This window comes from Agelaius tricolor, unplaced genomic scaffold (genome assembly GCF_023055355.1).
Source record: "Agelaius tricolor isolate 1412-34295 unplaced genomic scaffold, bAgeTri1.0.p SCAF_26, whole genome shotgun sequence".
NCBI classification, from domain to species: domain Eukaryota; kingdom Metazoa; phylum Chordata; class Aves; order Passeriformes; family Icteridae; genus Agelaius; species Agelaius tricolor.
Window position 1 is genome coordinate 3,986,328 of NW_027269286.1, and position 72,089 is coordinate 4,058,416.

General features: G+C 41.7%; 1 long non-coding RNA gene across 1 annotated transcript; it reads left to right on the forward strand.

Moving 5' to 3' along the window:
• The first annotated feature begins 17,354 nt into the window (after positions 1-17,354).
• On the forward strand, positions 17,355-33,868 carry LOC139600371 (uncharacterized). Its single transcript, XR_011682506.1, has 3 exons — positions 17,355-17,408; positions 28,029-28,111; positions 33,453-33,868. It is a non-coding gene; the product is annotated as an uncharacterized lncRNA (long non-coding RNA).
• Positions 33,869-72,089: the final 38,221 nt, after the last annotated feature.

Sequence of the window (72,089 nt, forward strand, 5' to 3'; positions counted from 1 at the left end):
CATTTTCTTCTTCCATTAATTAGTCTAGGCTATAAAAATGGTTTGTCTGGCAACATTTAGTCTTGACAAAACAGTGCAGGTTATTGATCATATTTTTACTGTCTTCTAGATGTTCAAAGATTATTTTCCTTATCAGATGTGAGTTTTGGACTAAAGTACTTTAAAAAATGGTAATCGCTAACAATATTCCCTTTTTTGAGGATTGCTAGTGCTCTTCTCTTCTTATTACAGTCATTTCTCAGTGCTTTCAGGTTTTTAAAAAGTAACTGCTCGTTGTCTGGTAAGCCAAAGGGCTTGCTAAGACCTAACTCATATTTCTTAACCTGTTTGTCATAACCTTAAAGTAACCATATGATGGAATTCTGAAACATTAGCAACAATTAATTTTTTAAGAGAAGCACTTTATAAAGATATTCATTGCCTAGATCTCAAATTGTCACTAATTGTGTGCCTGTTCACAATTAATAGTGGATTGTTTCCCAGGATTTTAATCTTGCATTCTTTAAAAGTTAAGGATGAGGATTTTATTTTCCTTATAGGTATGGAAGTGAACCATTTCTCCTCAGAAAGAAAAAAAAAAAGGAGTGAAAGCTTTCATTTTCTTTAACTTCAGTGACTAATTCACAGGACACATACAAGTTCACCCAGTTTACACTTATTCCACACCTATACCAACAAAAACCACTTACTGAATACAACAGTTTCTGAGTAGTCTTGGCTAGGTTTCCTTACTCTTCCCCCCCCTGTATATTTTATTACCTGTCCCATTGGGATTTGAAGCCACAATCAATGGAACAACCTCTTGTTGAGGCTACATGTGCTCTTCTCAGCTGCATTCTTAACTCTCTTCCACTCACCACAGAATCACAGAATGGTTGAGGTTGGAAGGGACGTTTGGAGCTCACCTGGTCTGACCCCCTGCTAAAGAAGGGCCATCTACAGGAGGCTGGCCGGGACCATGTCCAGTCAGCTTCTTGCTACCTCCAAGGAGAGACAACCCACAACCTCCCTGCACAACCTGTGCCAGTGATTGGTCACTCTCACAGTAAGCAAACCTGTTTTCTGATATTCAGAGAGAACCTTCTGTGTTTCAGTTTGGGCCCATAGCCTCTGGTGCTCTCTCTAGGCACCACTAGAAAGAGCCTGGCTGTGTCCTCTTTACCCTTCCAGTATTTATACACACTGATAAAGTTTCCTCTGAGCTCTTCTCTTCTCTTCTCTTCTCTTCTCTTCTCTTCTCTTCTCTTCTCTTCTCTTCTCTTCTCTTCTCTTCTCTTCTCTTCTCTTCTCTTTTCTCTTCTCTTCTCTTCTCTTCTCTTCTCTTCTCTTTTCTCTTCTCTTCTCTTCTCTTCTCTTCTCTTCTCTTCTCTTCTCTTCTCTTCTCTTCTCTTCTCTTCTCTTCTCTTTCTTTCACAACTCTCCCAGCCCCTTCTCACAGGAGAGGTGCTCCAGTCTCTTAAACATTTTTGTGTCCCCTTTTTGGAGCGTCTCCAGTATGTCCATGTTTCTCTTGCTCTGAAGCCCAGAACTGAACCCAGCACTACAGGTGAATTTCCCCATTCACATCAAAGAGGCCATGGACAAATTTTTTTTGTTTTTCATCAAATTTTGCAGAAACTAATCATCTGGGCTCTTCTACAATGAGTGGGCCTGTCCTTGTAATGAATCAGAGAAATATTTGGTTGCCAGCCTGCCCATTATTCTCAAATCAGCACTGAACAAAACAAAAAATCCCATTAGAGTCAAAGGAAAAACTCCAGGCTGATTTCTGCTGGTGGAAGTTTGACCAGGACCCCTCTGGGTTGTACTGCACCTTGTTAGCTTGAATAAAAACAATTTGTTACAGTTTTAGATGGATTAGGAACAGTCTTTTAGTTCATGTAGGAGGATATTTAGATGAGTTTTTAAAGCAAAGTTTTCCTCTACTATCCAAGGAAAGGGTGACTGCTGCTCTCATGTGTTTACCAGATTTAAATTACTCATCTCTCCTAAGTCCATTAAGAAATAATACACTTTTTTATGATTTTGCCAAACAGCAAGAATGTAAGCTTTCCTGTGGTACTCCATCAATTACTTCATGGCTATAGTGGAAAAGTAGCTGCACTTGGGGGCCAAAGGGTGATTTACTCAGCACGGTTAGTACAGTTAACTAAATCTTTGGCTTATTTAGAAAGACAGGCATCTACTAACACAGAAGCAACAATTTTTGAAAAACTGTCTGTGAAGTAATGGCTCATGTTTTGGGAAGCCCCTAAAACATCTTATTTAAAGTGAGGGCACTTCAATTTGAAGAATGCAGCCAATGTTATCTAACAGCATCAGTGACTTCGGTGGCAATTTTGGGAACTATCAGGTTTTCTGATCACTTTGGGAGATGTGGAAAGTGAATCTTTAGCGATTGCATAGATATCAATTACCTCAGCTATAATCTTGTATCGTTTCTACAAATGCCAGCATTGCTTCATTACAGAGAAGGGACCATCAGCCAGATCCTCTATGCCCTCCAACCTGGAATTCAAACACTTTGTTGGGCTTTTTTTTTTCCTCTCTGTCTTCTCCATCATCCAAATTCTTCCTCCAAGACTTTCCACTGGAAAGCTGTCTTGAAGTAAATTAAGTAATCCCTCACACGTTGCAGGAAAGCATGCTGGTAGTGCTAAATGTGCTGGGCTGTACAGAAACTAGCAGTAACTCTCTACTTCTGGCCTTCCTCACCCTGAATGCTTTGGACTATGAAAATGGCCCTTCACTGAAAAAAAAGCTCCCCAGTAAGACCTTCAGTGGAGGCAGCAAAATGTTCATGTTCAGACATAGAATGAAGGACCATAGGCCAGGCTGGATAGGGCTGTGGCGACCTGATGTAGTGGAAGGTGTACCTGCCCATGGCAGTGGGGTTGGAACTAGGTGATCTTTAGTGTCCCTCCCAATCCAAACCATTTTATGACTCTCTGATCATACAACAAGAATCACTTAGGTATGTATTCTTACGATGCTGGTAGTTTTCCTTTAATTGACTAATTCCACAACCTCACTTCAAATAATATCAGAAAAAACAAATAGAGTAAGATTTATGCACTTCTACTGTAGTATAAGAGTTCTGCTGTTTGGGAACCTAACTTTGTGGATACAGGCATCAGGTTAATGCAGGGGTTTCCTAAACTGGCACCAGCCTCATTAGCAACACCACTATAACTGGATTGCTGCCATGTGCTGAAATAAGCAATAAATGAAGTAACCAATAAATAACCAATCAATGAACAACCAGGACATGACCATACATGCATCAAAACAAAGATTATAAGCCTTCAGTTTCCTTCCCCCACAGGCATGTGCTATTGGTTCAATTACTGCAGCATTCTCCAGGTGGTGCCTATCAGAAATTGAAATAAAGGGCTACGTGGCTACAAGCAGGAACCTTGAGCAATATGACAAAACTTGTTTCACAGGCATGACTGACCCATGGAACTGCATACATTCTCAAAACATAATAAACACAAAGATGAAAGAAGAGATTACAAACAGCAATATTTTTCTTATTAGCTCAGTAAGAAAGCCGCTGATGGGAACTGACCGCAAAAGATGCATGAACAATGAGGAATGAAAACCTGCATTTAAATACTGTATAGGAAAAATAGAAAAATGAAGTATTCTCAAGACATAGATCATTAATAGTGAAATCAAGGAAAATTTTCACATAGATTTTCTCCAAGATGGCAGCTGCTCTTATGAGCTGATCCAAAGCCTACTGAATTCAATGGAAAGATTTAACTTCAATGGACTTGGGATCCTTTTCACTTTTGGCTGAGAGAGTTGCACTACTTCAAGTTAAAAGAAAGAAGACTTGGCAAACAATAACTGAGACTACAGCCCATTTAGGGTCAAAATACCTTAGCTGCTAGACCAAATCTTCCCTGATGTGATTCCACCATACCCAGAGGATTTGCTGAGTCAGTTTTGTAGAGACTGATGATGCCATTTGTGATTTTCAAAGAGTTCAGTTTATAAGTCAGGGTAAAATTTGATCCAGTGGATGCGACCAAACTGTAAAGTTTAGTTTATTTAAATACAATAGCCCTATTGGTATAAATAATGGCAGAAGTTTTTCTTAACACATTAAATGGCTATATTTTATGTCTATAACCTCACAGTTATGAAGCTGTCCAATGATATAACTATTCTATATAACTCTCTTCCCAATGGCTGCTGGTAGGAATTTCACTGTTTCTGAAATAAATAGGATATGAATACATACCATACATGGAGGGAAAGGGAGAGCAATAGGAAATACAATGAGCTGACTCAAGATATGTTATTTATTTGCACACATTTTTAATGATCTCATATCTCAGAAGTGGTGGAGGGAACCTGAGCCACTTGTGAATTATGGAAGGTCATCAATAACTCATAGCAATATATGACACATCCATTCAGGTCATCCAGACTTACTCCATGCTTGGATCTGTTTATCTAACACCAGTTTTAGTTTAGTCTGTACTGTGTGTTGATTTCATAGTACATCATGTAGCAATGAGACCTCTTGGCTACACTCCCATGTAAGATAACTAAGTTTGAAGTATAAGAGAACCTGAAACAAATTTTCAGAGTATCAGTTGGTTGAACTGAACCACACATATCTACTTCCAATGACATGTTGTGAGCATTAAGTAAAATAACTTAAATATATCAGATTGGTTGTGTGCACGTGCATCTGTAAAAACTCTCACATTTCATGCAGTTGAAACTCAAAACTTTTCCTCATGCTTGTTTCTCTCCCTAAGAAACTGAAATAGCAAACATGCAACAGAGATTACTTTGATAGTAACAGCACAAGGCACTCAAGTACTACAGAGATGAGCATAATAGAAGAATGAAATGAATTGCAATCCAATTTTTTACTGTCTTAAAAGAAAGCTAAAAGGCACATTTTATTCCCAGTCACGTATCTGAAATTCAACAATTAGGCATAATCCATATAGAGACAAGGGTATAATTTACTGTGCTATTCTTAAAAACTGTGCAGGCTACAGTTACACATGTTTTAATTATAGCTACTTTGGGACAGCTCTCCGACAATAAACCGTACTTGAAAACCCAGTTCTGAAAAAAACTCCTATGATTTTAAATGGGTTTTGTCCAAGGGATCTTAATCAATCAATTAGAAAATATTAAACTCCCCTGCTAGTTCCTCTTGGTAACACTCATGATATCAAACTGACCAGGCAGTGCCCATTATTGGCTGCCAATATGTTCATGGCAATACCCTGGGGTGGAGCTCATTTCTTCCAGCCCCAAGCACCACTGTGGTTATCCCTTCATGAGCTAATGTGAGTTCAGTGTGGGAAATACACAGCACGTGGCACACCGTGGGGAGCTCTGGGGAACACACATTCTAGGCAGTGCTGCATACTCAGAAGGTGCCTAATGCCAGCATTGTCATCACTACTCACATGTGCAAATTCCCCGTACAGACCAGTATCCAACAGCTATACAGCAACACAGGATGCATTTTGGTGACCTACAGATGTGTTTTTTGGGATGGCTGCAAACATTCAGGCCTCTGGACAAGCCACCTGGCTCTATATCAGCCCAGATGCTACATAAACTACTTTGTAGTGTTCCTGCATCAACTTGGCATGAAAAAAATAAGTCTCCAAACATCTCACATCACACGTGCTGTTTGAGGCAGACACCGAAGTCATTTATCTGCACAGTTGTTCTCCAATTTGACAAAAAAGCCAAGCCAAAGGGTCTTTGATAGCAAAGAAAAATTAATTCCATGCACGCAATTCTTGGACTTTTCAACTACTTTAATGAAACTCTCATGGTAAGTCATTTCACATTTAATACATGAAATAGAGCATCCTGTTTATAAACCCGAACACTGCACAAACACAGTTTTTGTCAGGGCAGGAGAACAGCTCTCAGGCAAATGACAACACAAAACAATACTTTCTACAGGCCACTGGGCACTCCACACCCCATGATAAAGTCAGGGTTACCTGTTTACAGCCAGAAGATGGAAGAAAGCTTGGTCCTATCTTTTGCTGTCAAAACTTCCCTCAACTTTATATGGCAAATGTACTTATCTAAAAGTGACAGGACGTCCTGCAATTAGTTTTAATTCTTTCTCCGTACTTACCCTTTTAGAAAGCTTCATGTGTTTTTCCCTCCTATCACCTCAAAATTGGCTTTAAAGAACTGATTTATGAGCTTTCACCAAGCTTTCAGGTTTTTGGTTGGTTTATTGGTTGGAATTTTTTTCCAAACAGGACAGCTAACTTTCTCAAAGTTAAAATAAAAGCATTGGTTGCAACATGACAACTGAGTGAGTGGTGAAGCATAGTGGATGATCCCTGCCACAAATACCCAGATCTACAATCTACAAAGCTCAGAACTGCACAATTTTATAAATGGAAGAACGACCAGATTTAAAGCTAGAAGGGGATGGTTAGGATGGCTGAGGTTCTGCCAGGAAGGGTTTCCATACCTGACATGTTTCAAAAAAGTAAGTGCAGGGTAAAAAAAGGGCCTGTTTGCTCTTTCAACAGGTTGCTCACTGGTCCTAAGTAAAAAAGCCAGCTCAGAAAGCCAGGTTACACTGAATTTTCCTCCTAACCCATGAGAGGTTAATCTTCTAGAAACAAACACCACAATTTGCAGACCTCTAGAGAAGCTCACATTAGCTACCAGCATTGCTCCTGCCTTGGGGATGAATGGAGGTCAGAAGACTACAGTGCTTCCCACAAGGTTACAATTCTTCAGATCCAGATGTAAAAACTTCAAGTAAAAGAAAGAAAAGAAAAGAAAAGATAAGAGCCTATTGTTTTACAGTAAGCACTTCTTCCAGTTATTGTATGAACACACCGGCCAGATCAAATCCTCTGAATCTGATTCTGACATCACCACATTAAATATATTGCACAATCTCTGTCAATTTAAATCAAATAACTGCTGATTTTTCCTACTATTAGATCAGAGTTAGGCAAATGAACTGTTCAACATGACTGCAGAAGTCAGGTGCTCTGAGAACAGTGTTGATGGGTCCTATGCACAGAGTTAAACACAACAAAACAGAATACAGCAGAGCCTGACTAACACAAATCTGGCATGAGACCAGGATCTAAGCCTTGTTTTTCTCATTCATACATCACCACCACATTTTTCAAGTGCCACTGTCATTAAGTTAAGATACAGTGCAATCCATCATTTAAAACTGTTAAGTAAACCTTTTTGGGTCAAAAATATGACCTTTCATACAGCTTGGTCTATAAAGAAGAGCACTTTCCCGATGTGGCAAAGGGAATTAAGCAGAACAATGCAACGCACTATCAACAAGTAAATCTAACAGCTTCATCACTAATTAATTATGATTTCCACAGGAAATGCTTCATGGTTGACTGCACCTTCAAACAAATCACAACAATGAACTCATCCTTGTCTCACCTACAGCCCCACCACAAAAACCTCAGTTCCCTCATTTCTCCTCACTGCAGGGCTCTTCAGTCCCCTACCACAACATCCTTATGCCCTTTCCATTTCTTCTTCTCCTAGGCAGATATTTTATCAACTTTGTGTAGCTTGCTGGTGGGCCAAGAGACATCAAGACCTTTGTAGGGACCAGGGCTACATGAACACAGTTTGACTGGCCAGGACACCCCATACTGGTTGCTCAACCAGTCAGTCAGACGTTCAACACTTTTCCACAACAAGAGTGCTTCAGGTGCCCTGTGATGAATTCTGCCACACTTTTCTTTTGGAAGGAGAAGACAGGACATGGTGAAAGTCATGTAACTGTGGATCCTCGTGTTCTTTCACCATACATCTCACAGACCTTTACCAGAAATTTTGTATATTGGAGAATTAACCCTCCGTTAAATCTTAATGTAATTGGCTTGTGAATTGAAACAATAACAGTGAGGAAAAGAACTGACATACCCACCCACGTTACTCTGAGAGTAAATATACACTGATACCATGCAAGCACATGAAAATGTGCCACTTTAGAAGGCAGAAGGTAGAGATTTGCTCACACAATTTAAAACGCCTCATGTTGTGCAATTTTCATGTAGCTGCTCAAAACAGTAAAGTAATGGACATTCAAGTTGATAGAGAAAATCTGGGAGCTGCAGAGATAGGTTAGTATACTCCCCTTCTCTGAAGTAATTCTTCTCGGAGTATTACTCACCTTGGCCAATGGAAGGAGACTTTCTTCAGCTGCTCTTTACCTGTCAAATATAAAAATAAAAATTATCAGGTCTAAGAATTACCTAGGGTCTTTTTGAAGTTTCTTGCAGTGTTTAGAGAAAGAAAAACATGAATTCAACTCACAGATGCACACTCTTCTGTTAACAATAAAGTTTCAATGGTTTTGCAAGTCCTGCTGTCAATAATTACCCTTCAGCCCCAGAGCAGCTCTTCTGTGCTCAGGCTTTTGCTTCTATCCTGAATGACTGCTTGTCATGCATTCAAGCCATAGGCACTGCAACTATTCCCAGCTACTTTGAATTCTAGTCAATATTTGTGATGTCCAATGTTTTCTTCCATATAATTTATTTAGGCATTTGTAACAGATGGGTGAATGACAACAGCTGAAAAAGATAACAGCAGAAAGACACAGCAGTTAAGTTAATTTACAATCCCACTTAAAAATCAGTCTGTTCTGGTTATCACCTTCCTCTACTTCAGTTTCAGCATGATTTTTAGCAACCATGCTTCTCACAAAGTCCTGGACTCAACAAATAATGCTTAAGAGTTAAACCACTCAAAATGGAAGTAACAATGTTCTAAAATTGTCTACTGCCTCCATCCTTTGGATAGCTGCTGCTAAAATGAGGATGGTGTGGAAGCAGAGAGGAAAATGAAACAGGCAATTATTTTTCATGTGCAAATCAGTAAGATTCTACAGAAACATTGTGCATAGTTAGAAAATAAGCATTCCAAAGGTGTCCAGCCTTTCTTTCCTGTTCATGGTACTTCATGATCATGAAGGTTTGGAAATACCCAGATATTCTTTTCATCCCAGCAGGAGCTAAGGCTGTTAGTCAACATGCCAGGATGCTTTATTACCACTGGGAGCTCGGGTCAGTCCATCTGTACCGTTACTTGAAGATGGAAAGTTGTCCTCTAGTAATTAATACACTTCCACCTCTGTCTAATTAGAGGTCTAGTGCATTCATTCTCATTAAAAAAGAAATGGTTTCTCCAGTTTGGAGCTGTAAAAGAACTTCCAACATCAGAATAATTTTCTAAAAGTAATGAGTTCCCTCATTCTAGTTGGAACTACAGCCCTGGTAATAAAGCATCTTTGCTAAAAACTGCTGTCTGCAGACTGATTCATTCTGGTGGCATGAGAGAGAGATTCAGACTGTGAGTGCTCTGCAGGGAATCTGTGACAGTCTTTCATCAGCTGCATATTCTTGACTTATAAAAACAAAAGCAAAGGCATATTGTGAAGATCATGGAGCCTCATTGCTGGGCTGCAGAGTGTTTTAGCTGAAGATTTCAGATTCGGATACAACAGTGTACTTGAGAAAAGGGCGCCATATACACTTAAAATCAAGTGTGAGATTTCTGTCTCCATTGCTGTCTGTACAAATCAACAAAATCTCAACTATTCTCCCTCAAGGCATCTTGTGGATTTTATTTTTCTCTTAACAGACCCACTCTACCCCTTTGAAGTGGCAAGCGGAGACAGTGGCTTGCCTCTCTGGGGTAATATGCATAATGAATGTGTTCACATACAACTGCTTCCTTTCTTGGCATATCTGCAGGATACTTGCACCATATTTTCATCCAGATCATACCAGTGTAAATCTTGAATAATTTACACAGAAATCATTACAGCTGAGAAAAAGTGCCCAACAGGCTCCAACAGGAGACTGGCCTAAGCAAAGTCTGCAAAACTACTGTAACGATACCTCACAGAAATGTCCTCAGAAGCCAATGCCAGGGCCCTAAGCTCCTAATTTACATGACCTTGCTTGGCTTTCCAAATTAGTCAGAATTAGGGAGGAGACAGAAGCTTGGGCGACAGCCCACCTTCCCTTTGCTTTGCACCTTCTGACACTGCTAGGCCTCCTGGGAGGAGCAGTTGTTCTGCTCCTTTGAGTGTGGGAACCACAGGCATTTCTGGCACTTGCATGCAGAACTTTCAATATACTCTCCCCTCTACTCACACCCACATTAAGCATAAAAGACAGTGTTTTCCATCAACACTTATCAAAGTGCCAGTACCCTGAGATGGAAAACTGAGGGAAGGGGAATTCAGCTAAGAAAATCAAACCACTGCCATCAACCCATTGAAAACTCTTCTAAAAGCTTTTTTCTTCCATATTCCCCACCAGAGTGCCAAACAAACAGTAATTAAAACATATATTATGCTCAAAGGCACAGATTATTCTTCCCACTGGATTTCTTGAGTGGTTCTCCTGTCTTCTTGCATCAGTGTTTCAAACTGTGAGCTTTCTGAGACATGACTTTCATTATCTCTGGGTCATTAGCAGCTCATAACTCAATGTCAGATAATACTGATAAAGAGAGACAAAGGGCAGACCCTTTTCAAAATGTGGAGCCAATCATATTGCACTGCATTGTGTAAAGTCAAAAATGTATGCATTTGTTACCAGGCAGTGACAGTGCTGGACACTTGTCTGGCTAAGCAAAGTGGATGGCATGACACATTGCCTTCAGCACTGGGATTCACACAGCTGCTCAAAGGCACACTTTGACAGCCACGTTGGGTCCAAGATGGGTCTTCAGGGATATTGGTCACCAGAACAGAACCCATGACTCAGATTAGTTTAGCTAGGGCAGAGATTTTTTGTAGCTTCAGAAAAATAATCTAAAAACACTCCTCAAAACCCCAAACTTTGCTTTCCACTGTCATCAATAGAAACCACGACCCACAGCAATGTGTTTGCATTTCCACATAACTTTGGGATTTCTGCACCAAATGCAGAAGGTGCCTCCAGCGACTTAGCACTTGCAGGGCTCCATGGGATCTGCCAAAGTCACCTTGGAAAGCAAACCTAGAATCACTCTTTTAATAATGTCAATATTTTATAGGGGAAGTAACTTTTTAAGAGTATCCTAGTGACTGTGCATTCACTTGGAAAGCAGACCAGCCCTGGGGTGCACCGCACCAGATGAACAGCCTGGCCCTGAGAAGCCTGAGTCATCTCCCATCTTGGTTTTCATTCAAGCCACATGATCCCCACATTCTATGTGACACCACAACACCAGTTCAGTAGGAAAGATTGGAAGAACCCTCCCACACAACCTTATTTTCACAGGTGTGACTCAAGGTACTTCCCAGTTCAGTAGTGAATGTGGGTTTGAATGCCCTCAGGCTGATGAGGGTGATGTACCCAGCTCACCTACTCCTTAGTTGTAGAACCTAACTCACAACCTAATAAGTAAAGTCACTGAACTTTTCCTGCTGGGGATTTTTTAACTGAGGAAAGGACTGCTGATGGTGAGCATGTTCCTGTCTCATGTTCTCTGGGCAAGGAGCATGAATCTGCAACCACACCCTTCAGGTAACCATGAAAAATACTTCTCTGATAGCTAGGAACATGATGCAGCCCAAAGACTGTTGGTTCTGTCAGCAGCCAGAGGCTCTCTGGGACCAAATCGGAGATGGCCCTACAAGGAAGCTGCTGAGAGAGCGAGTTTGGGGAATCACAGATTTAATTCATCTAAAGCTTATCAGGGTGGCAGTAATCTTATTAGAGATCTGGCATCATCTAGTTTTCTTTCCCTCACCTGAAATATCTTCTTCCAGGGCACCACCACTTATCAACAAACCTCAGCAGCTGCCTGAGGTAGGGCTCCAGCACTCAGCCATCACCATGGCTCACTTGCAGCTTTCTAGAAGCAACTGAACAAATGACACCAGGGTGTGGATACTCTCTAGGACAGCTGGTCTCCCAAGAAGATGAGTTATTAAGCTGAACTGAGAGCAGTATATGGGGGTTTTTTTGCCAGAAGATCTTCAAATAAAATAACATTTTCCACATGACTTCTGGAACCTTGTTTTGTCAGTAAAACAAAAAAAAAGTTCAATATTGCTAATTAGGAATTCTTTTTTTAATTATCATGTCAGTAATTTTTCTATGCAACTTTTTCTGCAAATGTCTATTGTCCTTTAAAGCCTTCTCAGTTAAATAAAAAGCAACTTCAGTTGTGATCCTAGATAGACACCTGAGCCATGTTTAATTAGTCTGGATTTTGCTGCTAAATATATTTTTAAAATTAAATTCACATCCTAGCAAGGATGCTAGGGGGAAAGGATGAAAATCCAGTATTATACAACCTGCTAAAATTCTCTGTTACTCTGGTGTAACATGTCACTGTTAAAATTCCCCTCTTCCACAACATACACACCTGAACATATTAAGTGGGAAAAGAGTTTTAAAAGTTGGAGAAACTCATGATCAAGTTTAGAAATGGGGGAATGAGTCTGCCATTTTCAACATGTAAAATAACACAGACATCTCCTTTTTAGTATAAACTCTATGCTTGAGTTTCAAAGGTAGGTGGCAATTCTACCAGTACTTGATGAAATATTAACCACACAAATTTGGCTCCCTGATTTCTGAAGAGCAAGGAAAGTGGCTTGGTTCTCCAATGGACTTATGTGATAAGGTTGAGATGGTAATCTGCCCCAAAGCTCAACAGGCTGAGGATACTACAAAGTGCCAAAGGGGGAGGAGACTGAATATAGAAACTCTGAGATTCCAGAGAGAGTTTAATAGGATCAGAGGAAGCTTTATGTGCATAGGTTGGCATAAACATGGCTTTGGATGTCAGACCTTATGGAATATTAATCCCAATATTACTGGGTGGGACATGCCTGGGCTCGTCTGACCCTTGCTGCTGGGCCAAGGGTGGCAGCTGTGGTGTTTCACCTCAGAGACACCTTTGGCCGGCTGGGTGCTGCAGCTGGGCACTCGGAACAAATCCAGGCATGGTAGGAACTCAGTTTACCTCTGGTGGAAAAGGTTCAGGTGATGGTGAAGAGAAAAAGGAGAGGATTCTATTGTAGAGTTTTAATCCAGAGTTTTATTCCAGGATGACAGACCTCTGGATCTTGTAACAGCTCCCAACAGAATCCAGACCGCACGGTCCCGTCTCCTTTTAAGCCCAGGGACAGGGGGAGGGGAAGGGACAGGTGAGGCACCAGCCAGGTGTGAGGAGGGGAAGGCTCAAGGGATAAAGACACTTGGACAGGCCAATGAGCCCGGACCTGAGGGGCATCTTTTGAACTTCTGCCAACCACACCACGACCCTGCTGGAATGTTAAGATTGATGGACAGCTCTCAGCAGGAGGGCAAAGGGGGAGGGGAAAGGAGAGGTTGGCACACCTGGGGGGTTGGGATAGGTGAAACAGGAAATGGAATCACACTGCAACAAGACCTATATAATCAAGATGGAGGATAGTGATTTGAAACAATAGTGCTTCTATTGAGAAAAGCCACCTTGGATGCTTTGGAAACAGAAAATCTAAAAAAACCCAGTTTGGAACCATGTGCCTCCTTTTTCTTGATAAGGGTCTGCTGCCACCTCCAGCTCAGTTTTCACCATTGCTAAGTGTCTCCCACCTTCAATCTGGTAAACACCATGGTCATGGTCCCAAATTGCCCCACCTGCACTATGGCACTGAATAGCCTGAAGGTCTGAAGCTGAGGCATCCAGGAGTTCCCATCACCCTGCCAGGCCACAGAAATCCCAGCACTGCTTGCTGAGAGGCACTTAATCTCCAGGCAGGGTTGACAGTGCCATCTCTACCTGCACTGCTGGCAGCTTCCAGGTTTCTCATGTGTCCCTGAAGTTACCATGTCAGGCTGGAAAGACTTAAAGGCTATTTGATCCTTCCCAGAAGAGCCACAATAGAACCAGGGCAGGAGCTGTGTGCTGACAGCCCAAGCATAGCCCATGTGTCCATAACAAAAATCACCAGTGAAGACAACATGTAACACACCTCTCCCCCAACAAACCTTCCCTGTGGCCACAAAAAGATTACAAAGGTGAACAAATTATAGATTTCAATACTATTTACAAACAGGTGTGTCTCAGATATTAGATAACTGTGCAGGTAGGAATGAGTTTTGATTGCTTCTGCACTGCAGAAGTAACACTGTCAGGAATGAAAACAGCTCTGCTCTGAAGATTTTTGCAGCTGAATGGTCAGACCATGTTTTGTCTATGAATAACAGGGAGGAGCAGTTCTTTCTTCTTTTCATTTGTACCATCTGCAGTGGTGCCTCTGTGAAAATACAAGACAGTTATAAATGACAAGGGCTGCAAAGCGGGACTGCCATGGGATGGTTTAAAAGCAGAAATGGATATGGACAGTTAATCCTTATAACAAAGTTCTAAGTCTGACAAAACAGAGCCTGGGATTATAGTGATGCCTTGTGAAGGCTGACCTAGAACAGAGACTAGATGGAGCTAAAGAGTAAAGTAGATATTAACTAAAAGGCTTCATTGGATACACCTCAGGGAGCACAAGAACCCAGCCAGGACCACACCCAAGATGAACCCAAAATGGTGACAAAATGGATGATGGGGTCTCATACTATTATAATTCTGGTCCATTAACATATTGGAGTTAATTGTCCAATTATAGCTTCAGCTTATGAAGTCATATCCTTCTTGTTTTTCTCTCTTTGGTCCACTGTTGTTTATGCTCTTGGGCCTGAAATTTGGATCATTTGTCCTTGGTCCCCAATTAGAAAAGGAATTGTTTTATCTACCTACTCTGTGAAGACTGCTTACTATCTCCTAATATGAAGCTCAGAAGTACACACTAAAGCACTACAGAATCTGAAAAATATAAAAGCTAAAACCTGAGGTATCAATAGCATGGAAAGAGAAGGTAGATTCAGGAAGTTCTCTGTTTCATTTAACTAATTTGAGGTCAGGGCAAGGTAGGGCAGATGGAAAAAAGAAATGGAAAATGTTCTTTAAATGGTTTTATTATTCATGAGAGGATCTAGTGCTGAGGGTGGGAAGAGAAGAATTTTATGCTTTTTACTAGCATTTTAAAACAGTCCCACCTTCAGATGAACACAGTAAGGGAGTATTCCTTCAAGCAAGGGATAGGGAGGAAGAGCTTAAAGCAGGTTTCTGGAACATTTGTAGCTTCTTCCTTCATGGTTTTCTACATCCATAACAGAAATAGTAAGGAGCACTGAAGGCTGAACTGGTAAATACAGTAGTAAATTAAACATGCTGAGCTCTAGTCCCTGTCCCTGAGGGTAGCGAGATGCAAACAGCCCAATTCACTTACTCTCCAAAACTGGGTAGCCATTACCAAGTTGTTCATTTGGAGTTCTCCTCTCCTGAACTAATTCTGGACCTACCAGCCAGACACAGAAAGCTGACCAAGGCCAAACCCATGCTAAGGACTCTGCTAACAGTTCAGTGCTATGGGCAATTCCTTTCCCATTGCCTAAGGGTCTGGAAATACAGAGCCACATTCAGCAGCTCTAAGTAGGCAGGATCCCACTGTACCTCACCTCCAAGACAAATTATCTCACAGGCAAATTTCATTTAGCTTCATCATCTTCCCCTTTGCCTATGGTTAAGGTGGAGCAGCTGGAAGGCTTTCACCCTGGTCATTTCGTGCCAGTGGAAAGCTCCAGTATAAAGGTCCTAACTTAGCTCCCTGATCAGTGATGTAAATGTCTCTTCTGGACCTGAGCTTAAAGTGAAGACTAGTTGGTCTTTTGGGAACACAGAACTGACTGACCTTTGCTGTGCTTCTGCTTCGGTCTGGCCTCTGGAGGAAATGGGGAAGGGACCCAGCCAGTAGATCTGCAAGTGTGAGAATCACAAAATTTGAAAAAAAAGTTCTCCCATTAACAGGAGACAAAAAGGTGACAGCTGTCACCACGCCCCTGTCATTGCATTAGTAGTGCTCTAGTCCCAGTTTTGGGAAAAAGACCCTCTTCCAGCCCCAGTCCATGCACTGGGGGCCCAGCAAAGCCTGTTCATTCAGCTGTTAAGCATTTGATCTTCCTTATTTCATCAAGCAGAGCACCAACAAAAGGAGACAGGAGCTTTGCCTGAGAGGACTCTGCAGGATTTTGGTCTTTCATTTTAATGGTTAAGCAGCTCTGAGACTCAACCTTCAGCACGGCTGAGGAGATCTGTGCAGATGGGAGACTGCTCCTTCTTTTCTTGTGGTAAAATTAAAAAGAAAAAGAAGCTCATACATCATAAAACGTGACAATTCCCAGAGTAATTCTTCTGGGGCTCCTTCTACCAAAGAGTTGTAGCACTGCCAGGCAAAAGGAGAAATGATCCTAATCACCCAGACCCTAGGAAAACACTATATCTTTTTTGTGAATCGAGTTTAAACAGAAGTTATGCAGGAAGGACCAAGTCAAAAAACACTTTTTCCAGATGTCAGAAAGATTGAAACACACATGAGGGAAAAAAGCAGCGTTACGAACATTTAGCTTGATATATCTTGTAGGTGAAAGAACTAATGCTGTAAAGAAAATGTTTGTCTAGTGCCGCTGAGTCTGCTCTAGACTATAGCACTGGTCAAACAGCTGTTTGACCAAGCATTCCTTATCCACTCTGCTGTTTGAAGAAAAGAAAGTACTGGGAGGAGGAGAAAAAGAAAAATCTAAATGTGAACACTAAGTTCTATTTACTGAGATAAAGATTGAAGAAATAGATATGGATATAGAAAATGTTCTAGAAATATGTTCCTTGTTATAAATAAACCATGTTGCCAGCACTTAAATAAAAAAAAAAAACCTAAAAAAATCCCTGTTGAGAGTCACAGGGGAGCAATACCATTGCCGGAATATCTGCTGATGCAGCTGAACTATGCTTAAGACATCTGCTGAGATGAAACTACTTTGTGGCTGGAGGTATTAGGAAAAAGAGAGTTACTTCAACAAAAAAATAGCCAGTGTGTGAAAACAAAACCACACCAAACTTTAACAGATCACACACTTCTACAACTGTGGCACCACCATACCGTAGTTATTCCATCAATCTGTCTGTCTTGGAATTGAAGCAGAAGATTGTAAAACAGCCTGATAAATGAAGAAACCTCCCCCACAGCACCACTTTCTGTTGAAACCTCAGATCCTGAGCAGACTCGCAAAATATTAAGAGAAAGCGAGGATCAAAAATAAGTGGGATTTGCAGCCAATTTATTTAAAATGAGCGCCTTGCTCACTTTGCTGCCAAAGCTCTGAGTTCAGCCCCCGCGATGGGTGCCTGGCAGTCGCGGCTGCTGTCGCCGCTCCCCAACGCGAGGGCAGCGGCAGCGCCGCGCCCAGCGCGCCCCGGCTGGAGCCGCTGCGGGCGGGCAGAGGAGAGAGCGGGGAGCGGGCAGTCAGCAGACATGCATTATTCATGTGACATGCACCGCTTGACCACGGGTGAGTTTTAAAACAATTTCCTTCACTCGGAGTGGCTCTCACTTCGGCTTGCAAGTGGTTTGATGCTGGCTTTGCTGCAGTTCATTCTTTAGTGTCTGCTTCTTCATCAGATCAACTGCTTGACCACAAGACACAAAAGCACCTCTTTCTAATTAAACTGCTTTAAAAGTCAGCTTCAACAAAACACAAGTTGTTTCTGCACACAAACCATACCTTGCCTTTGGAAGGCTGCAGCCTTCCATTTAGTTTTTTATAATAAGTACAATTCTCTGAACTTCTGTAAGGAAAGAAGGAGTTCTTCTTTTCACTTTTAGTATGAACTCCTTACTCCTGCTTTTTGAAATGCTGCATTATGATTACTAACCATTGGTCAGGTCTTCAGGCAGTAAGGGACAGATTGGCAGACCTAATGCACATGTAAATTAGAGATATAGTTCAGGAATACTGAAGTACATGTAACCCACTCCCATGTCAAACTCTCACTTGAAATAGCAAAGCATTACTCAAAGCATTACTGCTTCTCTCCCTTCTCCCCCCATTCCCTTCTCTTTGATTTCTTCTTCTCCCATCTAAAATTTTCACAGATGTTATACATAGTTGCTGTCCCAGGTGTCACTCAACAAGCATCTTCACCCCACTTTGCTGTTTCCCCCGATGCTCCTCCACCAGCATTTTAAAAAATATTTGCCAGTCACCATACAGAGTTCCCATGTTCCCCTTTCTTGCCAGCCTAATGATAATAATTTTCCTCAGTTTGGGCTTGTCATGGGTTCAAAACATGAATCAACTTTGGGATTAGCTTTTGTTCTTATAGAAAAATTAGGGGGGAGGGAGGGGTGTTGCAATCAAAAGCCCAGTTTCTCTGCAATCAAAAGCTCAGTTTCTCAAACAGTCATAGCTGATACCTTTTCACCTGTACATAAGGATCAGGCCCAGATGTGTGATGCATTGGACAGCCAAGAGAGGGTCAGGGCTTCCCAGAGGGAGGATTCCACAGATAATTTACTACCCAGTGGCAGCTTTTTTATTGATAAACAACATGGAACTTTAAGTCCCTGCTAGAGCATTATAGTGAATCAACAGCTCAGAAAATTCTCGAAGGCCCCTGCTCGCATGGAAAAGCAGTGGTAGCCTCTCTGATTTACCTCTGGTCCCTTAAGCAATAACTCAGTAACTGAGGTAACTTTATTAATACCTACTTGACAGACAAGAAAGGTAATGACAGTCTTGTCACAACAAGTCTCATTGTGGCTTTTGCTTTTCCTCCCTACTGCTGCTTTCAGCTCCTGTTTACTGGGAAACCTGACTCATTTGCTACTTTTGTAGTACACTGTAATGCAGAGTTGGGGGATTCCCTGATGGAAGGGCTATTTAAAACTTAGTTGTAACCAGAGTTCATACAGGATAGTGTGTGTGTGTGTGTGTGTGTGTGTGTTTGTACACACTGTCTCCTAATCTAAGGTGGTCTTGTATGGTAGCTTTTGCAAAACAAAATAGTAAGGACACAAATAAGCTTTTTATGGGTACTTAAAAGAACCTTCACAAACAAAATAAGCTGAGAAAGTATAGGCTGTTTTTATCTCCCCCTGATGTATATGAACTTAAGAAACCTATAGGCCATTAGAAGAAGCATACAAAAACACAGCTCTCTGAGGTCAGACAAAACACAAATATCAGCCATTCTAAAATTATTGAAGCAAGAAATGAGATGTTCGGTATCAGGTACACCTTTTTGATCACAAATAGAGAATAGGTGACAACATGATGCAGATGGTCTGTATGATGTTTTGATAAACACTTAATAAAAATGCTCCAAGCTCCCACTGTGTTAAGTGATACACAGATGCTCTTGTGGCCATTTCAATGGAGCCTGTTCAGTGGGACTCATTTTGAAACATATCCGTATTGGTTGCTCACGCGTGTTCTAGTTGTACATATAGTCCTTTCAAGTATCAAATGCCAATCCCAAATGCTCAAGGTTTTGAAAATCATTCAAGGAGGTTTTACTTAACAGCATTTGCAGGAGGGCATTCACATCAAGAATAACTTAAGACCTAAGATGTCTATTCCAAAATAAATTTCTTTATTCTAAAGAATAAGGAAATTATTTATCCTAAAGAATAAATTTCTAAGAGGAAACAAGTGATGTTCAACATTGAACATTATTAAGAGGAGTTTTCCTCTTTCCTGAGAATCACTTTGAAGCAGTCATGCAGGGAATATGTACCATGCTCATTGTAAGTGGAGCACATGCTCATGTCTCACATTAGAGAATATCCTATACCAGCAGTGTATTCTTCACTCACCCAAAAGCCCAAAGAGAAGGGGTTTTCTACAACTTGTTGCTGCAAACTGGAAAAATAAAACCAGCATAAAACAAACAAATAAACAAACAATTCAGAGACAAAGATGTGAAGTATTTCTGTGAATACATACAGGCTGGTCTTTTCCACCCAAATAAATCTCCATGCTACCATAACTATTACACTAATTTTACTTCAAAAGATATGGGTATATCTGCAAGCATTTTCCCCCACATTTTTGTGGTTTTTTTATCCTCTCAACCCATTTTCAGCTATGGAATTAATTTATAAACAATGTGTGTTGTCCCCCAAATGACTGTATGAGAAGGATACCCTGTGCAATGAGGCATTTCATACCATTAAGGCCACCCAGTCTGCCCCTGGAGACATGTCCTTCTGAAAACTGTGCTGACATTTCCATTTTTATATAGTATTTGAAGTTCAGAATTTTCTCTTAAATGCTTGGCATAACCTTTTCATTAGTCCATAGTATACTTCTCACACAAAATAACAGGCAAATAAGAGAAGAGGATCTGAATGTATTTTTATGGCGTTTATGTCACAGAACATCTGGTATTACCTTTGATTTTAAAATCCTTTTAGCATGTAAGAATTTGTAAAATTATTTCAATCACAAAGCATTTGGTCCACAGATCTCAGTGTGTATAATAGTAGCTCACTAGTTCCTGAGAATTAAATGATACCATTTTTTGACAGAGAAAAAATTTTCAGAGGCACTGTAGGTGGGGTCTAGCACCAGATACCCAGAACAAGGGGTTAAATCACAAAAAAAGAAAAAAGAAAAAACTTAAACCATGACTCTCTTCCACTATTTTAGGCATGTCATCACAGATTGTTCACAGAAGCATTGTTTCAGACTAGGATAGATATAGCTGATAGACACAACTCCACACTGTTTCTTCTACCTCTGTAATGAAATTTAAGGCAAAGCATTAGGGTTCACAAAACCAGCAGGCAGTATTTGGGTGCAAGCAACCCTGTACCCTATAGACATAAGTACCCTGAACAGCCCAAGAAGAAGTGGCAATGCAAGTGCTGGGTGTGTTGCTTGCAACCAGCATTGCTGCAACAGAGCTACTCCAAACAAAAATCCCCACATAGTCCTTGTATGGCTCTTCTAAACAGATTTTTCATGGATGCAGGCAGCTGGTCCTTCCCCATCCTCCTCCTCCTCCTCCCCCCAGGGCTGGTGCGTGGGGCCCAGGTTTTGGAGGTGTGCTGAGGCCATGCACAAGCAGGGGCAGCCACTGGCATCAGGGCCCTGGCCCACCACGGGGCAGGTACCAGAGCAGAGATGCTGGCAGAAGCTCCTGCCCTGAATGCCCATGGCAAGCTGGGGTCCACCTGGCCCCAGCACTACAAACAAAGCAGAAGATCAAGCATCTTTGTCTGCAGCTGAGTGGCATTTGAGACTGTGAGCTTCACATTTTCTAGCTTTTTCCATGACCACAACAGCTAAAATTAATTTCCTTTTAAATTTGTTAGCCCAAGCTGGACACCTGTCTTCTAAAATTTGGATTTGAATTCCCCTTGTTCCCATCTAGTCTCCCCCTTCTCCTCTCCTCTTCCTCCTCTCCCACAACACTCCAATGCTCAAATTTAGGAAGATTCATGCTTGAGCTGCTGGAGCTGGCAGCATTATATTAGTAGCAGAAGGTGGTATTCGAGTAAGGGCCAAAGCAACACAGAATTGCAGAGATGGATACAAGAGCAAACAGAAAAGAAACACCTACCATACGGTTCTTTGCATCAGAGCTGGCTGCAAATTTTTCACCAAAGCAAATTTTTAGTGAAAATTGTTATTCCTTGTTTTGGCCAAAGACAGATTCTGCATGTGATGTGTCCACTTTTGCATTTATCCTTAAAATAAATGTGAACTACGAAACAAAAGATATTACAATAAGCACATATTCAGTTCTCAGCCAAATTGTGTTTGACAAAAATCTGTCCATTCCCAGGAGAGAAAAGAACCTTTTTTTACCCAGTCCTATTTTATAAGCCTACAGTATACAATACCTATTGTTTTCTGTGTTGTTAAACCTCCTACCATGGTTCAGTATTGCAGCTGGCTGTCATGCTTGTGTTTGTACACTGGATATCTGTGGGGTAGATTACTTCATTATTTATGTGTATCAATTCCCCATTTGGAAAGGGAACATACCACACTTTGTCTGCCCAGCTGATAAGCATAGCAACTACTGTCTCTTACTGTGCTCGGGTACAGTGCCACTTAACATGGGTCTTCAGTTTCAATGAGCACTAATGTTGTGCTAATGTCATGCAAACAATACAGAATATTAGTCTTATTAAATTAATATCTTCTGATCACCTCCAAAGCAGGCAAAGAAGCACACGCTCAGGTTATTTTTTTTCCCCAGAAACAGGCCTCATGAAGCAAATCTCCCTGATTCTCTGACAGTGGATGATGTCTATAAATCTTTGCAAGCCCATGCTGTTTGCTGAGCAAACAATGAGGATGGGGTATCCTCTAGGATTATTTGTGCACTAGTGACAAAAATCACATTGATATGAGGCTAAATCAGTACTCATTCTTTCCTGTTCCTCCAACAGCTCCCCAGATTATTCTCAGTCTTTTTTTTCTCTCCTTTCTCAAAAGGATTTTATTTTTGCACTGTCAGTACAAATGTCCATCATATAGTGGTGCCATTTTGTGGCAGCTGCTTTAAACATGCTTGCCATCAGCTCATCTGAGCTGAAGTTCAGAATGGACAGGAGCTGCCTTCGCAGGACTGTCATCTCTGTGTGCTTTTCCCAGAACAAACCAGTTTGAATTTACTGTCCATGCCCAGGAGAGAGGGTCTGGCAGGAGAGGTCCAGCTAGGCCTCAGCAGCGCTTTCATGTCCCATTCCCACCACAGGGAATGCAAATGTTCTTTGTGTGTAGGAGAGCTGGACTTTCCTGCCCAGGTGGCCCTTCATACGATGACAGGATCCTGAATTCTCAATGCTGCCACTGTACACCACTAACAGCATCTCCAGCCACTTGTGTCCTGCTGGGCAAGTCCATCACACAGAACTGCTGGCAGGGAGGTGTAATCCAGCACAATATCACCATCAGAAAAGGGGAAACACTCCAGGAACAAAGATGAGGAACAAACTGAGCAACAAACAAACAGTCTGCTTGCTTTATTCTAGTCCCCCCTTTCAGGTCCTGATATGGCTCTTCTGCTGGCTTCCCCCTGAACCTGAGCCCTCACACAATACAGACCAAGTTCAGACCAAGTTTCAGAGGTATGCAGAAACAGTATGATTTAGGACTCAGCTCTAAAAAGAAACTGGAGCAGTTTGGTGCAGGCAAGTGCCTGGATAGCAAGGGATGTTACAGGCACACAGAACTAACTGCCTTCCCTCTGTATCTCAAGTCTACGGATCTGAAGCACTTGGCTTTTGGTTGCACCTCTGAACTTTGCCTAAAGCACGTAATACTCATGAATCTGCAAAATTGGACTGGAAGTCTCCAGAGAAGAGGATTACCCAGGAGAATTTTAGTATTTCCTGCTTCCAGTTGGGCTGGAACCAACACAAAAACAGCTATAACAGTATTTGGCTCTGAAATGCCTGGTCCCAGCCAAAAAGCAGGAAATTTAGAGGTATGTAAAGATGAAAAAAAAATGATGGGAGATTGGGGTGAGGGAAAGAGCTGAGCTTTTGAGAAACTGAAGGGCAAAAAAGATTCATTCCGTCAGTTCTTATTTGTTTCTGAAGGATTTTGCTAACCTGCAAGGCTAGGTCCTCTTCTCTGAATAACACCTGGACTTTTGTACAGAAGAACAATCCCTAAAGGCTGGATTTTCAGCCCTTGGCACTGTTTTATACCTCCCCAGAACAGAATAAAACTGCCAAGTCAGACTGGGATCTAGCCCAGAGTTTGTATTAATTAAGTTATTTATTTAGCTGATAATTACAGGCTTTCTGGGCCTGAGACCCTTTACACAAGTACTCTTTGGAGACCTCTATGGAATTCAGAGGGAAGCATAATCTTCTCACTGTTCTTCAGCAGATCTGGCAGTAGTTAGAAGGACTGCAGCAGCCCTGCATTATCACAGATCCATGCACAAATTTAGCACTTCAGACAGAAACCACCTATCAAGACAAACAGTGGGAACTTGCTTTGTGCACACATCTGGAAATTAAGGGTTTAGATGTAGCACTTGCAGATTTTTGCTGCCTGTGACCTCCCTCACCAGTACAACAAATTGCACTTTGTCAAGGGAGAAGTTGGATTTGTATACATCTATGTGGCGTGAACACAGTCTCTCTCGCTGCTGGCTTCACTGCACTGTTGTACGCAAACAGAAAACAGACCCTTGTAAAAACCAGCAATGACTTCAGTACTAATCACAAGGCATCACCACGAGTTTGTACCTACTTACAGCCTGATGGCCATGCAGATCACCTGGACAGCCCTGTGGCTCTGGAGGTGCACAGCCTGGTGCCTCGCCAGCCTCTCTAGGACTTGAAGCAGTTCATTCCAGCTGGCACTGCACCACAGCATCTGCATCAACCAGCACGGACCCTGCCTGAGGCCAGCTGCTCTATGGCCACATTGTCACTGCCTTCTTCTTCCTACTCTGATCCCACTCAAAATTTATGTTCTTAGACCCAATCTATATATATTCTGCATTTTTGCCTTTACTCTAGAGTTGAATAATCCAGTGTAGACCAGCTTCAAAAAGTTCCCAGGTTCTCTCAACCTGTCATATTAAATGTCCTGAGTTGTTAATGGTGGTTCACTCCGGGGGATGAAGGAGCATTTTGATTCAAGCTATATGTGCCTGCAAAGAGTGTAAGTGCAGCACCAAGGCTGACCTGTTTTTTGCTTCTCTAGCTGGGAGAGAAGGTGGGCAAGGAGAACAGCTCTGGCCAACATCACTGGTAACCCCGGGCACCAGCTGCATGATCAGCCTGGCTCTCTGGGATCTCTGCAAAGTTCTTACTCCTGGGTCTTCCCTTCCCACAGCCCTCTGACAGATGAGACAGCTGATAGTTCTTGACTCTTTGTATATCTTGGTATGAACCTCAGAAATTTGGCCATCCCACTCTGATGAGTCAGCCCACATGCATCTTGATAACTGGGGATGTTCATCGACTCCTGAAAAGAGGGAATAATCTAATTAGGTTCTCACTAGTCATAAATTTGGAATAGTAATAGAAAATTTTAAAAACTGAGTGTTTCCAACTGGCTTTCATATCCCTGGAAGATAACTGCATAAATGTTTGGGTAATGGTCATCTGATTGGATATATATTTACCTGAACCCTTTCCATTGTGGGGAATAAAGAACTTATAAAAATTGGTCTTGAGTGATAGCTTGCTTTAGTTTTAAAGCAGTCATCAAATGAAAATCCTTTTGAAACCAACTCAATCCCAGTTTTCATTTAACAAAAAAAGGGCAAGCATTTTGAACACCAAGGGCCAAATTTAAAATGAACTTTCTAATAAAAGGAGGAGAAAAATAAAAGCCTTTGCCCTAGCTTACAAATAAAAGCATAAATGCCCTTGGTTTAACCTTTCTCTAGCCTTTTACTCATAATATGTTTACATTGTCACCCAAAGGCTTGAAGAGGAAAACTTTTCCCCAGGATCATGACCTTCTCTCTGTTTTCTATGGTCCTGCACCCCAGATTCACGTTTCAGAACAGAATACAACTCCTACTGCACGTGCTACCAGACCACCCTGTTTGTATCTTTGCTACACTTTTGTCCAAGAAAATGGGCAAGGGCCTTGCCTTAAGCTGTCTCTTCTTGCTGGCATCCTAACTTTGACATCTTTCACCACCTGGGGCTTTAGAGGCTTCTTGTAATTGAGAAAGGGCAAGTCCAGGACCTTTTTTCCATGATCCTGTGCCATGCAGGTCGCACTTGGTTATCAATGGCAGCAAGGCTACAGTTGTTAACTACTTAGAGGATCTTTTGGCTCAGCAAGTAAATCCTTCAACAGTTCTGCTTCCTTACTCTGCTATCCCATTAGACAGCATAACTTTGGGGCTAGACAAGAGGAGTTTTTACAATCCTGTGCCTTTGCAAGCAGAAAATCCTGAGTGTTTAGGGTGCAATTCTTGCACAGCTGAGATGACACAGCCTCTTCATGCACAACAGTTTTTCTCTTCCCAAAATCAGAGTACAACTGGGAGTATAAAGGATCCTAAGGACTACAGCAAAACAGATAATAAATAATAATGTCATCCTCCCACATACTCTGGGGGTAGGAAAGCAGAATGGTGGGTGTTGTCACTTCTTATTCTTGAGGAACGCCTACCTCCTTCTCCTTCAGAGCACTGAGGTATCAGGGATACAGAACTAGATCTCTTGATGCCTGGGGTTAAGGGAAATTCAGGCAGCACCATGCCATGATCCCTTTGGCCCAAATTAATCTCACTTGAACTCCAGTTTAGTCCCTGTGCACCTTTAGACTGAAACACTTTTGGGGTCCAGCAAGAGCTACAAACACCTTGGTTTAGACATGGCAATGGGATTTAGGTTAAATGAGGATTTCTTTGGCCATGAAGTTTAGAAATTAAGTCCTTATCTGCATAAGGCAAATTGGCATTGACTATAAATATGCATCAGTACTCTTCCTTCCCTTTCAGTGAGATCAGTCCTTCAGCCTGGGCAATAGATTTGCAAATTGCCAATGACAAGGAGAAAGCTTCGCCAGTAGCACCTATAGTGTTTCCTAGGCATAGTGAAAGCTGTATTTATGTTCTCTTCATTCTCCCAGTCTTTCCTCTATGCAGAATTTCTGCCATCTGGATCTTCTTCATCCTTCCTATAGCAAATATCCCTATCTTTAGTTTCACTCCCACTTCAATTCACCCTTTATATCTTCTACCTTTCTTTCTTTCTTTCTTCAGTTTGGACCCACATGACTAATACCAGTTCTTTTACTAACTGCTTTTTCCTTCTTATAAAATTTATAGAAAAAAATGTATTAGAGTCTGTCTGTTGTGGTTTCACCCCATCCAGCAGCCAATCCCCACACAGCCACTCACTCACTGCCTCACCAGCAGGACTGGGGAGAGAATCAGACAGGTAAAAGCTGGAGAACTCGTGGGTTGGGATAAAGACAGTTCAACAGGGAAAGCAAAAGCCATGCAAAGAAGGAACTGATTGACAAGCAACAAGGAATTGACTGTTTCCCATGGGCAGGCAGGTGTTCAGCCATCTCCAGGAGAGCAGGGCCCCATCACGTGTAGCAGTGACTTGGGAAGATAAATGCCATCACTCCAAATGTCCCCCCTTCCTTCTTCTTCCCCCTCTTCTAATACTGAGTATGATTCCACATGGTCTGGAATATCCCTTTGGTCAGTTTGGATCATCTGTCCCAGCTGTGTCTCCTCACAACCTCTCATGAAGCCCCAACTTCCTCACCAGTGTCTCAGTACAAAAAGCAGAAAAGGCCTTGGCTATATGTAATCCTTGCTCAGCAAAAAAACCCATCTCTATATTATCACTTCTGTGTTCAGCACAAATCCAAAATATGGCCTCATACCAGCCACTATAAAGACAATTAATTCTACCCCAGCCAAAACCAGCACAGTATCAAAAATTATAAAAAAGAAAAATGTGATGAACTAAAATGTAGCGTATTCATTTTAGCCCAGTTTCTTAGTAAAGACAAAGTTAACATTAGCTTCAGTATTTTCATCATTTCTGCTTTATAAAAGAAGCCACTGATTAATTTCAATAAAATTTGACAGGTGTAGAGAAATCTCAAAATATTAAGTTTCAACAGCTTTGAAATGTTATACAGTACAGCTGAAGATGATAAAAATTTCAGATACTGGGAAATCAGAGCTAAAGAGAGGAGAAAGACCCTAAACAGCCCTTCTGCCCTTGGAAAATCTGCAATAAGAGCTGACCATCTCTCAGGCCATATGCTATTTTAATAATACTTCCCTAGGTTTCCATTTCCTACCTTTAAGCCATGTGTCTCATTTGTTCGTGTTTTTGAGTTTCTTTTCCCTCATGTTCAGGGAAAGCACTGGTTTCACTTTTGAATGCTTTTATTTTCCCTTTCATAAGCCAAATATCTGGTCATCCCAATAGTCTTGTGGGGAGTTTGTCATGCATCATGCTGCACAAAATCACAAACTTGGCCTTGATTTTTAGACCATTCACATACTGATCTATTGTTTCTGCATATCTGCAGGAGTCTGATATCTGGTAATAAATAAAAAGAGATGTCCATATGTCACATATTTCTTGGAGCTGAAATAGTCCTGGAACTGATCCATCAGTAGAGTTAACTTTGCATTATCCTTTTACATTACAGAGCTGAGACTACTATCAATACATCATGCCCAGTCACGTGAGGGAAAACAGATGCTTGTCATTTCTTTCCTCACCATCTTGCTGGTACATAAATACTGTTCAAGCATTTGTCTCCCCTTTCTCCCAAGCTAGGATAAGACCTCTGTAAAAAGCCCAAGGTTTGTCAGGGTACCATGCATCTGCTCCCCCGTGAGACCAAAGCAGTAACAATCCAGCTGCCCTGGGGTCAGAGACACGGTGTGCAGGAACAAAGGCAAGGTATGAACTGACATGTTGCATGTGATTGCTGCAGCCAGGAGCTGAACTCAGGTCCTTGACATAAATACAAGTACCATGTCAACTGTTCCAGTCTGGTTAATCTAGTATCTAATCTAGTATCTTAATCTAGTTGTGTATATCAGTATAATGTGTGCCTGTGCTAGAAAACCAGATCATGCAAGAAAAGGAACCCATGAGAATGAAGGCTGCAAACACACTGCTAAATTATCAGTGCAGGCAGACACCGTCATGTTCAGCATTGTGGCAGCTGGTCAACCCATGGGCTTAACCACAACCAGCTGATGTGATGTTAAACATTACAGTCCCTGTCTGTGTTCAATGTTTAACAGCATGTTTAGCATTGTCTTAGCTACCAAGATTCCTCAGGGTTGTGTTTTATCATGATGAAATTTTCCAGTGTGGAAGAGCTCCAAAGGACTAATGTTTTACAACCACTGGAACATAAGACAGAACATAAAGTGTCAAAGAGGAATAGATGGGTTTAGCCAGTATGCTTGCCTTGTGGCTATAAAGAGATCTTCCTCCTACATGTGATATTGCCACAGGTGCAATCTGGGAAAAAAGGTCCTTTGTTTAGGAAGAAGGCACTGGTAGCAGTCATTTTTCCCTCTGGGGTCCTCCATTCTGGAGCAGCCTTCACCATCTTTGTATGAAAAACCTCAAACTCACTGACTTGGGGGCATACTGGCAAGGTCCCCCTGTTTTATAGTCCTAATTGGAGATGACAGATTGAGTGAATCAAGATTTCAAGTGGAGAAAGCCTTTTTCTTTGGCACAGGAACTTTTCCAGTAGGGCAAATTAAGATACTTGGATTTTTATCCATAGCTCTGGTGTGTATTTAAAATAATTACCCAAGTGTGGAGAGCCATCATGACAGGTGCTTTATAAATAAGCAGAGAAATAAGAAAAGATAACACATTATGTCATCATATAACTCCTAGAGTCTGAGTTCTCCACTGAGCCTCTTCCCAGATATTTAAGGAGCTATGTAAGAACCATTCAGCCCCAAAATCAACTTTGGAGAAGGTTGGACCTAGATTGACAAGCAAGCTCTGGACCTACCTCCTTTATCTATTAGGAAATAAAGTCAGTCTTTGATCAGAACCTTCCTTAACTTTGAGAAATTATGAGTATGCTTCAAAAATGGATCTTTGCTCCTCCAGTTTTTGTCCCCTGGACAGATGGAGTCTAATGTGATTGATCCTCAGGTTCTTGGCACAGTTGTACTGCATTGGGTTGCAATGGATCCCTAGATCATTGACAAAGTCTTCTTAAGGAACTTTGAAGTTCTCCTGCCAAACATTGCAATTACTGTGTAACTCTCCAAAATTAAACCTCCAAACAATACATGTAGGTATTTTAGCATCCCACATTTGTTTAAAAAACAAAGGAAAAGAATGGAGAATAATCCACTTTCCTGAAATATTAAAGTAAGCTAATAGAGGCAAAATCAGGGAACATAAAATTAAGGCACCTCTCACTAGTGGCATGTCATCCCACAAAGCTGATTGCAATTTTAACAAAACCAGGTTATCTTAGACACGCATTTTATTTTAAAAAATCACTGAAAAATGTTAATTGGGAAAATATTTTCTGCCCTTACCTTTGCAATCATACTGGCTATGCATAACAGGACAAACCAAAACAAATTTGTATTGGCACTGGGATTCTCTGGCTTTTGAGGAAAATAGGGTGAATCATACTTGGTGGTTTGATCCAAAACCTATGAATGACTGTGGAATTTTGCTCATTCATTGCATCGGGTATAAGATCAGGCCATAGTATTTTTTAATGCAGTCACAATTAAAATGTAAATAAATTATTACCTTAATCTCTTGCCTATCTCTGTAAATTGACCATGTAAGGTCCAGGAACCAATATTATAGATTTTATTTAAATTGGTTTGACTCATTACTATGTTTTGGTTGCTTCTTTAGGAATAAAACAATGTCTTCATGTACCTCTGCACATCCCAAAGATCTCTTTCTTTGGGCAGCTCTTTTTAAACACTCTGAATGTTGGACAGTCATCTGATGCAGACACAGCAAATGGTTGTTTCATTTTGGTCCTTTTCAGCAATTCAGCTGTCAGATAAGACTCACCACAGCACTTCTGTCACTTGCACAGCTACGTCAATGTGGCTTCAAATTCTGGAAACCCAAGACATGAAGGCAGACTCTTGTGAATAGCAGTGATGTTTCATGATTTTCAGTGGGGGAAAAAAGTCAGAAACCAGAGGAGATGCCCAGCCACCCTTGGTACTCTCAAGAATGGGTCCTGCAAGGGGAGAAAAGAAATCTGTAGGAAAAGTTCTGGTTTTCTTTTGTTTTCTTTAATTAGCATCCCAGACTATTACGAGAAAACAATGTCTGATTTACTGAGCAGTTGAGATATTATCAAGGCTTCTATCACAGCACCATCATATATAATGTTGTGTCCTTAAAAGGTACCATCTTCAGTATAGTTTCAGTAAGTGAAAGGCTTGGAAGCTATGTAAGGTAAACAAGACGGTTGGTTTGTTGTTTTTATTCCTGGTGTACCCACACTTACAGCTGCCAAAAAGCAGGCAAACTTTTGCCTCCAAAAATAAAAAGTGATTATACTCTGTCTAACCAGCTCTACCCTTAACTGCACCACTGCCTATCACAAAGAGAAGGACAGATATATATTTTGTGGTATTGTTTTTGGAAACATCCCATTCAGGAGTTTGCAAGAATAATGTGGGTGTGGAGCTGAAGTTTCATGAGTGTGAACTCATGGTCCTGTAGAGCTCCCTACTGTTTTCTTTGCATCTTCCTATGGGCACTGAACCCAGATTTTTTTTTTATTCACCAGATTATGACCAACTCTCTCTAAAGGACTGATTAAGTACCAGTGACACCTGTAGAAGCCTCAGTACAGGACTCCAATGGCAGTTATGATGAAGTCCATTGAGGAATGATGATCTTTCCCTAGGAGATCAGCTTCAATCAGCAGAGCAAGGGTGTGTGCAGTTGTCTGCACATTCAGCTATATTTACCTTGCCTCAGACCAGTCCCTGTGATTCTTCTTCAACAGCTGCTTTGCCCAGACTTTTTCCACATCATTAACAAAGACAAACTTTGGTCCAACTTTCAGACTTCTGTGCAATTTTGAGTAGGGGCCATATAAAAAGCCTTGTGACAGGAAGAGCAGGAGCATCAGTATCGCTGGTTTGTTGATGTATTATTTCTGGCTGAAGACTGAAATTCTAGCCTGTCTTCATTACACTTGTATGTGAACAGATCTGAGCCCCATCCAAGGGTGTCTCACACCTAGTTCTCAAATGGTGAATGAATGGCCTCTTACATTGGACTTCATTTTCATCTAATTTTGTTACTGCTACTGGCTTGTTGGCTGAACTTGCCCAAGTCACTGTCTCTCTTCATGCCTATGTTTCTCTCCCCTGTTTCTGCATCTTACCACTTGTGCCTTTCAGTGTCAGGAGCCAGGGCTTGGGTTTCACAGGGTCCCTATATGTGCTTACAGATGGTTCAGCCCTGACCATGATTTGGAAATCATGGCACCTTCGCAAAGAGTAACAGCCCAACATGGGTGATTTCAGGCATTAGTCCCACAGCAAGGGAAGAGGACCTGGATATGTGCTTTCTTTGCACCAGCATCTGAATTTTCAGTGTCACTAAGAACACCAGGAACCAAAGTGGATGGAGGGACCAAAGTGATCCCTCTTGGTTCTCACCCACCTCTCCCAGCAGACCAGGCAGATGTGTATGACCACCTGGTGATGTGCAAGAAGCATAGGAGAAGGGGGCTGGATCTCAGCTCTGTGTTTCTCTGCATTTCAGTTCCCTGCTAGCAATATGGCACTAACAATGTGTAGGCTTCCTGGCTAGTTTGCTATTTGGAGCATCAATTATTTCAAGATTACATATGTTTCTAATACCTTTGGGCTGTTACCCAAAAAGACTCTGCAAACTTCTGAGTTTGAATCAAGTATAGAATTTATGTGACTAGCAGAGTATACTCAACAATGTTCATGGAGATAGCAAAATAAACCCATGCCAGCAACGCTAAGAACGGTCACAATTCTAACCCCAGGATAAACTGAGAGTTCCACATATTCTTTGTGAGTAAATCTTTCCTACAATGCTTCTCCAAGTTGTGAAAAATGGTCACTCTTTTCCAGGAAAAAAAAACCCTCCCTTGCTAACAAAATTGTGAGAAATATTTAGAACAGCCAAGTAAAAATTATGCCAACAAAATAAAAAAAATTACTCAAGCAACCCCCAAGCCGCAGGTACAGCTGCTTTCTCCAACTGATATCAGTTCTCTAAAGAGTGGCATGTTTCATAAATGAAACACTTCTTTCTTGTAAATATGTTAATTATCTTTTGACAAGCCAGAACTATCTTCCCACATCTGGACTGCCCCAAGCCATGGCAAGGACACTGCATTTTTTCAAAGTCTCACCTACTGTCACGCTTTTTAGGCATAGCAGCATTGCTATTTCACTGTATTTTACAGGTCTCAGTTAGCAGAATAGGGTAGCAAAATATTAGCCAACTATCACAGACAAGCAGTTCTGCCTTGCAAAGCCTTTTCCACACTCAAAATTGGACTGGTTTAATTAGAGGTGTGGTTTAAAATCAAATTATTAAGCCAGTGCAATCACTGGAATATTTTTAAAGCTATGTTGTATTGATTTAGCTTAATGTGATCAGGAAATGATTTATACTAAATTGATACAGAGCAGATTTAAATCATTCTGAGTGACGACATCTTGTACCAGTTCAACTAAATAATTTTAGAGTCAATTTTATATGGATCATATCCCGCTGTTGTGCCAAGGAGCATGACCTGAAAGGGCGAATGAAAAAAAACATATAAAGGTACCTGATTCATTACTGCAAAACTTCAATGTAAGTCTGCTGTTGTAGAATTGTAGCTGGCCATAGTAGTAAAACTCAGAATGCATTATAGATAGATAGTGCCTCCTCTAAGCATTTTGTAAGGTTTCCAGTCCTAAAACAGGGTGAGCTATTTTGGACATTTGGGTTTTGTTTGTTTGGGTTTTTTTTAACAGGCCTGGCAGTAGTTCTCTGAATAATTTCCTGAGTTGTATATTCATTTTTCATTTAAAATTTCTTAACACTTCTATCATTTCAGGCCTAAAGAAAACAATAATATTAAACCTTACTTGACTCCTTTCAAGAATTATTGCTTTCTAATCAAGGTTGACAGTCTTTCCTTTCTTACAGAAATGAGGTAAGCTGATTTTTATAAATAGTGTATTTCCATCCAAGATCTGCTCTTTTCATTCTGCATAGGAAAGTAATAAAGGGGGGGGTGTAGGGATATTGCATTTTCAAATAAAATTTCCCCAAATTCAATCCTACAGAAGCTTAAGATCTGAGAGAGGTTTCTTGTGGTTCTTCTACATTGTAAATACTGAGGGTTTAGATTACTTACATAAGTTTTAGTCACCAAAAGTGCTGTCTATAACAAACGAACAAAACAAAAACCAAAAAAACAAACAAAACAAACAAAACAAAATAAAAAAAAAAAAAAAAAGAGAGAGAGAACTCTGAAACAGCTGTAGCACTGTGTACGAGTCAGACTGTGGCAGAGATGTGAGTGCTGAGGTAGGAGTAACACTGCTCTGTGAGCTTACCGAGGCGCCTTGTACCTCCTGGCAAAACATGAACAGTGTCTGCTGGGCTCTCCATGAACACCCTGCTGCTGAAAGCCAGGCAAGGCACATCAGTGGTTTGTTGAAACAGGCAGTCACCAGAGAGCCCCTGGGTGAAATAGCCCATCCAGCACTGTGGGCAAACAGGAACTGGGGCTGCAGGGTTGGGTGTGCAGGTTGGAGGGTCTGTCCTGGTCAGCTGCGCTGGGAGGGAGGAGCTGGACATTCTCCAGACAAGTGTGCGCCAATGGCGATGGGCAGAAAGATGAACATAATAATGATAAACTGGGATTTTGGGGGCTTCTCTGCATACCAGCACAGATAGCTCTGTCATCCACACCCCAGCAAAAATTGTCATTTATCTCTGGAGGCAGGCAAGCATGTTGCCATGAATTACAGCAATTTAAGAAGCTCACATTTGCACTTGGGAGCTAGTAATTATTTACCAAGAAGTGCAATCATTACTGTCAGGTGATGATGACATTTCTCCCACTTTACCCATTCAGTAACTTTTTGAAGACTCTGTGTGAAGTCTTTGTGGGGGGGTGGAATGAGGAGCACTGGCTTCCCTCCAGCACTGCTACCAAAAAGGGTGTGTATTTTGGCAGTGGTTTTGCTTGGAATATTCAATTCAGATTAATGTAATTTCAACATCTACTATCCCGAGTGTGTGGTGGTGCCACTAAACACACACATTTCCAAACTATGAAGTGCAGGCTGTGTCATTCAGCACAGGAGTGAAGTGATTCTTATCTGTCTCTCATGTGTGTACCTTTCAGATTAACTCCACCAAAACCAGTGGCATTACAAGGGTTTAACAGCAGCAGCAATGGAAACAGGCCCAAGAGAGGCAGTAGATTATTCAGGCCATTTGAGGTTGGGAACTGTGTTTGTTTGATCATCAATAATTGTGTTAAGGATGTAGCACCATATTCTGGTTGCAACCACCCAGCCCACTTGCACTTCACTTGCACAAACATGGGGGCAGCTGGGAGGTGATGGGAGGAGAAAGTCCTTCCCTGGGGCAAACAAAGCCAAACCTTTCTCCAATCACTGCTCTCCCTACTCAAGGGGGCTATCTTGTCTGGAGCTGTGTGCAAAGCAAGGCCATGCTATAATGTCTTAGAATGGAGGCCATCCTGGGACTCTGATGGGGCTGTTCCTTCTTTTTTAATCTAATTCATAGCAACCACATATGTCAATCTCCACAGTGATAATTGGGGATTTCCTACCCTTGTGAATCTAGTACATTCTTTAGAAAAAGCTAATTCATAGCAACCACATATGTCAATCTCCACAGTGATAATTGGGGATTTCCTACCCTTGTGAATCTAGTACATTCTTTAGAAAAAGCCCTTGGATTGCAGACAGTGAATGCACACCTTCTGCTATTTTTCTTCTGTCCCTCACATGTTTATTGTGTATATTGTAAATTCAATATGTAAATATGTAAATTGTATATTCAATTCTACTCCTGAGACTTCCCTTGTTTTCCCATTATATCATCTACATAATCTTGTCGGGATAGATGTCTTCTCCATTCTTGCTGCCCAGTTATTTGTTTGCTTGCTCATTTGCATGTCAATAACTTTCAAATTTCATCTTTTTATGAAGGCATCTTCAGTCTTGGGCAGAGGAGCATCCTGAAAAGAGTATTCATGCCAAGAAAAAGAGACTAATTTTATTTTGCTGAATCATCAAATCTCTCAGAAAAAACTTACAAGTTTCATCCTGCAAGAAACTACAGATGGACAGACCACATAGGGAATTGCTCCTACACAGGTACAGCTTGCTACAGCCTGGTCAGCCCAGCAGTGCCATTTTCCTTTGATCTTGGCCAACTCAGTGGAAATCCCTGCTCTTGGGCAATCCTGTTTTAGACTCAGCCTTTGCTCCTGAGCAGCCCCAGTGAGCCAGACCCTGCTCTGAGAGCTGTGTAAGTAGTCAGTTAACAGTGATGATGACCATCTCAGGGGTTTGAGTCCCTTACTTGAGTTACTCCTAATTGCCTGCACTACATTTTTGCTTTCCCAAAACCTGGCAGTGTATTCATGAGGCTATGAAAACGCAGAGCTAGGCAGAGAGCCCAGGAGATGAGCCCTTGTGTTCCCAGTGACTGCACAGGGCACCATTTGCTGTATGGATGCTGTTATTCATGTGAATAGATTACTGTTCCATTCCTGTCATTTTAAAATTTATCCATCTTCATGGATCCTTTCAAACACAATATTTCATATCCAGGTGGTTTTCTTTGTGCTTTCACAATAATAAAATGTTATGAGGGAGCAGGGAAATATCTGCCACTGCCTCTAAAACTGTTGATTATTTTCAGACTATATTTCTTGAAGAAATAGCCTGGTATATGCACGTCAGAAGGCAAGTGAACATGTGTCAGGCAGAAGAACTAGCATTTATAAAATAAGTAATTTCTTAACAAAAATGCCATATGAAATACTTTACAAAGTTCTGGTTTCTTTTATATTTTTAAAGCATAAGAAAATCTATCTCTTTTCTCTTAATGTAATATCTCTAGTTAGCCACAAAGAGGAAGTTCACTGTCAAAAAAATACCCGAAAAAAGCTCACCATAGATAGGAAAATTGAGCAAGAAAAAAAAGCTTTTCTCCTGCTCATTACTTTGTCATATTACCTGAACAGCCACCGTTTTGCATTTTTGTCTGGGACTTTTTCATGTCAATGCCTATGTTGGTGCTGTAGCAGTGAAGCAGAGCATCCTCAGCTCCTGAAGCTCTGAGCCCCTCTTCTGTGCTTGGGCACTTCCTCATGCCAGTGCTGGGTTGTCATCTGGAGCAAAAGCCTGTGCATCCCAAAGCTTCTTGGGAAGTGGGAATGTGCTTCTGTATATACAGTCATTGCTAAATCTAGTGGTGAGTCACTGTGCAGACTTTCTGACTAGCTGTAGCTTGCTAATTGTATGACTCTGTTATTCCTGGCTCATGCTTTATTTTAGGGACATTAACCTGCCTGTGTACTTCTGCTGGTGACTTACTGGTAACCTTCTGTACTATGCCAAGCTCAAGACTCCTCAGTAAAAGACTCTGTGAGTCTTCATTTTAAACCCTTTTTTGTTTGTTTTTAATGTCTCCTTCTCTTTCCTACCCCCTCCTGTACCCTCTCTCTTTCTCTTTTTCACCCTGTTGTCTCTTACTCTCTGTTTTTTGTTTCTCAGTCAGAGAGGGCATCCACACCAGGAGCTGGGTAAGGACATGTCACCTGTAATCTCTGCACTGCCAAAACCCATCATTAGCTTGCTGAGAGATTCAGTGACCAGCTCCCTATCCACAGAAACAGCCCAGACAGCAGCATCTCCCTAAACTGGGAACCAGGGCTCCAACAGAAAGCCTCAATTTGTCTAGGTCCCCGTGGGCAGGAAAGAGAATAGGAAATTAGGCAAACCTCCTCAGGCCACCATCACCAGCACCAGCAACAGGTTGGATCTAATTCTCAGGCTGGAACAGGGCAGGGCAGCAGATACAAATCCTGATGTCAGCTGGAGTCACTTCAGGATGCTCCCTCCATACCTCCCACCATCAAACTATAACCAACCTGACTCCTCCCTCATTAGAGCTAGGAAGAGGGAAGAGAGGAGAAGAGAGAAGGGGAGATTGTCACGAAGGAAAGCAAGCAAGGAATTAAGAAAGAAAGATAGCAGATAAAGAAAGAAACACATAAAGAAACTGCATGTTTCTCTTAATTTATTTACTGTATCTTTTTTGTCTCTTTCTAGTTAAGTTATGCTAACATGATCAACATTTTTTCCTGGTTTTCACTACTGATCATTCAGCACCTTTTTTAAATCTTCTAAATCAAAATATTTTTTTCCAAATTACAAATTACCTTTTGGAGCATTTCTCCACCAAAATGTAACCTTATGTTAGGTGACATTTTTGCCCTGATTAGCATCAGTAGGTTAGCATCAGGAGTTAGACCTGTCATGCTGTTGACCTTTTACGAACCTGGAGACAGTCATTTGTCCTTTCTGTGACTTTTTGTCATTTGTCTGCTTCCCTCAACAGGAGTCCTCAAAGTAGGAAGATGAATGTTTCATGTTTCATTGCCTAAAACGTGCTAGCCTGGTTTAAAGACTGTATTGCAAACACTGTATCATTGCATCGCTATATTTGCAAACACAAATTGCCCGGGTAGCGTAATTCAGGCGTAGAAGGAGGTGTATGGGGTCAAAGGGAAAGCACAGTCACCAAGTTCTGCATACTCCTGGCTGACCAAGGAAAGCTTATGGAAAATAACACATGGTGGGGCTTCACATAGGAATTTTCACCCACAACCTTCTTGCTTCTCTGGCTTGGGCTGTGACTGAGCAGGACTGGTGGCAATGATTCCCCATCTCCCTGATGTCTGGGAAAGTTTCCCACTATCAAGTGATTTCCTTCTGCCAGGACCATAACCATCTTCTTTCTTAACCCTCTTCTCTTTTTCATTGCCACTTCTTTTGAGAGAGTTTTTTTGGGCAATTCTGCTTTCCAAACCACCAAGGCCTACGTTTCACAATTTAAATAGTTTATGTGCACATAACTAAAAGCACAATATGCTGTCAGTCTCCTAACAGGTATTTCTGCTTCACATCTCTATTAACAAGAGTATTTAGGGCAAAAATTGATAACCAGCATGTATTAGTTGCAACTAGCAAGCAGCAGGATTCTGCCTGATGTTCAAAAGCTCATTTTGGGCCACTCACACAGACATACATATACACAATTTTCTTCCTTCTGTTAGCATTCACAGTTTAAGCTGTTATTCATCTACAACATCCACAGTTCATTGTTAACCACTGAGGGATTATCTGTCCAGGAATAAAGCCTGAGCTGTGAAGATTTGCACTTTGTTGGAGCATGTGTGACACCTCCTCTCCCAGCAGACTCACTGGATTTCTGCTCAGGCTGCTCTTCCCAACCCTCTGTACTCTACAGTGCCTAAAGAAAATTTGTAGAAACTAAGCATCCCTAACACCACTACAAGTGAAATTGGGATGAACTCTGCCAGCTTGGGCTCTCATGGGCTGCTCTTCACCTAGAACACAAGAAAACGGGCAGCCAAAGGGAGGGTGAGTGGGATTTCCTGAAATTAATGAAAGAGATGAAATTTCCTTTTTGGTTTTTTGGGGTTTTTTTTAAATCTAAAGGAATAGGGTCTGACCTGGTGGAAATTCCATTACTCAGGAAAAATTGGCAAAAAAACCCTGCCATGCTTCACATTTCTGACCCATTTGAGCATTCTCATCAGTGTCATCATCACAGAGCCAGTCATCCAACTAGGGAAGGAAAACCATACCATGTGACTTAGAGTAAGTAACATTGTTCAAACAACTTCAAGAGAAATAGCAATGTACTCAGAGAGTTTTCAGGGTGAAATATATCAACAAAATTATTCAGTAAGAATAATTCTTGCCGTGCTATTTACTGTCACACATTAGTATCAGGAAGTAGAAAAGGACATGTGGGACAGAGAGCCAGAGAGAAAGAAAAGGCAAATCTCCTCCCACACACTGAAAAGATGCACCACTTCCGCATTGCTTTAAACTAAAAGAGCCCAATAATTATGATTTCTCATTTCCAAGTGAACTAAGCCCAGTACTACACAAATAGCCTCACTGTAGTAATATGCTGCTAGCCACTAATCCTAACCCTGAACACACTCTCCAGAACAGATCAAGCAGACTGCTAGCACTAATTCTGGTTGTGGCTAGCCTTCTGTTTAGTTTTCATTAACTCTGTATCACCCAGGTCTTCATTAAACCCTTTTTATCTTTTGATGTGCTCATCCTGACATGTCTTGAATGGTCAAAACCCAGACTGTTTGCTCACAAAATGGGAGAAGATTCAGGGGCATCAACTAAGAGTCTGATTTGTACTGGCTCATGAAAGAATAGCATCTTACAAATTTTTATTCATGTAAACCAGAGCCTGCTATGGTTTTGCCAGGAACAAAGCTGCTGGGTGGCCTTCCTGTGAGCAAGAGTTGGCTCCTGGGATAGACAGTCCAAATGCCTGCAATGCAGGCCAACCTGAGCTCTGTTCCCAATGAGAAATGAATCAAGATTCAACTGTCTTGACTAGTACTTTTCAAGAGTTGTAAGACCTTCCCCTAGAAAGCACCTCGTGTTTATGTTGGTTTAAGTTGACAGAGCTCAGAAATGCACGAGGCCAGAGCAAGGCTCACGCTGACTCCCTGAAACCAGCTCTGCAGGGGCTTTGTCACTCCACCCTTCCAGTGAATGGACACAGAGGTGTGTTCAACTTGGAAGATGATAAAGAGTTTTTAGTTCAGTGATCCTATCTATGCAAAAGGCTGTTGCAGTAAAACTGCTCTTGTAAGGAATCTTGTTGCAAACCAAAGTTCATGTAGCAATGAGAAAACTGCATGAAGACCAGGTCCTGAACACATGTTTAAGTCGATGCATGCAAGCAAATCTTTTAATGCCACAGGACTTGCTCCCAGAAGTTACGCTGCTCATGTGCACAGGCCACTGGGCACAAGGCATTTGTCTTGCAGCAGAACAATGAGTTCACAACCCCACAGCAGAAACAATTCTGGTTTGTGTACATTTTCTTTTATTTTTGAAGCAATATATCAGCTTTTCAGTGTCTCCCTGAAAAAGGAGATTCCTGTCTGATTGAGCACAGCAACAAAAGGGAACACATATTTTTATGACTTCTTGTCATCTTTTAATATTATTTGATGACCTGTGGTTCTTTCAAACCATAGCCATTGCATGCTGCTTTTTTTCTACTTATCAGATGCAAGGCCAAAACTAAAAGAAAAGCTAACATGTTTGACATGCTTCATCCTGTGCAAGAGAACAGCCCATAACAGTTTGAAAGAAAACACTGAATTGAAAAAATAAGGAAAGAAAGAAAGAAAGAAAGAAAGAAAGAAAGAAAGAAAGAAAGAAAGAAAGAAAGAAAGAAAGAAAGAAAGAAAGAAAGAAAAAGAAAAAGAAAGGAAAGCTCTTGTTTTTATAGAATTATTATTTGAAAGCCATGGTATATGACTCTGTAGCTGAGTGGTGTAGCTGTACATTGCACAGGCTAGTGTATGCCTCTGACATGCTAAACACTGATATCTCCTTATAATGATGTGTTAATGTAAAGGGAGTGATTTTGCAAAATTTTATGCCTTATTAAGGAAATGATTCAAGCCCAGGAAATGTGCGGGTTAAGTACTTGCTTTCATAAACATGGGTTATGGTGGAAAAAAAGATTTTAGATATTATGTGGAAAAATGCAGTAAAAAGCGCTGAATTAGCCCATTCCACTACATTGAATTGTTCAGCAATTATGGTCATCCCCCAGCCTAGAAAATTAAAGTATATGATGAAAACCCAATCTAAAGATATCCACTGCTGTGCTGCTGAAGACATAGCATCTCATTCTTTAGAGTCACTTCAGGCTTCAATGATCAACCAAAGTTATCCAAGGAATAAGTTTGAACTAGCTACAGTCACAGCCTGGGGCTGCCCTCTGCTCTTTCCTTTCACTTCTCACACCACCCACACTGCAACTAGGAATTGCAGCAGATTTTCCAGGGCTCAGATGTGTTCTTTGTAAGGAGAAGATCTCCTACAAAATGCTCAGTTGCAAAGCAAGAGCAGCGTTCTGTGCTCTTCATTCCAGAAGGCAGCATCAGGCCACCAGGCAGCGTGATGGGGATGGCCCATCTTGCTGTGGAAGGAAACTGTGCTGGGTGGGGTGGAAGAAATAATTTCCAAATATTCATTTGAACTTGCAAGCCACTTTGTATTTCACCACTTTCCCTAAGCCTTCATGTTGCCTCTCCACAGCCCTGTCAGTGCTGGGGATGTGTAAATGAGCACGCACACTCTTCATGCACATGCTTGAGCAGTGTCTGTAAGTCCCTTCCAGGCCAAATCTCTACCTGGCACTGATCTTCTCAGAGCTATTTGTGATCTAGTATTTACTAGAGACATTGACACTTAGTGGGTATTAACTTAGAAGACCTTTCAGCTCCAAAACCTGACCCTTCTTTCTTGCCTTGTCTCGGTTGCCTCTCCCCAAAGTTCAGAAGCAGTAACTTTAGCCAGATTCTTTTTTCCTAACTTTAAAAATAATAATGTGTCTTCTCAGTATAAAATGTCTGTCTCCTCCACTCCCAGCCTCCTGGGGTTGCCATGGGCATGGTCTGTAAATTAAGTGGAGGCACTCAGCCCTCAGCTCAGCTCTAGTCAAACATTAGCTGCAATGTTTACCCTTGTGTAATCTTCAGTTTTGCATTAATTTAATACTGCTCAGCACTTTTTAACATATTCAGCAAATCCGTGGCACATAGTGTTTTGTGTCTGTATCTCCCCCATGAAACCAGGTTTTGATTTTTAACCAAACTCATCAAAGCAAACTCCTCACAATACTCTCCCTCTACTTTGATCTTTACATAATTAAAAAAAAAAAAAAAAGTTGCTTTATGTGATAATTCAGCTATACTCTGAGGATTTTTTCCCTTTTACCTTCAAGGACAGCAAATAGGAAATTGTTTTCATTTTTCTTTCAGATTTCACAAGCAACATGTTCTAGTTGGTTTTGAGGAACAGAAGGTAGTAAGCATCTCCCAGTTAATAATTCTCAGGTAATATCATGGCCTCTTCAAAGCACATATCCCAAGAAATTCAGTTCATAATACAAGCAAATAGAATTCTCTTGGAAGCTCTGGCTAAAGGACAGTCAGAAACAGAATGGGCACACGTCATCATTTTTAATCAGTCTTCCCTCTTTGAACCTTCTTCTGAGCAAAATAAAACAAACAGAAACCTTGGAGTATGTAGCTAGAAAGCCACTAACCTCCTGGTTTCAAAACTGCAAGAATCCCACTGAGCTGGAAAAATCAGCAACTAAAGCCACACAACTTGGATATCTCACCCCAGCCCTGTTACAGGTAATCCCACCGAGAAGAGGGAAGGGATTTCGTTAAAGCAAAGCCTGAAGTTAAAACCAGACCTGGGATTTTTTGACTGATCCACTCAATAACGATCCAGAATTTCATATCCATCAAGGACACTTGTATGACTCCCACCACACAGAAGAGTGGGCAGTCAGGCTCCTGCATCAGCATTTGAATTGCATGATCTTTTCTGGACTGGTGAGGTACTTCAGCGCATGCATCATCCCGCCTACACCTATATTAGTAACTCTGCAAGGATCAATAGCTGTGCGTTGAAAAGATTCCTAGCTCTTTGTGTTTCATCGTGTGGGGGCTCAGGCAGAGCCTGGAGAAGAGCGGGAGGAGCTGGAGGCAGTGGGGACCATTTTCACCCATGTCACAATGCCCTGGTGAGAAGCTCTGGCAGCAGCAAGGGCACTTAGGCTGTGATTAGAGGCACAAAGTCCAAGAAAAAGAGCTGCTTGAGCTCCACCCCTTCCCCTTGCAGCTGATTTTTCATCAAATCTCCCTTACTGTTCTGCTCCCACCCCAAGGACTTGACATGTCTGAGCATGGCCCTCAGGGAGGGGGGCTGCCCTCAGTCTCCAGCATGCTAAATTTAGCACAAATAGCAAAAATCCCAGCACAAACAAGGGAGAACACAGAGCTTGCTGTTCCTTGTACATGAGACAATTCCCTTCAACTTATTGACACACATCACTTCCTTTCTTGTCCGGTTTGGGGAAGTGTACAATTACGTGTGCGGCTGGGAGCTGGGAGCGCCAAGCCGGTGCTGCTGCACGGTACCCGCTGGCTCCACGTTCCCCAGGGACCCCCTTGATCTGCTTACGCCTGTCTGAGGCCCTGCTCAAGCCAAAGAGATTAAGGAAAAGTCAGTGAGAATTTAGGCACGCCTGGCTCCAACCAGCCGTTTGCACCAATTCACAAAGGGAAAAGCTTGGAAGTGTTTCCAAAAATACAGGCCATTCATGTGAGTTGAGTCTGCAAGGGAGCCTAACGTGCCGACTTTCCCCATAATCAGGGTTTACCTCAACTCTGTTTATTCTGTAGACCCTGGTTTCTCAACAGAAACAGCTCATCAAGCTACACCCTGGCTTGACAAACGTGCAGAAGGCTTTTGTAAAGAGCTAGAAGTAGAACAACCCAGCTGTTTCTTTAATGAAAACTGTTGTTAGCAAACTATCTCATCATTTTCCCCAAGCATTTTTTGGGGAAAAAAAGATATTAATAATAATTTCATACAATGGGAAGCTGCCAGATGGATGGCACTGAAAAGGAAGGGAGTATCTCAGCCCATGGAAAATTACCAATGTGAACAGTAGCAGCATAGCTGTCCCCACAGCCTCTGGTGAGGGACCAGAGAAGGGAACCTAGGCTTTATTCTGGAAACAAGTGAATTATTCAGAGCAAGACATTTGCCAGTGTGTTTTCACTTTTCTTTTCTTATACTTCTTATTTGAGGGGTGAATTTTTGCAGGGTGCTTATGATTTCAGAGATTTCTCTCTCAGAATTGTTGAACAACTCTTGGCCCACATCGTATCCACAAGCTATTCACACTGAGGTTGCACAGGTTGAACAGAGTGAGGGAGGTTAGATCTGGATGCAGGTTGGGGTTGTATGCAACCAAAAGCTAGGGAAAGAACTCACATTGGACAACTTCCACACCAGGGCTCAGCCCAAAGGCCAGAGTGATGCTACATGTCTCTTAGCAGATGAGAGAAGGCGAGACCTCAGTGTCTGTGCAATGCAAGCTGAGTTTGTGGTTACTGTGCTCATTGATCAGTGTCAGTCCACCCATGCAGTAATATCACAATGGCTGTGCTGCATCCACACAGCTACCAGTGGAGGTACAGAATGTACATGCAGATGTAGCCACCAGGCTCATTACTTTTCTGTCCCTATCACTTTTGTAATCAAATGTGATTATATATATATAATACCTTGTCAAATACCTGTATTCATTTCTTGCAGCATTTGCTTGGCTATCGAGCTGAGTTTCCATTGAAGAGGGGCATGAACAGCATCAGCACGAATTAAGTTCTCAAAATAAATCAAATATTTATGAGAAAATAAATGCACACAATTTTGTCTTGTTTGATGCTACTACAGGATGGATCCACAAGAACAGTGTGGAGGAGAGACAGTGATTTTCCTGCAATAGGATGGCTAATAAATCAAGGGCAACACAACCTGGACCAAATTCAAACCACTGTAGGCTCTTCCCTTGTATTACTGCCAAACCCTGAGCCACCCAGTTCTTCTCTGTCTCACCCCCCAAAAATATGTTTAGATTCCAATCACAAAGCTTAATTGTTTATAAAGGAAGTGGTTATGATGGGGAAATAATGTCACTGTGGAGGAAAGAGCAGGAGGGTTTTACAAGATCCAGTAGAATTTATCATCATCTCCTCCAGATACACTCCCTTGCCCCTTTGTTCTTTTTTTCACTTTTGCTTTAATTCTTATTGAAATAGAAGCCACTTCTCTGGCTGTGGACAGGATGGTATGCAAAACCCACACAGGATGACTGCATTGTATTGATATCATGAAAAAAGATCAACTTTCCTTTTATTCATAGCCCTCTGAGACCTCTGATTAAACATGTGGCCTTGTTTAACCTCTGCTTTATTCTCTCAATGCAGCTGGTGTAACTACAAACCAAACATGTCCTACACCCTGTTGTAGTGAATTGATGTATCTCCTGTTAAACAAAATAAAGTCATGCATGGAAACTGAACAGAATTTTTCCCTTTGAGGGTGTAAGACTGAGAGCTGGTACCTAACTATCTATTCCATGTAATGATACCCATGAAAGCAACACAAGAGTCTGTAATCACATACTTTGGCTGCTTGGTTTATGTGACTGAATTAATCTCTCCATCATGTCCTGTGGAGTTGTATCTGGGGCAGACTCACACTAATAAATTACTGATGTCAGAATCATAAAATTCTCGATAATGGAGCAAGGCACAAAAAACTCTGGCTTATTCCTAAATCTGCAGTGCTCACATCATGTATATCTTTATTCAGTGATGCAGGATGACTCACAAAAATGTTAGCTCAAGATATATTTTAAACTCCTGAGCTAGCACTGTCCTGAGCAGAAAATTCTAATTTTGCTTCCTGTGGGCATACTTCTGAGAGCAGATTATAAATCTGAGTAGTGAAAATTGCTCTCTCTTTTTTTCCACACAGGCAGCTTTGGAAGATCAAGATTTTTCACTGTGAAAACAGCAAATTACCCACATAAACAATTTACATGCGCACTCAAAACCACAGTCCCCAAATCCCATGCTCCTCTTCTCCACCGTTGCAGTATGCTGCTCTCTTTTCTTCTCTGGTTGGTCAAAGCTTGGCTTTGTGAGATTGTCCCTAGTTTTGCAGCACCAAATCTAGATCTTTCTACTGAGGCAGAAAACATTCACTCTCTAAAACCAGCAGAGCCTGTTCCATTTCTGCCTGGATGCAGTCAGGATCACACATTCATTCTGGGTGCTTCAAGTGGAAAGCTGTACTGAGACCATTTTGAATGTCCAGCTTTGAATGTCAGGCATGAAACAAAGAGAAATCTGCTCTCCCATTGTGGGACACAAGGCAGCACCAAACAAACTAGGACTTCCAAAGGGAGTAGCACAGCTGCCTTCCCATGCTGCCTCATCCAGGCTGTCTAGCAGGCCTTGCCTCTGCCAGTGCAACTACTCTTCTCCTGGGAACCCCTTACCTCCTTTTAGACCCAGGTCAAGGCAATCACCTTGATTCCACCTTCTATCCCAGATCCTCATCTCCTGTTTACTCAACATGTCCTGTTTGTGTCTTTTGGAGCACATAAAGTGCTTCTCTCAAAAAATTAAATCCATGTATGATTTTGGGAATTGCTGGCTTCAAGGACTGCTCCCTCTGGAGAGCACAGGTAAGATGACATCTGCTGTAGTTTTCTACAGTACTGCGGGGTTATCTTCCAGTAGTCTTCCAGAATCAGTATCACAAAAGAGTTGAGGTTGGAAGATATTTTGGGAGGACATCTGGTCTGTACTGCTCTGGTCTCCTGACCATCTCTGTGGTCCTTCATGGGACTCTCTCCACTGTGTTCTTGTCTCTCTTTTCTGAGGAGCCCAGAACTGAAGAGAGTTCACTTTGTGAGAACGTCATATTTTCAGTGAAAAGCAACAACTAAAGGCATATGTCAGACAATGAGTTCAATTCAGGCCTATTGGCTGGATGAATATGGCTGACACATACAAAACAGAAATGTCTCCTTGGAAGCAGTGAAAGTACATCCTTCTCTTTTAACCAACAAGAAATCAAAGGTAATGGTAAAATGGGTTTGCTTTCTGACAAGAGGAGGTTATTAGGTCATGGACTCCGTTTCCAGACATCTGTATATTCCTCAGAATTTGGCTGTAGTTTTCATAATTTGCCAGGAGCAGTGGATTCAACCAGATTCCAGGGGAGGTCAGTCCCCAGCAAGCAACTGCATTTGTGCATTTGAGCTTGTTATCTGCGTTTTTGGCATCCCTTATGCACAAAGGCTTACTCTCTGGCCACTCCACATAAATGAAAATGGGACCATAAGGGTGACTTGGAGCCAGTGCAACACTGCCCATGTCTGAGGTTAGCTGTCTGTACTGCTTGCCTGGTAGGATGGACCCTGTGAGATTTTTTAGGTCAGTCAGGCCCCAGACAAGTTTCAGGGACCTTGAAGAGGCCACAATGGACGCACAGCTTGAAAAGTTTGGGCATGGCATTTGTCCCAGGCCACCTAGCACTTTCTCACTCAATTTCCAGGCATGTTTCAAGGGTTAACATGAGTAAGGGGCTGTTCAGGTGGGAAATTTGGACAGGTACCTCTTTTAGGTAGATGAAACAGTCCAATATGTAAGCATGCCCTTCCATGGCAGTAAATGGAGTAAAGGACATTTCATCTACCACAAGACCCATCAAGATGAGCCACAGCAGTGTTTTCAGTGGTCCCAATCCCTAGGGATGTTGGCCCACATTGCAAAACCCCTGTGAGAGGCAACACATGTGCGTGTCTCCCCAGCAGACCTGTGGCACCAGCAAAGAGGAATTCATCTGGTCCAGAGACAGGCAGAGAAGGCACAGCATTGAGTAAGTACACCAGAGACAGCAAGTGTGCATCTCCATTACCACAGGCATGAATGCAATATTTCACTTCCAACCCATCCATTCCTCTTTAACATAACACATTTGAATTGGGGGGTGGATATTACAGGGGTTTCAGTCATGCTATGTCAGCCTAGACTCACCCTGTCACCAGCCCTGGGCACATTCCCAGGCAGGAGGAGAAACACCAACAGCTTTTTAGAAAGATGTTTCAGCCTACCTTGGGCCTCAGATCACCTTCTGAGATCTTTCTCCACTGAGTCCTCAGGAGTCTTGGGTGGCTACCACCATATCTCAGACATGGAGGTAGAAGACAGAGATAAATCTAAGGCAACATTTCTGAATTATATCAACTAGGAAAGGGCTCTCATATCCTGTAAACCCAGAACATGCACTCCCCACAGCTTGCAGGCCAGTTGTACAAACAGTGCATGACATCCTTTCCACCTTACACTCCACAAAGAGTCTGACCAGAACAACCAACCACCTCTGAATCATGGATCTAGCTGGGGTTAGACGAACATGCCTCGCCTTTTGTGTTGGAAACTCAGCACATGCTTGCTGGGAGATGTCCAGGCAATGCATGATCCAGCTGCTTCTTAAAGTGGGGGTTTCAAAACCTGCCCATACTGCCACTACTCTGCTTCCATTTAGCAGCACAAAATTTTTCAAATCCATCATCTTTTTTTCAGTAATTAGTGCATAATGGTATTCAAGCAGTATATCATAATTAGCTTCTCCCTTGTGACCCTTCTCTGCCACACACAGATTCAGAACATCTTTATGTTCTTCTAAAAGGCATTAATCTTTACGGTCAGGCATTTTTGCTTCTTTTTCTCCCCTATACCCACCCCAACAGATACTATCTTCTCATGAGTCAGTTAGGCAAACCTACAGAGTGTTGCTAGAATGTAGTAGCATTTAAAAGCAGATCTGCCTCTGTAGTCGATGCAAATGTTTTCCCCTGTTTGAGCCACTTTCTGTAGTACACAATGCTATGAGCCATGCAATACTTTCTGCACAGCTTACCCCTGAGTAACTTAATCTGATCTCTGCTGATAGGTTGCTATTTTTTTTTTCTTTTTAAATGTATGTGTTTGAGACATGGAAAGAATGCTCTGGGTTTTGAAGAGGCTTTATGGTTTAATCAAACCAGACGTTTTGTGCAGCCATCACACCTATCACAACTCGAGTCTGGTATTATCCTGGGAAGAGAAGGGTTAATCTGTTTGAGTCCAGCTACTAGGCAAAAGGGAAGAAGAAGAACTTTGATTTCAGGGGACTGTTCCTATTTACACCATACATGAAAAGATAAGCTTTCCCAAAACACTGCTGAGCTTGGAGAGGTTTCAGGGGGTCAGATTAAACAGGGCTGGACCCTGGCTCTGCCTCTCATTGCTGGATGTTCAGTATGTGTGTAATGTTCTTTGCTCTTGAAATTTATTTCAAGGTCAGAGAAACTTACCTTCTGTGTATGTTGGGTTGAGGCATGTTTTGTTAGGAAAATTTATAAGATGGCTTGTTTTAACAGTTGTTGCTGTAGATTGATTGGGTAATATTTACTCGTGCTATAATTATCTTATTTCATAGCAGTGAATGTAAGGAGGCAGCTAGGCATGCTGAAACCAGAATAACAGAAATCAGGAGATTTGCAGCAGGAGGCAAGGTGTTGTACTGTATGTACTGTTGTTTCTTGTTATTTATATCATGCTAAACTTGTTTTTCCAGCTATTTTTGCAAATGACCAGCTACCCAATAAATTACATCATTTCCAGCACTGAATGGCACCATGACATGTTAACTAGGAATTTAAGCACCAGAAAATAATCTTGACTGACTTGAAAGTGCAGCTATAAAAGCCCAATGAAAGCTAATTTTCTGGGATGGGGAGGATGGGGAGGGGGATAGGTAGGAAACAGGCAGGAGGAGGCAAAGGAGGGAGCAGGGTTGGGAGACCGACGAAAAGAAAGCCTCATGCTCAACCAAATTCACATACACAAGTTTTAAAATTCTAAGTCTATAAATATATTCCCTGTAAATATTCATTTGTAGGTTGATCAGTCTCTCCTTCCTTGGCTGAGCCAACTCTGAGCCCTTCTCATGTTTTCAGGTGTAGAGGAATATCTGACTGGAAGTTAACTGTAAAAAGCTGGTGCAAACCTAAATATGGGTAACTATATGAGGCAAAAGCCATCAAAGGGCACTGTAAAATCAGACATGCATTCACCACTTTTGCATTAAGCCTTTTGTATACAGGAGCAAGCCAGTGTGGATAGAAACAAGAATTCAAGAATTTTCTTGGTTTGGTTTTTTTTACACACAGGCAGTTGCAAACTACTTAAACCTTTCATGCAAGCAAACAACCTCACAAAGACACCATGGTCAGAGCCAGCAAGGAGTGACTGATGCCCACCACCAGCAGGCACTTGGGCAAGGCTGAGCATGTCACCAGGCACATTGTCTCCCCAGGAAATCCAGCCCAGGTGGGGTTGGATCCTGCTGGGCCTTTCTGCAGCCCACTTGCCCTGGGTTTCTTCACTGAGGGCTCACCCCAACACGCGCTGGGGAAGTGAGCTCTGCAGGACAAGAGCCTCTTCTGCTGAGGTGGCATCCCTGTAGGTGGTCCCAAGGCAACAGGCTGGGAATGAAGTGATGAGAAAGATCTGTGCATGAAAAAAAACCCGCTCCCCTCATCCCACAGTAGTCCCAGGACCATTTCCCACAGCCTGTCACCAAGGTTTACTCCCCAAATGAAGGCTCACTTCAAACCAAAGCTGGTGTAAGCATTGGTTAATTTTAGCCTAGGAAGTGAGAATCCCACAGTTGTACTGCCTGCTTGCCTGCCTTTCTTTTACCCTCCCCTTCCTCTCAGTACACACACCCTAATAAATTTTGATTCCAGTTTCAACTAACATGAAGTGAGGGAATAGAAGAGAGACTTGAATTTGTGATCCCAGTAAGGGAAGGGAGCTCCAAACTCAGCTGTTATCCTTGGCAGTGACTGCCCAGGCAGCCAGCACAGCCTTTCTAGCTGGAAAATGAGCATGCAGACAGGCTACAGATGTGAAATTAGCTCTCTGCTAGAGGGGAGCTGGGGTAAGCCAGGGCTATCATGACAGGGTCAAGGCATTTGCAGTCAGAGGATGTGAGTTTGTATGAGACAAACCACTACTGACTGAAAACCCCAGAGAGTATAAAATGGCACAACAAGAATTGTGCATGGTAGTTCAGTTTCCTTTTTACTTTTTGGAACAATCACTTACAAGAACAGAGGTTGCAGTGCAATACCTCTGGGGATCCCTGGACACCTGTCATGGCTGGAAACAGGGTGCGCACCTCCTTCACAGGTTGTACAAATGAGCACCTTGCCTTTGGTCTTCCCAATTTCTCGTCCAGGCGTCCAAGCAAAGAGCGACTTGATCTTCACACCATGCTGAAATATGGGATGTCTGGGAGAGCCTGAAGGCTCTGAGCATCCAAACTCAGAGCAGTTGGTGTCCCAAGAACCACAGTATGTGTGCATCTCTCATTGTCTTTCCTCTGAAATCCACATGTTCACATGCCGTAACATCTTGGCATGAGTAGATTTACAAGCTTCCTCTGTCCTTCTGTCTCTCAGACAGCAGGGTGCTCAGAAAAACCAGTGCCACACACACTTTCATGTCAGCCCTGCCACTTACCACACATGCTGCAATCTCTGTAGGCAAGGACGGTGACCACGCTGCACCGGGCCCTGCTTTCGGGTCCTTTTCTCCAAGGTCAGTGGGTTTCCTCCAGTGTAAGTGAGAGCACAAAAGCTGGCCCTTTGTCAGTGGATTTTGGGGCTCTTTAATGGGATTAAGCCAGTTCCACCCAGTGCTGGTTGCTACAAAAGCTTTTTCTCCTGTCTCAATGACGTGTTCCATCTTGACGTGTGTGGTCATATCTGCAGTCGATTTGTGCAGCTCTTTGTTCTTTGCACATGTTTTTATTGCCTGGGGGGCATGCAGCAACCAGCCAGAGAGCTTTTGTGGTGCCCAGCTCATTCGACTGTTTACTCAGTTAATGCACTGCAGCCAAAATAAGAATCTGCAATATCAATTCATTGAAAGTAAAGCTGAATGACAACCACAGAGCACTTTCAGATTGGCAGGACATAAAGGATGCAACATTGCCAGCAGTGAAGCTGAGGCACCTCTCATTTAACTTCAGCAATCTATTTGCTTGCCAGCTAGATGTTTAGCCCCCTCCTTATAAAAACACATGAGAAGCAGCACATTCAAAGGGCTATTCATCCCCTCTCCCCTAGACATCTACTGAGGTTGAGATAAAGCATCATGTAGAGGTTCCTCTGTCACCCTCCTTTCCCATCAAGGATGGAAGGAGCCCCACACAAATGATTTTTCAGTGGCCAGTGCCAGAGTTAATGCATCATCCCAGGTATCACATTGCCCAGGATTGTCCAGGACTCAGAAACCTGAGAGTTCCTCTCAGATAGAGAAGCCCATAAACCACTGCTGGAGGATGTGCATATTTGATCAATTATGACCTGAGATGTGTGTGGATATTTTGTTAGAAGTAGTGCAGAAGTGAAATGCTCTCTTGCCTGTCAGCCATGGGTATATTCCTTGGCCACAGACCATTTATCATAAGACCATGAATTGGCAAGCACCTTGACAAAGGTAGTGGCCAGCCAGAAGGGCTTGAAGTGTCTCCCAGCACTGGCACACAACATCATTCTAGTCCAAGCAGCTTTCACCAACATTTCCTGGTAAATAGTATACAACAACCCAGTTTGAGTTACTGCATCCAAATTTGGGAAAATATTCAGGGAGGTCAAGAAAACAAGGAGTCTGGACCATTTGGAACACTTTATACCAGAGGAATAATTTAAGTTTTAAAAACGTTTGTAGAAATATATTTTTACTAGAAATTGGGGTTTTTTTTAATCTTGTTAATATCATCATCCATAAAATTCAGGAGTAATATTTATGTCTTACCACTGTTGTGAAGAGAACTAAAAATTCCCCTTCCTGAAAACAACAATTCATTTGTGTGCTGGCAGTCAGAAATGTTCATTCTGCTATTTTAGTTTTGAACTCCTTTGTGTTCTGACCACTCTTTTTTCTGCTTTCCTCTTTTTTCTGCTTTCTTCTTCTTTGTAATTTCTCTCCAATTTTTCAAATTTAAAAAATGGGAAGATAGTAATTTAAAAGTTATGGGATTAATTTTCTTCTTTCCTACCTTTTTATTAATCATATTTTCCTTTTCTCCTGGAAGTAAAGAAGAAAAATATTGTTAAAGGATCGTGAAATACTATCCATAATTTTAAATATCAAGAATGTGACATTCTTTTGGGGGTTTTATAGTAGATAACAATGCTTTGCCTGTGCCTGCCCCATTCTGGGAGAGCTGCACATGTGCTCCAGGTTTCAGTGTTGCCCTGTCCAAAGAGAGACCTTCTCAGCAGTCCAGAACAGAGGGCTCTGGCTGTGTGAAAGCAGATCAGCACCTCCGTGCCACCCAAAAGCCTATGGGTGACCAAGCAGGGAGCACTGGGGACAATCTGGTGTGGGGCAGGGCTGTCTCTGCCTTCTCTCTGTTGGGTGTGCCCAGGTTTGGCTGGCTTGGCCATGCCCTGCTGCTGGAGCCCAAGGGCTGGCGTTCCCACCCAACCCTCAGACTCGTGTGCTCTCCCATAACTGCAGCCATTCCAGAAAGTGCCCTCAGACCGTACAGGTTACACATAATAATCACTTGGGAACCCTCTGGCACTGCTTTTCTGCATCCTCCATACCAGATCAGCATACCCAAGCCTCTGAGCAAATGTAATGACTCCTTCCCCATGCTCCCTCCTCTCAGCAAACCTATGGCTTGAAAACATATAAAAGTGCTATTTCAGCTGTTTTAGAGAGCTTATCATGGTTTTCTGAAAGTCTGGACTCAAGACTCTGGATCCCCTTCATAATGACATTTAATGCTACCATTATGTAATTGAATCCATTTTGTCTGTGTGGTGGGAATATTATTAAACTGTAATTCATTTCACTGTCTTGATGCACTTGGACTTTTAGGTCCAAGTCTGGAATGACCAAAGGTGAAAGGAAAGGAAAGAGGAAAAGAAAGGGGAAGGAGAAGGGAAAGGGAAAGAAGGAAAAGAAGGAAAGAAGAGAAAGAAGGGAAAGAAGGGAAAGAAGGGAAAGAAGGGAAAGAAGGGAAAGAAGGGAAAGGGAAAGGAGTAACTATGCAGCACCTTCCATTACAAGACTGATTTTTTCTCCAATAAGTGGAATTATCAGTTCTTTTATCACCCCTGTTCTTATATTTCTTATTTTTTACCATGTGTGCACAAAGCTCATAAGACTCCTATTCATTTGCCAGAGCTTCATCCTTTCCTGGTATGGGGGGATTCTTCATTATCCCAATTTGCTGAGTCTGAACTTTTTTGCCAGAGAATTTTTGGAAATGCAATCATGTCAGGGATGGTACTTTTTTACATCTGTTGCCCCCTCCATATTAAGTGCTTGGCTTGTGGCCAGCCATCTTACAAGTAGCCATATTATTATTGAAACCACATGCTCATTAGTGAGGCTGGCACTAGCTCAACAACCACTGTCCGAGGCTAACATTATATTCCATTATATCCCAGACAACAGGACAGGGTAGCATACAGTTTGTTCAGAAGAACAAACAGTCTCAGTTGAAAAAATCTGAATGTTAAACTGTCAGAAATGCAATCCATTTTCTGTCTCTTTGTATGTGGGCTCTGGTAGTTCAGGGAGAGATGTGTTTTGAAAGAAAATACTGTACCACAAACTTATCTTCTTGATTTTTAATTTCAAGGTTGCAGGGACAGCAAGAGTTCCTGGGCCCTTCTCTGTTGGGCTTAATCACTTTATCCCTTGGGAGGCAAGCAAGAGTATTTCACTTAATATACAGGAATGACTCATGATCATTGCTTTCAATTAGAAATGTCCTCTGGGATTTCTGGGAACGGTGTTTTCTTGAGTGTGGGAGGGGAAAGAAAGTAAGAGGCAGAAACATAGACAGAATCAAACCAGTTCAGACCAACTTTTCCAAGAAATGCATTTGGAAGTGGGTAAGATACCAGTTTCTCTTATACATCCAAGTAATTTTCCTTGCCCCACAGAATTACTGGTGCTACTCTATAGATACCATTTTCTCAGAGTAAACCAAGGATTTATGTGGACAGCATCTTGTGTTGGACCCTCTGATTCTTTTTCTATGATAACCATATAAAACAGCACTCACTAACATCAGAAACCTCACAGGCTGGAAAATGGACTGGGATGTTTTCAGTGTTTCTTTTCCTGCTGGAAATAGCTGCAGATGAAGGTCAGTTCCTGTTTCTCCTGCTGTAGCAGGTATTAAACCAATGGCTGTGTGCTTAAAGTCTCAGGTGCAATATAATATTTCTCAAAGACTTCTGGACTGACTTAAGTTCAGTGATTTCTCACAGCGGTAACCTTATTCCATTAAACTATTTTCATGCTGGTGACGAGGACTTACAGAAATACACAGGGTTGAGCCCAACAGTTTTTAAGATCCATACAAAAAAGCAAGACCATCCCACCCCTCATCTGAACAGGGGATGAAAACACTTTCAGGGGAAGAAAACACTTTCTTTGGTTTTAAGGGTACTCGTTCTTGCATGAAAGTACTGTGTCCCGTTCCCAGAAGCAGGGATAAAGTTGCATTTATCATAACTTTGAAGAGAAATAAAGGCTTATAAAACAAAGGGCCATTATAAATTCCTGTAGTTTATATTTTTATAGAGGCAAGACAAATTTCCAAATACAGACTATAGGAAGATAACAAATAAGGTCCTTTCCTTTGCAGAATGGAAGGGTTAACCCTGACAAATGACATACTAAATTTAGAGTCATTTTTGCATGTGGTTGCATGTCTAGTTGGAACGAGTCTGCCAAAACTCATTTTACTTATGACCCTTTACAGCTAGCAGAGAAAGAGGTCCATTGTTTTCTTTGCATTAGTGAGATTAAAAACACAGTCCCCCCAACTGAAAAGGCAAGCACTGGAAGCACTGTCTGAGGCAAAAAAAAAGCATTTTTAATTCTCAATAAACCACATACAAACACACATCTATGTGTGTGCATCCAACACATGCAACCATGTGTACTTCCTAGAGGGCCGGATCTCGTTCTGTAAGCAGCTACGTGCCATGTGGGTGAAAACAAAATGAGACAAAGAGGGACATGTCTTGTCTCTTGCTGGCTACCCTTGCTTCAAATGCTGCAGCAATCTTCCCCTCATAGCCCTTGGGAGGTACCTTGTGCAGACAGTCTGTTACCACATCTCAACCAGATGTGACTGGGCAGAGATGCAGATGTGCCACCACCCTTCTGGCACAAGTAGCAGGCAGCAAAGCAAATGTGTTGGGAACATCTGCTCTCCCTCTCTGGAGCAGCAGCACATTGTACACACTGAGTCAAGTTCTATGGGTGTAGCCAGACTCAGCTAAGAGGCTTCCACCCACCTTATCTTCAACAAGCACCTGCTGAGGATGGGGTAGGTTGGATGTAGATGTCTATGTCTGACCTAGACAGAACAGGGTTTATTTGGCATTTGTGCAGAGGGGAGAAACAGATGCTTTTGGACATATTTCATCCTAATCTAACCAGAACTAGGTCTCTATGGACTCTTGGGAGAGCTAGAAGACTAACACAGGTGTGAATGCTTCTACTCTTGACATCAGCAGCTAGCCAGGATGAATCTTGCCCTGGATATTTCATTGCTCTTCATACTTCTTTGAAACAGTAGTCTTCACTGCCTGCCTGCTCCTAATGAGGAGCTGGCCTTCACCCTCCCAAATCTTGCTCTAGCTGGCAAAGCTCCTGGAGCGGCTCCCCCAGGGTACAACCAGTTAGAAAATGAGTCAGTCTTACATGAAAAATAGCACAACAGCTGCACAGTTTTTTCTGTGGGGAGCACAGTGGCTGAGCAGCAGGACTATAATAACTGTCTCTACCTAAACAGGTCTTCAGTTCTCCATCAGTGGTAGAAAACTCACATCTCTTTCCTCACAGGTTCAGAATATTTGTTTTCTGGTTGCAAGAGGTACTCAGTTAGACAAAGTACTTGGTTTCCCTTTGAGCTGTTGAGAATGTTCAGTGACATTGGATATGTCTTTCCCAGAGGCTGAATCCTGTGTAATACTGTCCTAGAAACAAGGTAAAACTGGTACAAAGAAAAAACATCTTGCCTCACACCAGCTGAAATGGATGGGAAAAAACAGATGAGGTGCAGGAGTTGTTCATTACTTCAGAAAGGGAGGCAGCAAGCTTCAGAACTAAATCTGGAATGCGAACAATTGCTCTGAATTTGGCTGTTTTAATCAGTGAGGTGGTTTGAGAGAGAAGATGGTTTCTACCAGTTGCGCAAAAAGTTATGCTACTGAGAAGGCAGATCCCTTTGAGACAGACACTCAGAGACAGAGAAGTAATTATCACCAATATAACACCAAAGGGTTAGTTGGAAGGAACTGGAAAATTACAGTGTGCACAAACCAACTTCTCAAGCACTTAGGCAGAATTTAGTCACCCATGTCCAAATATGTGATCCACAAAGGATTTGCTTAATCCTTTAGATGTCTGAGAGTCTGTAAGCGCTTAAGTTTGCACAGGAAAGCTTAGTTTGGCGTCAACATTTCTGCTACAAAGCATGCCCAATGGAACCATGATACTGGCTGAGCCAAATACTTTTTCTCCATCTCTGCCAAAGACTGTGAGATTCATGACTTATACCTCACTCAGTTCAAGGAGGTTGGATCCAGTAAATATATTCAAAGCACACCTACAGTTTCCTGATAATCATGAAAGATTGAGATGCTTTCATTAGCAGGGGTGGTGATGAGGATCTTAAATGTAACAGCTTAGCAGTTACCCTCTGATTTCCTCAAAGTACAAGGAAGAGGTAAGTTCCCTTGCTCTTTGGGTGGTCAGATTCGATATCATCCACTTCCATGAAGGTGTCCTAGCCACCCATCTGTGGACTGCATCAATTGCTTGTTTCCCTGGGAGGCAGGTGGAACAGCTCCCTCATCTCCTGATGAAGATAACTCTCCTGTGTCAACAGAAAAAGGAGAGTTCATGAGGCTAGAGAAAGGACAGGACAGGTTCTGCGGCCTTCTGCTCTGGACACTTTCCCCAGAAATGGAGATTCCTGAACTCTAGCTCTTGAAAGATGTAGGTTCAGCTCAGCCAAACCAGCAGGGCTGGTTAGTGTACACAGCTGCAGAGTTGCAGGACCCTAAGAGCTTTTTTGGCTCAAATTTCAGCACCTGGTGACAGTTTAAATCGTACATTAGGCATCCACATCCTTCTTTGGATTTTGGCCTAGGGAGCCTATAGTTATTTATCCATGTCAGGGGCATCTGTGGACCAAGAGGTCTTGGGAGCTGTGGATATTCCCACTGACAAGGACCTACCACACAGTTAGGTCCTGTCCATGATGCCTCATTACTCTGTATTTCCCTTATGCCAAACTCAACAGCCCAACAAAGTATAGCCAGCTGCCAGTGGTTTCAAAAGGTGCAGGTGGCCACAATCCTCAAAGCACTGGCACAGAGAAGACCTCTCCCTCATCTCCATCCTCCTGAGACACTTTTCTTTCACTTCAGATGGTTCTAGTGTATGATCATGGACACCAAATAATTTCCAAATGCATAGAAACTAGGTTCAGTAAACAAAATAAAGGTTTTACCTGTTTCTCAACAAGTATAGAGTAGCTTAGGGGGTTTTTCCTATTTATGTATTCATAGTTAAGATCCCATGGGTGTTTCCCCTACAGATAAATTTCAGCCTCTTTCATGTCTTCTGTCTTCCTGATCTCAGTGATATCCCAAAATAATGACTTTCATAAGGTAAATACCTGTTGTGCTATTGTTTATAAATTTTAATTCACTATTTCAGTTTCACTGTGTTCCCCCAGGATTTCTTTTTTTGTGTGTGTGTGTAAGGAAAAATGGTAAGGAAGAGCATCTGATTTATCTTCTTTATTAACTAGCTTGGATAGGTCTACCATATAATTTTTCATTTCCTCCCCAAATGATCCCAACTTTTTCAGTCTCTGTTCATATGGAAGTCATTCCATGCCTCCAATCTTTTTTTATTGTCCAGCTTCCTATCTAGTTTTACTGTTTTCTCTCCTGAGCAGGGAGACCAGTGGAGAGCCTGCCATTCCAGGCAGCTGGAGGAGTACCATTTATGCCACGACACAGTGGGATCCAGCAGCCTCAAACTGTGAATTCCATTTTGTATTTGAGCCTCCATTTTGCACAACATGTTGAATGTGTTTAACCCCGAGCCAAGATGTGGAAACATGCTCCAGTACTGACAAGGCTGTCAAGGAAAGGTATTAGACACTACCCGAGAAAGCCATTTCATAGAAGTCTGGACTCAACCACTGCAATTGGCTTTGAACTGTTGGCCCAAACCCAAAGGAAAAATAGATTTTAAACAGAAGGTGCTGGCATGCCTGGTGGATCTGCAGCTTCACAGTCTCTGCACATGGCAAGAGGAAAGACATTTTGCTAGGCTGGAGATGCTGGTCTCAGCAGACCTAGCTGCCTATTGCCACGTGATGAACTACTGGTAGGGAAAATACCTCCTCTTCTGACTGATGGACAGATTCTTTAAAAAGTGAGGTTGTGTGGCGAGAAAGGTGGAGTATCCAGACATTTGTCATGAGGAAAGTTTTATAGTGACTCTAAAAAAAAAAAAGAATGGGAAAAGAACATAATAGAAAAGAAGAAGAATCGCCATTAGCTAGAAATCATAAGGGGACTGGAGTTGCTGTGATTTAAGCACAAATTTTGTCTGATATGAGTCTACTGGACACTACTTTCTGTGGTAGAATCCCTTATATTTTACATTGTGGCTTTTACTACCACAGACTTTTTCTCTGTTGTTTTGGTTTGTAGCTGTTGCACAATTCTTTTAATCACTGCTGCATGCAATCTGTCTTTGAATTAATCAAAGCTCTTCCAGCAATATATCTTGCTTTTCCAACATGGTCCATGTGGCTGGCCCTGCTCCTATGGTGTTTCCATCCAGTCACACATTGCCTTTTCAGAGGAGACCCTGGATAGAGAGTACTGTCCCACCAGATGTGTCAGCATCCTACATCCAGAGGCTTGGCTGGTCCTTGCAGCCTCCACTTCTTGCCACCCCATCTCATCTCCCCAGGGCATTGAAGGCACCTGTGCAGCTTCACACCTGCAGAGCACAGCACAAACAGATGTGCTACTGGCATAGAACATTCAGGTGGGCAGAGTTTGTAAATGGGAAAGGGCTCTACCTGCAGAAAGTGGAGTCCATGACCCGCTGAAGGCCTGCTGAAGTTCTGGACAGAGCTCCTGAAGCTCTGGGTGGTGTCACACTGTGCTGGGGAAGGGCATGGTGTGTAGGCACTGTCACCTGCACACCTAAGAACCAGCTCAGATGAATCACCTCAAGAAAACATCCTCACACCTCTCTAAATTTTTCTGTACTTAATTCCGTGCCTTTTATTCATCTTGTTGCCCTCTCACATTATGAAGAAGATCCTCAGAATACTCCATGATGTTCCAGACCTGCAATACCCACCCTACCTCCATTCTTGCCTTGTCCTGCCACATCACCAGCAACCTCAATAGCCAACCAAGTGCATGACAAAGAACAACAAAATTGTTCAGCTAGAAACTTATGGAAATGTAGAGGAAGGGGCTACCTCAAGTCTTCATAAAAGCTGAATCAACACAGAAGTGAAAGAGCAAGTGCTCTGGACATTAGGAAAGACAAAGGCTTTGAGGCTTGGATAGAGGAGCAGTAGAGAAATTTGTTTTTTCTAATAGCAGAGACAAATGGGAAGGGGCAGAGGCAATGGTAATGGATGTCTTATTCCCTATAGTGGGAAGCTGTTCTGGGCTCAGGAGTTAGGGTGTTATATGCTCTGCACGCATAACAAATAAATATTTCTTTTCCCTTCACCACAAGTTATTTTCTTTCTCTGTAGTGGGGCTGAATAATTGTTTCTAAAACACCTGTACTAATGAATGACTTTGACTGGACAGGGGCTATTTCACTTTTCACTATTCACTTTGTCACTATAACTAAGCTAACAAATTGATCAGTAAGTCCTCCCTATTACACAGTAAGAACTGGACCCTCTATTCAAATCACTGAATTTACCAAATTAAAGCAGGAGAAGAACAACAATAAAAAGCAAGGGTAATGAAACACAATGGGCACTTACTTGGACAATTCTCATTGGATTTTACTTATTGAATATGCCATTGTGTAGTTTACAGAAAAAGTAAAACCTCCATTATGCAAGTCAAAAATACTGCAGGTTGTGTATCACTAGGTTCTTGGCAACACACAGAGTGAAGCAAACTTTTCTGCTGTCCTGCCCTGTGCCAGGCAGTGAAAGGGAGAAAGGATCCTTCATTCTCTGGTATGGTTCACCTTTCATATAAGGCTATGAAAGGAAAGTCCAGGTTAAAAGTTCCTGTGTCTGAAGGGAATGCCAGGACAGAAAATGAGGTGATGCTCTTCTGGTCATACCATTAATGGGATCATCCTCATGTACAGACAAAAGTCACTGGACTACAACTGTGAAAACACTGGGGAGAGAACGGGGTGGTGAAATGAACTGGTGATTAACAGTCACTTCATGTGCCTCTTTCCAGAATTCAGGCCATGAAATACCACTGAGCTTTTGGATAGCTCTAGGGGCAGTTTAGAGCTGTTCTTTTCCAGAAGTACTTTCCAGGCATATTGGATAAATCCATCTTGTCTCAAATGTGTGTGGAAGAAGCAGCAATTGTAACTGTACCACTGCCTCATTTTTGTCCAAGCTTAGTGGGAAGAATATTTATCATATTTTTAAGAAGGAGGGTTTAGGGTCCTTTTCTAAATTAATTCAAGTGTCTTTGGAGGAATTCAGACACTTGATCTGTGACCTGACCAGGACGCAATGAGATTGATTCTACTAATCCCTACAATCCAGCTAATATATCCTGGCTACAGGGAGATGTGGGGATAGCACAGAAAGCAAAATTGGTGGTTTTTCTTCTTCCATATGTCACATGCTTTGAATAAGAGGTGGAATAGGGAACAACACTCTCTTTTTCAAATTATTCACTTGCTTTTTTCTCAAGAAAGGATTTGAGGGCTAGTCCCAAACCAATAATTTAAATTCCAGTCTATCATATTGTCACAAGTGAGGAAGCAGTCATTTCTCCTCCATTTACAGTCTTATTTGCTCACCTGGAGACTGCAGGACTCTTCATATCCACAGGCTCACCTTGGCAGAAGAAATAAACCCAATGCCCTCAGTATGACAACCTTCACTGCAACAGACTCCAGTCTGCTGCATCAGAGCATGAACTTGCACCAGGGTTTCTCACATCCCTAATAACTAGAGAGATAGTGGGGGTCTCTTCTTTCCCCCTGATTCTCTAAGATGCTACCTTGTCTTTGTTCTGGCCAGTAGAGGGTTAACTTTTCTAGTAGACAGGAGGGGGCATGGATCCAGGGACCCAGAGGTTATCCTTTACCACTTCTTTGCTGGGGGTGGGGGAAAGGGACTCTCTTCTGCACAGACAGGGTCCCTTCTGGTCAAGTAAGAGTGGCAGAGGGAGGAGTGGGGTAACGCCAGTTCTGAGGAATCACGTGTGAATCATTTACCTGTCCTGTACAGTTTGATATTAACAATGTTGCTGTTACTGTTGACTCTCTTATCTCATTTCTGCTTCTAGTAAACTGTTCTTAGTTTGTGAATGTCCCCTTTTGTGCCCCCAGCTCTCCTCTCCAGCCTGCTGCAGGGGAAGAGAGGAGAGCGAGCAGTGAGCAGCACGAGGAGAATCTCTGTGGGAGCACTAAGTTTGGGAGTGCCATCCCTAAACAACTACTTATCTGTATCCCAAGACTGGGAAGCTGGAGAGGACTCATGTCCCCAAAATACTGTGGAGAAGGGCAACGGGTCCTACCCTGGCTATTCTCCAGCTGCTATACGGTGACTGAATTTGTCACAGATCTGAAGTCGATAGTGCCGGGCTGTTATATTAGAGCTATCTCATAAGCTTAGCAATGTAAAGAGCTTCAAAATGTAATTTATAAGGTACCTGAAGGTGTTTACTTACACTGCCTTTGGTGTAAATGGGAATCAGGCTCGTAGGCTCTGTAGGTTGTCAGGGCTTGTGTAAGGAAACACTCATACTTGGTTTGAAGGAGCTACTACTAGCCAAGGAATCACAAGCAAAAGTTTTCCTTTGGTGGAAGTGAAATAGCTCACACTCATTAGACCAGACAATCCTCATCAGGGGGGCAAAGGCTGTAACCAGCTTGTCTGTAGTAGAGATTTCTAATGTGTGCAGTTTCCAGTTGCTGGTGAAAACTCATACAGAATTGCCAGACAACATTTATCAGCTCACACAATGAAAAAATATTAATTCTATGGAGAAAAAATTTTGGCACATATATTTCAATTAAACCTGATGAGGAGGATGAGGGGTAAATATCTGTCTTCCTTGTGGTCTCTATCACTTATAGGGAATATTGGGAGTATAAATCTGTTGGAGACAGGAATGCTTTGCTCCAACAGTTACCTAGTGATCTAGTAAGGACAGTAACAGGATTAAATGTGGCATTTGAGATTTGAGATGAATAGGTTACTTTATATCTTGAAAGCTAAGCAACACAGCTTTACCATGTACAGAACAGACCAGAACTTGGCTGCAGTCAGTGCTTTGAGGAATAGACTCCTTGTGGCAATCCTATTCAACAGTGCAAGAAACACCCAACCATCCCAACTGAGAAAGCTTTTTCCAAAAAGGTATTGTAGGGGAGGGACAAAGCCTTTCTAAGCCCATCTTTACCCCGAAGAATCCTTCTACTTTGCTCTGATCACTGAATCACGCACTTGAAAAAAACTCCAAACCTCCTATTGAATCTTTTAAAAACTGTCAGAAAAGTTTGGGATGTTCCTGTTTAATCAAATGATTGCCCTAAGAAATAAAATCTATTGTCATTTTAAGTTCTGGCACACGCAGTCAACATATTTGGGTCGAAATCGCATTATAGTTATGTGTATGCCTTACATTGGATCAAATACACTAGTGTTTTCATAATGTGTTTTACACATGAAGCAATGATAACACAACCTTTTTGAACATACTATAGAGCCTGCAGATGAATCAATACACAGAAGTCAGAAAACACTTATTTCTCTGCTTAAGAATGGGTTTATCATTCTCTCAAATCAATTGTAGAACTACAATGAAATTAATTAGGAGGAGAATAATGCCAAAGCTGCAACATAAAGTTGTCAGTTCTGCATGAAGTCCTGAAAACATTCATTCAGAATGGACAGAAATTTGGCCTGCCCCACATTTGCAGATCCTCTTGCTTTCAGTTTTTGTGAATACTTGAACATGATACATCTGCAGCAAGATCTGGTCACCCAAAATCACTTAAAATTAATAATGCAGAATATTTGTGCAAAGTCAAGTTGAGACATGTAATGGAGAGAAATTGCATTAGAAAAAAATATTCTGAAAGTTAAACATAGTCGTTTAGGGATCATTCTTTGCATGCAGCCAAAAGGGCTTGAATTTCAAGTATCAATATGCTCATGACCAACTGATTGCAAACAAGTTACAGACCAAGAATTATTCATAGAAATTATCCGATGAATCACTCCAAATAAATTTCAATAATGAGCAAATGAATGAAAATTGTGGTCAGATGATGGAAACTTTGTGAACAGAAGAGAGGAGGTGAAATTTATTGAGTTTCTTATTAGGAACTGTTTGCCCAGATTCGCCTGCTACCATACAGTAACAGAAAAGCTGCAGGAAGCATCTGTGGAGCAGATGAAAAAGTAGGCAGAGGAGTGCTTGTCCTGTTCTCCTGCCACAAAGCCCATTCAGTCAGGACAGCTATGGCAGAAATAAATACAGCTGCTTTTGCACTGCCAGTGCAGAGCAATGCGCAGCATGAAGGAAACTGTATTTTTCACTTTTACTAAATTTATTTTTTTCATTTTGCTTGTGGAAGAACACAAATCATTTTTAAAATACCCAATTCTCTGAGCACCACATTTTAAAATGTCTTTCAAGCTTGTTACTACAGAATAGCTCAGCTGATTCAGCAGAGTCCTGGTAGGTTTAAAATGGCATAAACAAGATCAAAATATGGTCATTAGTGGAATTCAAGCAATTTCTACCCAAGTAATTGTGTAGGAAAAGAATTGGATCCTGTGTTGAATGCATATGCAACCCAGTTACTTTTGATTGAGTGACTAATAGGGAATATATACACTGTCTCTGGAGCTCAGATCCAGTTCTTCAAAAGACTCAGCATTTCTCATGTTTACTTTCACTACATGGTACCTCTTTCCTTCATCTAAGATTCTTGGCTCTGTACAAGTATCTATGCATAGGGAAGGGAGATTCTAGCACTGTTAATAATAAAACTGCAATGCAAAAATACAGCAAGCACTTTGCTTTATGAGTGCAAATAAAACATTTCACTTCAACACACTGAGGACAGATTTATTTTCACTTGCTTCTTTATGAAATGGCTCCCTATACCGCCACATACATTTGCAGAAATGTGCAGGCAGAATAGAAAAGAAATCATGCTGGTTCTTGGTTGCCCCCAGAACTGACAGAGTTAATGTATGGTCCAAGAAGAGTTTTCCAATGGAATTTTAACCTTTTCTTCCAACAGAGATTCATGGATTTGATTCCTGTCATCACTGAAGCCAACAACAAAACTATTGTTTATTTCTGTGGGAAAAGGATCAGGTCCCTTATTTGCAATTTTGGCTTTTTTCAGAATAGTGTATTTTTTTATTAAAAGGAAATAAATCCCTATCTGCATTTAATCACACAACTAGCATGAAAATGAACTCAATGAATAAAAATGTCAGGAGTGGGAAATGATAGAGCTCTCTCTTAGCCAAGTTTTCTGTCTAAAATTAGCCTGCCTTTCTGGATTTACTGCTGTTATTAAGTGAATGTCCTTTTGACAATAAAGCAGTGCTTCTTGGATTTAGACAGTGTTGTGAAGAATATGATAAAGTGCTCTGTGATGTATGACTTTGATTGACTCAGGGGACCTTACTGTTTCGATGCTGTGGTCTGTTCTTTGTTTGCTAGATGAAGATTTTCTGTTCATTTAATACTCAGTTCAGGACTAGAAGTTGGAGAAGGATGTGTGTAAAGATGTAGAGTACCTTGTTTCTGCCATACTAACATGATGAATTATAGTGTATTAAGAAAGTGTTGACACATGTGGGAATAGACTCTTGACATGCTTGCCAGTAATTAAGGAACATTGTATGTAAAGTCACTAAAAAAGTTGGAGACTTATTCTTTGCTATAGGGATGTTTTGCCAAGTGCTGTTATTCATAGTCTTGATGGAAAATACTTGTATCTTCGAAATTGTTGTGGTTCACACAATAATGAAGGCAACATAAAGAGATTCATTAGTATAGATTTTTTCAATGTTTCCAATAGCTGGATAGGTAATCATTTTCCTGCTGGAGAGGAAAAAGTGTTCTAAGACTAGTGCCTTACTGATAAATTAGCTGAGCATTACCAAAGCACTCACAGGGCTTGAGGAGCTGCTTCCCAAGTGTAAGGCACTCTGCATCCTCTGCACAAACACCCTGAGCCTGCACCTGAAACCTGCTCCTTTGGCTTCTGAGAGCATGCCAAGGGCAGCCTCTATGCCTGGAGGAGGGAGCAGATGAGAGCCTCACAGGGAGCTGCAGCTGCCCTCCCTCATTCCCCTGTGGATCACAGGGGCTCAGTCACTGACTTGGAATGTGGCCTTTGTATCATCTGCAAGATGCCACCTACTAGCCCTGGTCCACTTCCAGGGACCCCATGCAGCTCTGGGGGGCACAGTTCCTCCAAGCTTTATTCTGCTAAGATATTAGTCCCCCAGACACCTTGTGCAGGGCATAGATCTAGCTGTCCACGTGATGTGTTGTATCATGCTGCTACCCTTGCTCATTCTGGAGAAATTTGTCCACTTGTCTATGCTCCATCTGGTTGAACCTGTCCCTTTCCTACAACTGAAGCACTGCTGCTGCTGACATGGGGCTCTCATGAGCCCCAAGATATATTTAAACCTCTCTTTGGCTTTTTTTCCTTTCATTGGTGAAAGGTGAGCGCCCCTCTGTCATTTTGAGGGGCAGGGTTTGGCAGGGAATTAGCACAGTACCAGTTTCCTTAGCTTTCCCCAGGGAGCCTGTTGAGTTCATTGTAATGCAGCCTGGGCCTATCATCCCTTTTTTGCTTTATGATATTTTGTTTCCTTTCCTTCTGAATAATTTTCTTGAAGACTGAAAAGCAATCATTGAGGCATTTCAGCCAACTCCCTGCTAAATCCTCAGATATGCCCTGTTTAGATAGTTTTTTAATGTGTAATGCATACATTTAGCAGAAAGATTTTACTGAGGGAGTTGGCAATTAGTGTTTGGTAAATGCTGAAAAATTTGGTCTGCAGAGAGAATTTACTACTTGATTCAAAGTTACAATACACCACTGAAGGACAGACATTAGAGAGACTGAACAGAGCTCGTGGGCTGACAGTTACTCAAGCATTTGGTATGAATAAATGCATATCTCTCAATGTGAAATTTCTCAGCAAGACTGTGTGCAAGTGTGGCTGCTGAATACACATCACCATACTTAACAAGTCAAACTGCACAAATATCAGTTCCAAAAAACTCATGGAAATACACCCCAGTGAGTGTTGCAGGGCTGTGCTGCGTGTGCCCATGCTGGCACAGTTAGACTCCTGGGAAAATGTGACATTCTATGATTCAAAACCATCCTTGGATGTTGAGGGTAACACCATTCATTCATAAAGCAAGTGACAGGTTCACAGACAACACAACTAAGCATCGAAGCTCTCAGAAGACAAAAGTAAACTGGAAATTATTTCAAGGGCACTTTTTAGTCTTTCTTTCTTTTTTACCTTCTGGTACACTCTTCAATATCAGAATTTGCTTCAGATTTCCCTATGGTACTGTGCTTAAACATGAATTCCAGTGCCTTTTGATTTATCCAAAATATTTAGTTCAATGAATTTTATTGTTTATAGTGCCAAGTTCTTTTATATCTTTCCATTGGCCATCATAGCCTCCACGGAGTGTACCAGCCAAATATATAAACTCTACATATGTTTCTACTAGAGTAACTGGACTCTCAATTAAGTCCAATTAGTTTTTACCCTCAAGAATTTAATCACATCCATCATGGTACATTCAGTAAATCAGAGTTTTTCTTTCCTACCTCGTTAGAGATTTACTTTAACATTCAGCTCCTGGGATTTTCAGGAGGAAAAGCTCTTCAAGGAAATGATAAAGAGAAAAAGATGGAGAACAAAATAAAATCCCAAATGGTATAACAGAGGTAGGTGGGGAATGATACCACTGCTTCTCACAGTACCAGATCCAAGGGGCACCCATTAAACCTTGAAGCAAATGAAGATGTAATATTATGTGCAAAGTCCCATAACTGATTGCAAAAGAGGTTTGTGGATGGCAAAGATATAAAAGTGGTCAAAAAGGGATTGCCCAGATTAGTGCAGAATAGGCTATTTAGTGACTATAAAAATGATGGCTTAGCTGCAGCCTGAGACAGGCTGTGGGAAGGGTGGTGGGGGAAGCATCCCTCCAGCCTGCTCTGCTCTCTGCTCTTCCAACTCAGCCAACTCTGCCATTCAAAAACCTGTTAGGTTATGGTGACTTCTGGTCTGACCCAACCAGTCTGGAAGCCCCATCTCTCCTGTACTTTCATTATGAAGGCGGGTTTTTGGTAGATCATTGCACAAAGATGCTAAACTTATTTTTTCTTTTTTAAATAAAAAGAATTAAACTTAATCTAGACTATTATGCTGTGGAAAGGCTGAAGATGTGCTCTCATCTACAGCACTGGAGTCCTTTTTGATCCTGTTTAACAAGACATAGAAGACATTTAAAAGGTTACAAATGCTGCTAAGTAAATGATTCAAAGAATTAATAGTGTGGGAAGGAATTTCTACAGGAGATATAAGTAAAAAAATAATAAACAGGATCATTTATTTTACAATGGACAAAGGAAAACATATGGTAGAGTTATATAAAAAGTACAGTGTGTGTAGAAGTCCAAGAATATGTTTCTATCCATACTGCCCTAGACTAAAAAAGAAATGCACTCAGTATGAAGCAAAATGCAACAAGTGAAAGAAGACAGATTTGTTTGCAATTCCTAAATACCTTCTAAAGATTACTGCTACCACACATCTTTGAAATAAATATATCCATGGCACACAGATTTAACTGTTTTCTCAGGGAAGAACTTTTCCTGTTCTGTTTGCTCTTAAAGAGTTCCAGCCCTGTTTCCACTCGATTTAAAAAAATAGTGTCATTGACATTTTTCATTTTTCAAACTGAATTTCAAAATGCATTTTCAAGCCAGTTTTTTTTAACAGTCAGAATGAAAGTTAAGGAAGAATCTTATTTCCTGTCAGCTGGCATTGGTTTTCATATGTTTTTTGTCCAGTATTGGGCTGTTCTACTTTTTGTGGGAAAACAGATTTTTCTCAAAATTGGCTAAACACAAAAACGACCATACTGTTGCAATGTAACTTTCAAAAAATAATTTTCAACTTTGTTGTCACAAAAATAAAAATGAAAAAACAAATGAGGGTGATGGATGAGGGAGATTTTAATGATATCCAGTTAATCTTCCAGAAATATCCATCAAAGTAAACAGTTTGAATTCACTTTAGTTAAGAAGTTCCAGAAAAGAGATTTAGAGGCAAAAGGAACAGTAGGAGCAAGCACACTGAGAAGCAGTGATGCAGAAGGGAAGAACTGCAAATGGCTATGGCTCTGTTTATCAGCCATCCATTAATTACTGGTTAATGTGATCCTGGAGAATAAGCAGGTATAAATAGACTTAGCACAGAATACTGAGTTAAGAGTAACCTCCAGAGAAGTGTTGTAGCTGCTGTCAGTGATTGTGGGATATTAGTGTGGTTGAGCTATTAGTAAAATACAACTTAGTGGTTCATATATATCTAGCAGATATTTATGTCTAGTTTGGGGTTTGATCTTGTAAACCTTATTCAATTAAAAAAATACAGTCCAACCAACAAAGAAATGCTGGTGCATCATCTTCTGGCGGTTACACTTGGACTTTATTGGGTCAAAACTTCAATTGAAGGTGGCAGAAGTTCTGCCTGAGTAAACTCTGAGTGAGCACTTCCAGGTCTGTCCCAATGGGACTGCTCTTAGGAGTAAGGGTTGAATTGTTATACCACAAAATACCAGCTGTAGTTACGTTAACCAGGATAAAGTTTCAAGGGATATCCAATCTCCATGCCTCAATGTAAAGCTAATCACCAGCTGGACTACAGAACAAATTTCCCCTCTGGTATAATATCACACAATTATATGCATTATGAGGGTTTAAAATCTGGCATTGGCTGTGCTATTGTTGGAACTCGGATATCCACTCCAGTTCCAACAAGAGGCCATTCATCTACACTAATTTGTAGGTTAGAGAAGGTTTTAAAATAGGAAGTCTTTTCTTATGCAAATAAGGACCTGTTAAAAAACCAGGGGCCTGCATGCAGTGATCTCGTGCATCACCAGATCACAGAGGATGACTGCAAACATGCCCACACACCAGGGCAACCTTCAAAACCAGGCTTTCATGGCACCATAATGTAATGAAAGCCTTAAGCCTGGTTCTCTGCACAGGAATGAGTTTAACTTAGATTTTGCATCCAGCTTTTAAAATATTGCTAACAACCCTCCAGTCCAGAGTACTGGGAAGAAGGAATAAAACCAGAGAAATTAATCCTAATAAATTGTTCTCCCAAATAACTGTTTTCCCTTTTGTTGCTTTCCCTGGATTCATACACGACTGTATTTGAAGTGTTCAGCAAACTCTGTGCAAACAATGAGCACTTTCGCTTTTGATCCATGACTGTGGGTTGTTTCAGGGCTGTGCATTGGATATGTAAGACACATGGCCTTGGTTTGTTTTCTATGAGCTGAGTTTAGCCCAAGGCCACTCTGGAGAAAAAGTTTCCTCTCTGCCTTATTTCTTAAAGCTATATCTCTTCTTGAAATCAGAGAATTTCCCTCCTCACTGACCAAGGAGCTGGCTCCTTCCACTCCTTTCAATTTTGAATTTTCCAGTGGAGAAGTCATTCCCCTGTACAAATCTTGCATATAATGTCTGTTGTAAATGAGCTTCCTGCACTCAGTCATGTCATGCAAAATCCCTTGAACCCTTTGGGTACTGTCCTGGGGTGATCACTTTCATACATCACTGATAGCCTTTGGGAACACGTTGCAAGACTGACATGAAGGGGCAGGATAGAATCATAGATGCACGGAATCTTCTATGTTGGAAAAGATCTCTAAGTTTATCAGATATGACCATTAACCCAGCACTGCCGAGTGCACCACTAAACCATGTACCTAAGTACCACATCTACATGATGATGAACACAAACTCCTGTTCTTCCAAAGTGAGCTTTTTTATCACATGCCTTCTGTACATGCAACCAAGCTCAAGAGGAGTTTCCTCAGTAAATATAATGCACAGGTTTTCCATCGTTTCTTGACATGTGAATCCAAATCTCAGAGAAACCAGGATAAGTGGAAGATGTTTAACACTTTGTATTCCCTTAGACAATGACCGCAAAATAGGCTTCCAGCAGACACTTTCTGCACAGAAACCACACTGATAGCTACCAAAAACATCCTCTGCTGACAAATATCAGCATGGGGTACCTTGAACTGTTTTCTTTGTAGCTGGTGTCTCAAAGCAGCATTTGAACTGAAATCATCCAATGGTTTTGCAGCTGTGCTGGTCAGCTTATGGTCTCATGGGCTATAAGCTAGCATTGCAAGCCCGGGTGTGATCACAGTTATCATCTCTTGTTGAAGAGACATGAGAGAAGCTGAGCCCACTGGACCCCAGGCACAGACACGGTAATCTGCAGCTCCTGGTTTAATAAATATTTGCTCATGGACC